This window comes from Crinia signifera, chromosome 6 (genome assembly GCF_055691185.1).
Source record: "Crinia signifera chromosome 6, ASM5569118v1, whole genome shotgun sequence".
Taxonomy (NCBI): domain Eukaryota; kingdom Metazoa; phylum Chordata; class Amphibia; order Anura; family Myobatrachidae; genus Crinia; species Crinia signifera.
The window spans coordinates 160,316,732-160,387,377 of record NC_139222.1 but is presented as its reverse complement, the minus strand read 5'-3'; the positions used below and the strand labels follow the sequence as shown (position 1 = coordinate 160,387,377).

The 70,646-nt window shown below is 41.6% G+C and overlaps 1 protein-coding gene across 1 annotated transcript; it reads left to right on the top strand.

The window, feature by feature from the left end:
* Window positions 1-43,986: 43,986 nt before the first annotated feature.
* Window positions 43,987-65,217, top strand: BPIFB2 (BPI fold containing family B member 2). The gene is made up of 15 exons (XM_083150121.1): window positions 43,987-44,092; window positions 46,099-46,249; window positions 47,351-47,455; window positions 48,808-48,957; window positions 49,812-49,872; window positions 50,985-51,045; window positions 52,014-52,105; window positions 52,266-52,451; window positions 54,351-54,404; window positions 56,087-56,257; window positions 59,658-59,725; window positions 59,803-59,854; window positions 60,277-60,340; window positions 60,528-60,604; window positions 65,069-65,217. The coding sequence occupies exons 1-15, from the start codon at window positions 43,987-43,989 to the stop codon at window positions 65,108-65,110; spliced, it is 1,440 nt and encodes a 479-aa protein (XP_083006247.1). The 3' UTR covers window positions 65,111-65,217.
* The last annotated feature ends 5,429 nt before the right edge of the window (window positions 65,218-70,646 follow it).

The following is a 70,646-nucleotide window of genomic DNA, read 5'->3' as shown; positions in this document are numbered from 1 at the left end:
TTTGTGATGCGGAGTCAGATGTAATGTCAGTCGGTGGTAGTGTATCAGTATTCGCCGAGGGCCCCCCTTTTGTTTTCTGGGACATAGGAGAGGGTTTAAAGAAGGTGACTGGAGGTACTCCTAGGAGGTTTCTGACAATTAGTAGGCATTACGGTCAGGTCTGAAAGTGAATGGCTGCAATCCAGAGAGATATACTGTGTGAAATCAGGTGGGTATATGGAAGATTTCCCAATAACAGAGAGCTCTATGTGGGGTGGAGGAAGTGTAGCAGGTTCAGGCAATCTGCATCCGGTGGGAATTTAGGGTGTTGAGCGCACCCTGAAAGGGTTGATACAGTATGAATTATAGAAAAGGATCCCAGTAGCTGAGTTAGGAGAGAGTAAGGGCTAGGGTCACACAGCTAAAGTGCCTTTGAGATATTACAAGTCTTGGGCCAGCCGGAGACTCTTGGAAGAATTATACAACCCTTCAGGCTATCTGTGCTTGAAAGGAAGGTTGTGTGTGATGATAGAGGAGATTGATTTATTCCTCTGCCTCAAGCAATATGGCTGCCACTCACATTATCCCCCCTGATTCTTTGAAATAGAGGTGGCTTGGGTCAGCTCACTGGTTCTGGACTACTTAGGGGTCTCAGTGAGGTCTCCGGGTGTTAGGAGTGGTATTATGTGGCAGGGAGTACCCACCATTATCTCTGTAAGGGACAAGGGCTGGCACCTGCAGTGCTGCTTACCATCTAGGTAAAGGGGGTTGGAGGACTTGGGTGGGATCCAGCAGCTCTGGAGGGTCCCGCTGAGCAGGTGGTCTTTTTCAGACTGCAATCGCGCTGTCCCTGGTTCCTTTCGTCTGCTATCCTCACTGCGGAGCTAAAACGGCAGCTAGCCAGCTAAATAAAGATCCTGGCTTGCAAGGAGGCTATGCCACAACCCATGGAGACCTGTAAATAGTGTCTCCCAGCTCTGTGACCACTCCAAACCTGGGTCTATGATTAGAGGGCAGTTGTGCGGAGGGTAGGGGTAAAAGTGGGTCAGGTGGGGTAATGTAATTCACTCTTAGCAGGAGCTTTGAGAGGATCCAGGAACATGTTTAGTTTTTTACTTCCAGTGTTTCTTTGCATTTAATTGGATACCCACCCAGTGTGATAAATTTAAGAATAAAATAAATAATAATAAAAATTAAAAAGGACAATGCACACACAGAAAGGTACATAGAAAATGAGGTATCCTGTTAATAGGTCTACAGAGTCTAGGTCAGTGTTTTTCAACCACTAGTGTGCCTTGAGCTGTACACAACTTTGCCCCCAGATCTAGAAATGTCCACACGAGTTTAGCTGTTATTCACTGGTCTCTTGTTTTCAAATGAGGGTAAATGTATTTTATTTTTGTTACCTGTAGGGACCAGTGTGATTGTGTTTTCATATGTGGGCCAATGTTTTGTTTTTTTTTCCTGTGGGGGTCAATGGTTTTTTTTCCTGTGGGAGTCGTCTGATGGTTTGCCTTGGTGATTTTAAAATTTTGTTTGGTGTGCCGCAAGTTGTAAAAGATTGAAAACATTTTTAGGTGGACAGTCGATAGGTCGACACCAAAGATTGAAATGCAAAAGGTCAACATTGACGAAAGTTGAACACTTAAAAAGGTTGACATGAGTTTTTCACTTTTTTTTACTTTTTCATACTTTAACATCCATGTGGACTCTGATTGGGAACACTAAAGTATGCTGTGCGCAGCAGGAGCAGAGTAAGGCACCATGTCTGAAGCATGTTGAGCGAAGCAATCTAATTGGGAGTCCACATTGAAACAAAAAAGTATACCAACCTTTTCATGTATCAACTCTTTTCATGTCCACCTTTTGCTTGTATTGTCCTTTTGTCAATGTCAAACTTTTGCATATTGACGTTTTGTCAATGTGAACCTATTGAATGTTGACCTAGACACTATAGACCTTCCCATCCACACCTGTAAGTAAAAGACTACATGTAATATCACTGTTATGCATTACTGTATGTAGATACAATAATGTTTTCATGCAGGCAGGAAGAAGCTTCTCACATATATCTTATTTCTCTTATTTAGCCTGGACCTGATAAGAAACATTATAAAGATTGCCCTGAATCATAAGGTAAGTGTGTGTCTGTACTGTATGTGACTGTACAATGGGATACCCTATGTGCAATAATAGTAAGGCTGACATTATTTTACTATAGTATGTATATATATATATATATATATATATATATATATATATATATATATATATATATATATATATATATATATATATAATTACATAGTGCAAAAACCATAACCAGGTTGTTTTTTTGCACTATGTCATTTATTATATTGAGACCTGATGAAAAGACCACAAATTGGTCTTGAAACGTCGTCGCACAGTCTTGCACTAATGCTGACATTTATACACAATATAATGTATTTTTGAAACAAGCCCAATGCCGCCTCTTGCTTCTACAAAGAACCCTACCAGGTACTAAGTGGATAATTGTATATATTACCTTTTTGGAGGGCACCACAGCATAATCACCTCATCCGGAATGCCAAACAAATTCGCACAGATATATATATTTATTTATTAACAGTTTCTTATATAGCGCACACATATTCCGCAGCGCTTTACAGTGAATATTTTGAGCATTCACATCAGTCCCTGCCCCAGTGGAGCTTACAATCTATATTCCCTACCACAAGTAAACACACACACAGACATTCTAGGGTTAATTTTGTTGGGAGCCAATTAGCCTACCAGTATATTTTTGGATTGTGGGAGGAAACCGGAGTACCCGGAGGAAACCCATGCAAGTACGGGGATGATATACAAACTCTGCAGAGTTAGGGCCATGGTGGGAATGGAACCCATGACCTCAGCGCTGTGAGGCAGTAATGCTAACAATTACACCATCCATACTGCCCCAGTAGTATATATATATATATATATATATATATATATATATATATATATATTATGACTCTTTAGCTACCCACATTCTTTATTGAAATGAAAAGAGCCAACTCAAGGGTCAATACAATCCCTTAATAATGGGGGTTCCATTACAACTTTCATGTAAAAAAGTGTTCACTTTTCAAATACCGGAGAAGTTATCACCGCCTCCTGAGCAGGTGCAAAGTTCAGGAAAATCCATATTTTAAGGTAAAAATGTCAGGACTTGAGGCCCGATTCAGAGCCCATCGCGGAATTGCAGAAATAGCCGGGGTGGGCATATGCAGGCCCTGAAAATAGCCGATCGCAGGTTTAGAGCTAATGGGGGAGCTACAGTATAGAGTGGTGACAGACCGTTGCGAGGGCATGATGCTGCGCTTTATGGTAGCAGTCCGGGCAATGTGGGCATGTCTGGACCGCTTTGGGGGGGAGGGCCACAGTAGCTGCGTGACATCACATGCAGCCACTGTAACCCAGAGCATGGTCGGCCTGCGCCTGGCTTTACCAAGGGGCAGCTGATGATGTGGGAATTCTTCCCTGTGTAGTGAAGTGAATGGACTTTAGTGATGTGTTGCAAAATTGAGGGCGACCTTGCCCTATGCTAAGTGGCACACACACAGCCTAGTGCTGGCAGTTGCAGTTTTACAAAGCTTTGCAAAACTGCAACTAACCTGAATCTGGCCTTTTGTTGAGAAATAAGTCCTAACATTTATATTTTTACATTTTGTTTTATTAAATGCCTTAAACCTGCACAAATATATATTTACATACAAACACTTTTAAAGACTTTTCTGAACGATATTGTGTACAATATCATCTAGTGTGTATGGGTCTTAGCAAGCAGAATTTATAAAAATGCTTGTTTGTAATAAGCTCCATAAAGTTCAGCGAAATCAGAGTCATGTGAGTTAGCCATAGGTTCTCACTCTGGTAACAGTGGGGTATAACAGTGGTTGGAATGAAAATCTGGAAATTTCCGGGAGCAAATGACAACTAACAGATTGCTCCCAAACAAGGAAAACCAATAAAATGGTCATTCAGACAAATTGGTTAAATCAAATTTTGCAATTTTTTAAAAATATTTTCCAGATTTTAGGAGCAAATGGTTGATTGTAATTTGTTTACAGAGATTTCCAGATTTTCATCCCAACCATCCAGATTGGAAAGATAATTGTATAGTGTGTATGGGCCATAAGCAATTTCTTCTCTGGGGAGATTTGTCTAGATAACCAAAGAAACTTGATTATTTGGAAGTGGATTACAAATGGAACTATACTGTAGCTGGGTAAAATGACTATACCGACATTATTTTGCCATCTGCAGCTCTGCCTGACCTCTACCAGCATCCTCCTTGGCATTAATGTTCAACTGGGTGAATTTACAGGTAAGTTTCAGCTCACATTATACATCTTGAACATACATTAGGACTTACCACTTTTACCCATAGATCCTTGTGACACAGTTAAATATAATAGATGATAATTAATAATGTTATACACAATTCTTGGAAATGCCCTTCGTTAATTATTTTTAAATGCCAGTCTGTTAATTACATGTTTGAATACATGCTTTAAACGTGCCACCACTGATTGTGGCCGGATGTTTGTTTTGGAAATTATATATATATATATATATATATATATATATATATATATATATATGCATCATACATCTTTCCCTGAGTTCTCTGTCATTTTACCATACCATTTTATATATATATATATATATATATATATATATATATATATATAAAAATGGAATGGTCAATGATGGTTACCATTCATACATATCCGGCATATCAGCATGCTTCATTTACTGAATCCTGAATCATATATATACAGATGTTCATACATCTTTTTGGTATTCCTTCCTTGCCTCAGTAATGAGGGGAAGCAGGAAGTGCTATAGAGACACGATAAGTACAGAGTAACATAATTGGACACATTATATCACATGACCATATGTTTTTTCCTAATGACTGCACACCACTTCCCATAATTACCACACACTTCCAATTGTCATGCAAGGATCTGTACCCAAATCAAACTGTGAACATCAGTGTCACTTACAGAAAGACTGCTCACTGACAGCAGCAAATCCCTGTTTCACTGACAGCAGCATTACACCACCTCCCTAACAGCAGCACATCCCTGCTTCACTGACAGCAGCAAACCCCTGACTCACTGACACAAGAATTTCACCACCTCACTGACAGCAGCACATTACGGCTTCACTGACAGCAGCAAATCCCTTGACGGGATCCTACAGCCACTTATCAGAGAACAACCGACTTATATTAAGGATACCACAGACTTTCTCAATCTACTCAATAAGTTTGTATCCGTGCCCCAAGAAACTCTGCTGTGCGTCATGGACGTCAGCCGTTTATATACTTGCATCCCTCATGAGGCTGGCCTATCAGCTATGGGTATGTTCTTGGAGTCAACCAGGATGCAGGCATTGGACCATGGGCTGTTCTTGAAACTTCTCAAACTTACCCTCACCAAGAACTACTTCTTGTTTAATGGGAAGTTATTTCATAACCATCTACACCCATTCAGAAAGTGTTTTTGTATACTTTAAAAAGGACACTCAATTCACAGAAGTCGACATGTGTCAACTTTTTCACTGTAAGACAAACATACCAGTTTTTTCTTAGGAAAAATACACATAAACCACTTCTAATAGCAACAATTATGTTTTTGGACTCAATTTCTACTTGCACTGTGGAGTACGCTCAGATATACGGAAGGTGTCGGTGTGAAAATGGACGAGATCCGTCCGTGCACTTTGGCGTACGCTCTGATGTACACCAGGTATCGGTGGCTAAGAGGGAGATCCGTCCGTACACGGTGGCGTATGCTCAAGTGTACGCCACTCCCCATTGTCGGTGTCTGCGACCGTCCGTGTGCGGCTGTTCTGTGGGCGGACTTTCGCTCACCGCGAGCGTACGGGAAACGCACGGTGAGACGGACCGTACGTACGTTTCACCGACCTAACCAGAATAAGGCCCTATGTGTGTACACCTAGTGGTTTTCAGAGATTAATTATGCAGATGCATATAATTAATTACAAGAACATCAGCATTATACTGTAATTACATGCATGTGACTCATAATCATATCCTTAATGTGAGTGGTACTTTATATTTTTTACTTGAAACTCACAACATTCCATCTTCAATAGAACACCAATCTTAGTAAATAAAGCCTCATAAAATCTTCATTCGTATCCACTTTGCTCTAAAAATAATATGGCATCAAAAAAATATATATATTTTACTAGTAACACTATTTGTTTTACAAATTGTATTTCTGATATATTTGGCATTAGTAATCAATATTGTTGCTGTTTCTTTGTTATCTTAATTACATTTGTTATATGTTCTTTCATTTCCAAGGCTTGATTCAATTAGGAAACCAGCTTCAAATCAGACATTTTCTATCCAGCTCTCCTACAGTAACAGACCAGCATATTGAACTTGGGTTTAATGTAAGCTATACATACTGCTTTGAGGTGTAAAGCTACTGTACTTACCTATTCTCACAAGGGAACATTCAGGACCGCTCTTACCCGCTGACATTTACACAAAAACATTAGTTCACATGCATCCTATAATAGTTCAATCTGAAATTCTCATTTACAGGATGAGTGGGCACACAGATCCAGAAAGGAAGCAGTTTGTGCGTCTGTTTGGAGAATTGACCACATATATACATTAGTAAATAGGTCCCCAGGGGCAAACGCAGGATTTTCAGAAGGGGGTTTCCATGGGGGGCGGAGCAAATCACGGAATGGACACTTAGGTGACCCAGTATATGCCGGGTCAGTTAAAGTATTATACTGTAGATAGACCAAATGTATATTATACATATACATAACAGCAGTGTAGACCCCTGGGCATAGCAATGTATTGAGGCCCTTACCTGTCCTCCAGCGGTAGGGGTGCTATGAGCAGAAGTTTTGATGTCCCGCGGGTGGTATTATATCAACCGCTCAGCATGTAGGGCTCAGTAATTTCCACTAATTACCCCTTTACTGCACAGATGGTGGGAGATGAGGTGGGAGAAGGGGGCATTGGGCTGAATGAAGGGGTCCCAATACATAACTTCCCGGGTGGTAGAGGATGTTTAATATGCAGAGGAGGGGTATATAGTGGAGTGGGCTTATTATTCATAATTTTCTGGTGGGAGGACAGCTTGCTTGACTGCAGATATCTCCAGTTCCCGGAACTAGATTTCTTAGCTTTTAATGGAATTAAAAACTAGAGAATCCCACCTACCAAATGGTACTAGGGGATCAGAGTTCAGGAGGCAGAGTAATCGAGTATATAAAACTACATACCAGGTATGTGGAGCTGGAGCAGTAACCAGCTGCTTGAAGGCTGATATCTCTGGTTCTGGGCACAGTAGAGACCAGCTTCTAGTGTCCCTCAAAGGGGGAGAGTCCCAGCTTTTGGAATATACCCTCAGAAAAACTCTATGTCAGACAGAAACTGAAATATCTGACTGGGGAGAGCAATTCACAGGCTTGGATAGGGACCACTGCTTTGAAGTCAGATATCTCCGGTTCCTTAGGGCCGATTTTTAAAATTCTTGTACCCATGGAAAGAGGGGGCCCTCAGATTCCTGGGGGGGTTTCTGGGTACTCAGAAACCCCCCCTGCGTGCGCTACTGGTCCCTCAGTATGTAACCACACACAGGAAGCTTCTTGTTTCTTCCTTTTTTAAACCACCACAATTTCAACCATCATGCCCATGCATCACCCCAGCAACTTCTGTCTTACGCAGACCCCTCTATACACATCCATTTGATTAGTCTCTATATACAATGTCTAAATACTTTTCACTGCTGTATAGCTTTGCATAAATTTGTTATTAAATAAATTTTAATAAAAATGGTAGTAATAATAATAATAATAATAATAATAACAACAAAACTATAATCATCCCTCCCTTTTTATTCTCTGGACAGGTGGAGTATTATTTGCTAGGAAACGTTCTAGATATGTCCGTTCACACAGAGTGCCTTGCATTACCTGTGCAAACCAGCAAAGTTAGTCCAATGTACAACCTGTTGCTCCATCAGGATACATTCAATGCCGTCTTCTCTGCCATGGAATGGGCGGGTGCGTTCAACCTGGATATTACTGGGGAAACGGTAACCACTTTTACTGCTATACGTTTTTGTGGAGTTTATTAACTAAGATGGGAGTTCTATTTCAAACGGGATGTTGCGTTGGAAAACCAATCAGAATCTACTTCTTATTTATTTAGCACCTTCTAGAAGATAATACATAGAATCTGATTGGTTGCTTATAAAAACATCCCATCTGAAATAGATCCAACATCTTAGTAAATAAACCCCAATGTATTTGTAAATTCCAGCTACAGCAGTCAGTGTGACTGTGATAATGATGTCTTTGTCTTATCCAGGCTGGAGGAACCAACCTTCTTACAACTGAGACACTGAAGTCAATAAGCCCAGATGTAAGCATGTAAAAAACAAACACTATTATTGAATATTACAATGGCTACAATTGTCTTCGTTATATATGGCATGTGGGTTCTCTTTTGCTTTGTGTTTTCTGATTAGCTTGCGGTCAGGAATTCATTATACAGTGATGTCACTTTTTGGAAGCATTTTGTGTGCAGTTGTAAATGGGGCAGGCGGAACATCACAGCACCCTCTCACAGTGATATTGGGTGAAATGGCCAATGCATTTGCATACTGTCCAAATTTTTCCCAATCCATTTAGCCTTGGGATCCGCAATCTTAAGCTCAATATTGAACACTTCAGTATTTACCCATCACAAATTTGCTCATGTGCAGTGGAGACAATAATCATTCATAGAAACACTTTTAAGGGGGTATCCTATTCCATTTGGTAATATACTTCACGGTACAATAGGATGTTTAGCTTGATAGTACATTACTGGGGCTATCCAATAACAGTCCATTTTGCCAGTTATCAGGCAACACATAAAATTTGGATGAGAATAAAGGGATGTGAATATGTGCATATGGGGCGAAATGTAATATTGGGGGTAATTCTGGTTCAATCGGTCCCCCACGTGTTCGCACTTGAAACAATGGCAAGCCTCTGCGCATGTGCAGCGCTTCTTTTTGGGCGCCTTTGCACAGTTGGTGTGGTACTCGCAAAAAAAAATCATAGGGATCCCCTGTTTTTAAGAAACCAGCACTAGGCTCTTGGACTGGTCCTGGTTCCAAAAATATGTGGGACACTTTTTACGCAAGGTCCCCTGGACCAATAAAGTCCTGGGTCCTCCCCAGGCTTCACCTGCCCAGGGCTGAAGCCTGAGGCTGTCCTTAGTGTCCCAGGGTAGTGCATACAAGACTGATGTGTGTTTCAATTTCATTTACACATACTCACCTGCTCAACTGCACCAGCGTTGTCCTCTCGCTGACACTACTTACTCTGCACTGACAGCCACTGAGTCAGCATGTGGCTGTCACATGCAGTTATAGCTGGGAGGTAGGGTTGCTGATGACCATCTCTATCTAAGAACATGGTGCTGTGCTGTGGCACACTGGAATCAGCATGCTTCCTACACTCTTAAGCTCATCCCCATATCTGTGAAACAAGTCAATCGGAGATCAAAGAGGGCCATAGGATTGTGTGATGCTTGCTAATTCCCAGGTGCTGCATGGTGCCTGCTGTGTTCAAACATACATAATCACATGTATGTTTATATGTGTAGGCCCCTGCACTAAATGGTCAGCACTGCCTGGGCTGCAACACCAAGGTGACACAGCACAGCATCATGATCTCATCCTATTGATTACATTGAGGAGAAGCAAGTTTAGTATGATCAAATGACCAAATGGGTTGGCATTTTCATCCTCTTCCTGCTTGTTCTACTAGGTACAAAATGTCACGGCTACTGCTGATAAATAATGTGTAGGTAATTAAGAAGAGACCATTTAATTTACTAGATACACAACAGTTTTGTTAACTACTTAAGTTAGTTGTATTAAACAGGGGGAGACTAATGATTTGCAGCTCCCGAGCTGTCTATTTCCTTAATTAATATTTAAGATAAGGAAAAAAAAACATTCTGACAATATACACAGATTTGTCATTGTCCTTATTGATCGTCTTGCCTCCTTTCAGTCATGAGGAATTAGCACAACCTATCTATATTACATTACAAATTCCAACAAGCACAAATCTTATTCTTCCAGATTCCAAAACTGTACCCTGAGAGTTATCCTATAATTATGAAGGTTGGGGTGAACAGGGCCCCTCGTGTCACTCTACACAAGGGGAAGATTGTCCTTTATCTGCAGCCTTCACTGGAGCTTATGGTGGTCCTACCAGATGACAGACCTCCAGACTCTTTGATCGTCCTACGTGCTGTAAGAGCGTTCACATAACTATGAAATGTAGATCTCCCGACCAGGCACCTTGATGTACAGACAATGTACTTATTTTTATTTCTCAGGATGTTCAGATGAATATTCATATCAAACTGAAAGAAAATAAGCTTAGAACGGAGTCTGTGTTGCTCAGTAGGTGAGTAACCGATTCATAAAAAGAATGCTAACTCTCAACGTGTCACATGCAGGTAATACCAGCCTCCCCGTTTCTTACAATACTACTATAACTTTTCATAATAATTAAAAATCATCTTGCCTTTGGAATATATAAAATAAAATGTTTAAAGCTGAAAGTGTATACAGAAGGAATATACTAATATTAATTTAATAAATTGCCAAAAATAAACTCACTGGCTTTGGATAGACTCACTGGCTAGGTCACAACCCAGATCTTATCATGCCATAAAGTAATGTTCTCAAATATGTTTCTTGCTGCAGGAATGTGACATTATCCCTGGAGTCATCCGCAGTGAGCTCAGTAAAAGTAAGTTCCAATTTGAAGTTGAGCCTCCCTCTTAATGTCAGGGACCCAATATACTTGGGAGATCAGTAATACTTCTTAAAATGTAAAAGTGCCTCTATTTGTTAGTGCAATTTATGCCACAACTTGGCAAAGAAGAAAATTGTAGATATGCAGGTTTGTGGATCCACCTTAAAATGCATGTGCTGGAACAAGTGATATGTACTGTAATTCAAAGTTTATTTTCCTCCTAAAATACGCCTCAGTTTAGGTTTGTGTTTAATAATTTTAATTACATTTTATTTAATTAAATCTGTGTAACATTTGTAGATTTCTAAAACATTATCCTGTGAATCCCTTCTTAAATGTATATGTATATCTAAGATAGATATAGTTGTGTTCATTTTTATTGAAGCCAGCAATGTGCTGTGAGTCGCAGCATAGTGTTGTTAGTGAGGGCACGCGCATGTACGGGCGCTCTCACTACCTGGACAGAAAACCTCACAAAAGTTATTTTACAGAGCAACGGAACCATAACAATGGGCAGGGGGCATGTTCCTGATGTATTTATGCATGCTATGGCAATTGCAAATGAAAATGAGCTATTCCCTGATCATATTTTCTTGTTACAAATGAAGACAATACTTTATAGTTTCGTTAGTGTCTATTTTTTTCTTTTTGCTTTACAGATGAATAAACTTCAGCAAGTTATTGTCCCTTTTCTAGAGGAGGCTCTACCTTTCCATTACAAAGGTTAGTATTAAAACCTTTTTCAGCCACGTAAAGAAATCATTTCAGTAGACTAAAATATGAATGCTGGCAACCTGCGGATGTCTTGTCTCCTCTTTTTAATTAATCTTCAGGGCTTATAGTGTATGGGGTGTAGGGGGTCTGCTGCAATCATGGTCTGGCAGATGTCTTCCCCCCTCCCCAGCTGGATGGGGAAAGTGTACTCCAAGAAAAGCAGGCAGATTCTCTGTAGATATATGAAATGGCTCTGTCTCTTTTGCAGCCAATACAGAAGGTCCATCTGCCTATTCCTTTGGACAAGGGTTCGCTTTATCTTTGCTTGTAAGCACTGTGAGGACTCATGATCCAGAGTCTCTTGGTGCACCAAATTCCACTGTCTCTCAAGAGCTGGGAATTCCACACTAAGCAATCCAATTCAAACAGGTCGCGGCAGTGACTTGGGAGGGAATCTCAGCAACTGATGAGCCATCTCCGCATGCCCCCATTTTTCAGACCTAATACTCTGACCCTCATGATATCTAAGATACCAACTGTGTAAGTTAAAATTCCGTCTCGCCAGTGGGTGCACCATCCTTTGTGTTTTTTCTGTATGTCAAAGCTATTTGTGGTGGAAGCTTTTTTGGTGTTACCCTGGGCAGAGACTTTTATTGCGCTGTGGTTATCAGAAATTTCCAATCTCATGTCACAGACTGTGTTTGAAAAATGTCAGGCAGGAGCTGATTGGCTGGCTGTTTATCACTCTCAATTTGATCACTTTTGAAGCTTAGAGAATCTGGCCCAATAACTGCCAGTTTGTGTTATGCTACATTGTACAGTAGTTCCCTCTGTTTATATTAAGCCAGACTTTAGCACTCCCACGGTAGTACCGCAAGTTCATATTATGTCACACTGTCTTGCTTTCTGTTCATATTATGCCTTTGAAGGCATAGGTCATATTGTTCCGCATTAAAATCCCCCTCAGTTTATATTATGCCCCATTAGAATCCCTCAATTTATACTGTGTCACAATATAGTGTCCCATAAAGGGCAATGTTTTGGTGCCACCAGTTCATTTTATGACACATCACAGCCCCTTTTCACTGTTCATTAAAATTCCTTACATATATCAACAAGTATATTGAGCTGTATTGATATTTGTTTCACAGGTGCTCTAGGTGTTGGGTGGACTTTACCCAACCTCCTACATCTACAGATAATAGGTCATTCCATTGAAATAGACGAGGTAAGCAAATAAACAAAACAAAAATATTTTATTTACTGCAAAAAGAAAAACATTAAGGGGGAAATTTACTAAAGGAAATTTGTAAAAAAAATAGGTGTATGTGTATCCAGAAATACACTTATTTTTGACATTTACTATACCGAAAATACGGCAATTCATATTCGTATTGATAGCACATCAATACGAATACGAATTGCCGTATTTTCGGGATATTAAATGTCAAAATGTTAATGTTTTTCTGAAATGGACATTATTGAATAATACTGCTGACATAATGTATGTTCAGATCATCAATACATTGTTAAAATAACATGGCCAAACATTAGAATTACAGTACATATTTTGGTACTTATTTTTTAACCCCTTCCCGACATTTGACGTACATTTACGTCATGGTCGGGATGTACTTCCCGACACATGGCATAAATGTACGTCATGACTTTAAACTGTCACCGCGTCTATAGACGCAGTGACAGAGGGACGATGTCTGCTGTCCCTGACAGCAGACATCTTCCCTCATTGCCCAGGGGGGGCAGCGATGCCCCCCCCATCGGCGATCGCTGCGATTGGCTGTTCAAATGTGAACAGCCAATTGCAGCGTTTTCTGTGTTATGTGTATAATTTTGACTCTGCTGCCCCCTAGTGTCCAAAAAAAATAAAAGGAGGTTGAAATAATGATTGAAACATAAAGTATACATATGGTCTATGTTAGTTATTAACTATTTTGAGTGGTATGATTATTTGTCTCACAAGCAGAAAATTTAACATTGTGCAAATTGCTAAATGTTCAATTTTTTACGACATTTTGGTATTTTTCACAAAAAAACACAGACTGTATCGACCAAAATTTACCACTAACTTGAAGTACAATGTGTCACGAGAAAACAATCTCAAAATCACTGGGATAAGTAAAAGCAAAAAAAAGTTATCCCCACATAAAGTGATACATGTCAGATTTGAAAAAAAGGGCTCTGTCAGGAAGGCAAAAACAGGCTGCGGCGGTAAGGGGTTAAAGTATTATTAATCGATGTTGGGATTCCAGGGTTAAACATATGATTTTTTTTATATTAAAATAGATTTAAGATCGATTCTAATTGTACAAAATTAATGTCAATTGACCTTTAATAAATGTACAGTTAAGACTCTATTCAGTGTGGTATTAGTGTAACTAACCTGGTTCTAGGTACTGTATTGATAAGGTCAAAGGTCAACACAAGCTTATGATTGACATAGACATGTTCGACATGAATAAGGTCAACATGAGTTTTTCACTGTTTTTTTGTTTTAAAAAGGTGTTTTTTTTGCTTTAATATCCAAGTGCGCATAGAGTGTAGGAATATAATAGTGTGCCGAGTGCAGCGAGCCAATGCCAGGGGACACGGTAAAAGCATATATGGCTGATACAGAGCTGGGAGCAAAGAAAAAAATGAGTAACACTGTACTGTACCTTGTTAAATACATGCAGCACTGCACGAAGGGGAAATATACGTAAAACGTGCAAAGAGATATACATTTTGGGGAAGCTTGTCCTAAATCAGATCTAAATTGCAGTTAAGATAAAGTTGACCAACAAGAAATGCTCATCTCTAGTGGGCCACTAGGATAATATATCAGAATAGGAGAGAGGGTATTAGTATAATAATAGTAGTAGAAAAGAACATTTCAAGTCATACAACTCCAGCATGTCCAGGAGTAGTAACGTTTGTAGTGGGAGGGGTTACATCAACCTGTAGTCATTTCAAACACGTACTGTAATCATGAACAACAACACAGTAACTTAATTCGCCTCCTTTCAAAATGGTCAGCAGAGATTATATCAGGCACATATTTATATAAAATAAAGCTCATACTGTACTTTACATCTACCTTTCTAACAATTGATTTCTTTACATAGAGGAAAGTATATTATCAACATCTCCAAGAAATATATATATACAGTATGTATATTTGGATTTTTTTTAAAACATTTTATTTCTTTGCTCTAGGGATATGCCGTTATATCTGGAAACCTTCAATTTCCTGAATAAATGCAATTCAGTGGAAAAATCCAAATAAAGAAATGTGCTTAATTTGCACCAATCAAATTTGTGTATAAGTATTTTTCATTAGTAAATGTTGTGCACTTGAATATCTGTTACATTTATTCCCTGCACCCCCATGCACTAAACTTGGAGGTGATAGGGGAACAGGTGTTTAACCTTTTACCTGCAATAAAGCAGTATTTTTGCAACTAAGAATACTCTGAATGCCACTTTTGCCTCTTCCTATATATATATATATATATATAGGTACTTGTTTCCTAGCACGGCCACAACGATCATAATCGCGGCCATCGGGGGTAAAATCGGGGCCATCGCGGGCATCGCATGCGCAAAAAAATCGGGTGCGATGGGCAGACGCGATGCCCGCGATTTCCCCATAGAGAACAATGTTAAATGCCTCAATTTACCCGCGATGACCACGATTTCCCATAGGAAACAATGTGAAATGGCTCAATTTACCCAAATTATCATAGGAACAATGGTAAATGAGCCAAAAACACCCCTAAACATTGAAATGTCCCCCCAAAAGTAGTTTACGCCACCACGTGATCAAGCGAGCCCGCGAGGGGCGGCGGTACGCGTCCTCCGACCTTTTCATACCCCTACTATCCACTAGGGTGTGGAGTGAGAATAGAATAGTGTGGCGAGCGCAGCGAGCCACCGAGCCCGAAGCGTGGCGAGGGGACGCGGATACCTGTGAAGCCCGCGAAGGGACGCGTTTACCTGTGAAGGTATCCGCGTGCGCTCGCCACGCTTCGGGCTCGGTGGCTCGCTGCGCTCGCCACACTATTCTATTCTCACTCCACGCCCTAGTGGATAGTGGGGGTATGAAAAGGTCGGAGGACGCGTACCGCCGCCCCTCGCGGACTCGCTGCGCTCGCCACGCTTCAGGTTCACGTTCATCGCGGGGTGGCGTGAACTACTTTTGGGGGGACATTTCACTGGTCAGGGGGGTTTTTTGGGCTTTCTGGCCCATTTACCATTCTTCCCTATGATGATTTGGGCAAATTGACCCATTTAACATTGTTTCCTATGGGAAATCGGGGTCATCGCGGGTAAATTGAGGCATTTAACATTGTTCCCTATGGGGAAATCGCGGCCATCGCGGGTGGACCATTTAAGCATTTTTAGGCGCACACGACGCGACCGACCCGATTTTTCACTGTTTTCAATGCATTTCAATGGAAAAATCGGGGGTATCGCGTCGGTCGCGTCGCAGGCCACTAAAATTACCCCCGATGGCCAAGATTTGTGGCCGTGCTAGGAAACAAGTACCTATATATATATATATCCCTCTCACATAAAATTAAAACAAAATAAGAATCTTAAATAGTGCCCAATTTGCATGCATTTATTTATTGGTCTTTAGGAATATATTCCTGAAGACCAGTGAGTAAATTGAAACACTGAATCCACTCGACGGTCTGCCTAATATATTTTGGAAAATTTGAGAGCACTCACCAGATTTTTATTTTATTATTCATTTTAAAATTGCCTTCAGTCAGCATTTCAGGTTATGCAAGACATCCAGCAGCAAGATCCATTGCAGTAAAACTGGAATCTTGCTGCTGGATTTCTTGACAAAGGGTCTTGCATAACCCGAAACGTTGACCGAATGCAAATTTAAGATATATCTATAATAATCTGGTGAGTGTGAAAAATAAGTTACCCGCTTTATTTCACTTTCTTAAAATAAAAAAATATTAACCATTTATGTGCAGGTTATTGGACATTTAATGTAGAAAGCAGTAGAACCGCACTCCAGAGCCCTCTGAAGTGATAACTTATTTTTAACTAACCCTGTATGTATGTGATGTGATATATACTCTATATGTACACACATAAACACACACAGAGTATAAAACATATGTTTTGAGTATTGTTTCTAATTGTTGAATAAACTGCACCTTCTTGCTTACTGTGTCTTTATTTCGTGGGCATTTATTTTTCAAACTGCATATGACCGCAGTATATAACATAGTTGCCTACCTGACCCTCTCCTTCAGGGAATAAATGTTCTGTTCCTAGACTTCCCTGGTAATGTATGATTGCCATCACCTGTGGGGAGCTAGTTAATTGATAAGAAAGGTGCTTCACCACAGGTGATGGCAATCATTCATTACCAGCGAAGTCCATGAACAGAGCATTTTCTCCCTGAAGGAGAGGGTCAGGTAGGCAACCCTGGTATATAAATGTATACACATGAGATGAAATTTTGGATGTATCTGTATACTTTTGCATTACTTATTTATTGTATCAGCATATTTAGCAGGATACTTATTTTATTTTTTAAAGCACTGAGAGAAGTATGTAAGCTGCGGCTTAATACAGCTGCCTAGGGGCTCCAGAATCAGGGGCGCCTGTGTGTCTGATTATCACAAAATTAACAATGACTCTGAAGGTGCATGCACACTGTATACCTTATTTGACCAATTTCATTAATTTTGACCCTTCTGAACGATATTGGTCAAAATACACGGTACTTGTGAGTTATCCGGGCTGCCGATTTTGTCCTTAAGTTTGGTTAACTTAAGGACACCCGACCGACGCGATGCCCACGATTTAGCTCCAAATCGGGGGCATCGCGTCGGTCGTGGCCGTTATAAGGGGCCGCGACGCGATGCCCCCGATTTCCCATAGACAGTAATGTTAAAAGACACGATATCGGGGGCATCGCATCGGTCGTGGCCGTTATAAGGGGCCGCGACGCGATGCCCACGATTTCCCATAGACAGTAATGTTAAAAGACACGATGGACCCGATTTCCCATAGACAGCAATGTTAAAATAAAATTACAATGTGAAATTGGGCAATATGTTTTTCAAAAAAATGTTTCATGGCCCCACACCACTGTTAACGCCACCGCGCTATTGACGCCAACCCTAAGCGTGGCGAGCGCAGCGAGCCCGCGAGGGGCGGCGGTACGCGTCCTCCGACCTTTTCATGCCCTACTATCCACTAGGGCGTGGAGTGAGAATAGAATAGTGTGGCGAGCGCAGCGAGCCACCGAGCCCGAAGCGTGGTGAGCGCAGCGAGCCCCGCGAGGGGACGCGGACACCTGTGAAGCCCGCAAGGGCACGCGGATACCTGTGAAGGTGTCCGCGTCCCCTCGCGGGGCTCGCTGCGCTCGCCACGCTTCGGGCTCGGTGGCTCGCTGCGCTCGCCACACTATTCTATTCTCACTCCACGCCCTAGTGGATAGTAGGGCATGAAAAGGTCGGAGGACGCGTATCGCCGCCCCTCGCGGGCTCGCTGCGCTCGCCACGCTTCGGGTTGGCGTCAATAGCGCGGTGGCGTTAACAGTGGTGTGGGGCCATGAAACATTTTTTTGAAAAACATATTGCCCAATTTCACATTTAACATTACTGTCTATGGGAAATCGTGGGCATCGCGTCGCGGCCCCTTATAACGGCCACGACCGACGCGATGCCCCCGATTTCGGGCGCGATGAAAAAAATCGGCAGCCCGGATAACTCACAAGTACCAAATACACTGATGACCAATCTACCTTGTGCCCAGTGTCCTGGACGAAAGATGTTGATTAAAGATGTTGACGAAAGATGAACAATCTAGCTACAGTCTATAGGCTTGTTTTTGAAAGATATCCAAGTTGAGCTGCAACAACCTTGACGAACAACCTAGATGAAAAATGGCGGGTACAACTGTGCATCATTATTCGTTGTTCGTCGCATACCAATATCATTCAAAAGGGCCAAAATGAACAAAATTGGTAAAAAAAAAAAAATTGAACAGTGTGTATGCACCTTGAGAGAGGCAGCCTTGTTGAACTTAATGCAAACGGCAGGTGTTTAACTTCTGAGACATCACCTCCACACTTTCACCAGAAGTTCTGGAAAGTAGGTATTATTCAGTAAGCTGAAGTTTTGCCTAGAGTGCTGAAAACCTTTCACTGGCTCTGTTAGAAGTGTGGTAAATGTTGCACGTTGTAATTTGAAGTCAATGCAACTATTCAAAACAAAAGAGATCATTTGATACATTAGTGAAAATTACATATTATCTTAATTATTTAATGCAAATTAAATACATTCCTTCCTTCCTTGCAGGCTCCGGGGTAAACTGGCATAATTGAATTTAAAATGAAATATTATTTTAAATATTCTATGAAATTGTACATTGTGCATTATGAGTCATTAATATTTCACTGTTGATCCTGAATAAGTAATGTAGGTGGTGGTATAAATGCTTAATTTTACACCTGATTTACAACAGGAACTAGTGAGTGCTTTCCTTTCATTTGCATCTGTGTTGCCATCTTCTCTCCATGAAATTTGTATATTACTCATTTCCAGTTTAATGTTGAAATGTGTATATTACTAATTTCCAGTAATTATTTTACTATTAAATGAGGTGCGGGTGCTCATCTTACAGGTTGAATCTAGGGATGTGCACCGGCCACTTTTCGTGTTTTGTGTTTTGGGTTCTGATTACCTTGAGGTTTTGGGTTCTAATGGGTTTTTGCCAAAACACCCCCTAAACGTTTTGTGTTTGGATTTTTTTGGTTTTGGGTTCTGATTTTTTTTTAAAAAGACGTTATGTATCAGGGCACCTTCATTCAGCCCAATGCTCTCTTCTTCCACCCCATCTCCCACCATCTGTGCAGTATAGGGGTAATTAGTGGAAATTACTGATCCAGGCCCTACATGCTGAGCGATTCATATAACACCCCCTACCACCCGCGGGACATCAAAGCTTCCCCCACCCCTACCACTGGAGGATCGGTAGGGGCCCCAATACATTGCTATGCCCAGTGGTCTACACTGCTGATAACGCCACCTGTATATGTATATGTATATGTATGTATGTATGTATATATATATATTATTATTATTATTATTATTATTTATTTATACACATTTGGTCTATCTATAATACTTTAACTGACCCGGCATATACTGGGTCACCTAAGTGTCCATCTCCGTGCTTTGCTCTGCCCCTCTGGAAACCCCCTTCTGAAAATCCTGTGTTTGCCACTGGGCAGTGGGCCCCAGACCAGACAGGTAGATATGGGAGTATTAGGCAGTGGGCCCCAGACCAGACAGGTAGATAAGGCAGTACTAGGCACAAGACAGGTAGATACGTCAGCAATACTAGTAGGTGCACCAGCAGAATTTATAATAATTAATTGGTACTGCTTGGCACTCAGTGGCACATGTCAGTGCACCAGCAGCATGGAATTATTTTTTACAGTCCCATGCAGCACAAGTATTATTTTTTAATTAAATTATATATAGCAGCCTAGTATGTAGTTGTACTAGGTAGGTACACTTAGGGGGTTATTCTAGTCCATTCTTTCTGACAAAATCCTTCTTAGATGGACAAAACCATGTGCACTGCGGGTGGGGCAGATGTAACTTGTGCAGAGAGAATTAGATTTGGGTGGGGTTTTTCTTCAAAATGAGATCTATATTGAAGTGTAAAATCATGCAGTCAGTATTTACCCTGCACAGAAACAAAGAAATCACCCAAATCTAATTCTCTCTGCACATGTTACAGCTGCTCCCCTGCAGTGCACATGGTTTTGTCCATCTAAGAAGGATTTTGTCAGAAAGAATGAACTAGAATAAACCCCAGTAACACTGCCAGTGGCAACAGTGGACTGAGTAAATAATACTGGCAACCTCTATTCACAGTATTCAGTGCAGGTAGCACCAGTGGACTATATATAATTAAATTAATTAAGTATTAATAATATAGCAGCCTAGTAGGTAGAGAAACTAAACTCCTAGGTAGGTAGGCAGTAGCACTTAATTTTATTATTAGGTACTGCTTGGCAGTGGCACTCAGTGGCACACGTCAGTGCACCAGCAACATGGAATTATTTTTTACAGTCACACGCAGCACAGGTATTATTTTTTAATTAAATTATATATAGCAGCCTAGTATGTACTAGGTAGGTACACTTTGGCAGTAGCACTGCCAGTGGCAACAGTGGACTGAGTAAATAATACTGGCAGATTCAGTGCAGACAGCACCAGTGGACTATATATATAATATAATTAATTATTAACCTCTTCAGTGGCAATCCCGAGAATTTTCCGGGCTGTGCCTCAGTGCCCAGTCTGGCAAGCCCGGAAAATTCTCGGGATTGCCACTGTTTGGAGCCGGGCAGCGCTGCTAAGTTCACTCTGATCTCAGGCAGTGTCGCGCTGCCCGGCTCCCTCCCCTCTGCGGCGTCGCCTCCTCCTCCCTCCTCCTCCCCCCTCCCCTCCGGGTGTTCAATAGAAGTCCCCGGCGCTGGCTTATGACAAGCCGGCTGCCCGGGACAGCGATGCGGCGCGGGGGGCGCAGGTCCGGGCAGCCGCTGATTGACAGTTCAGCGGCGCTGCCCGGACCAAGGGGGGTAGTGGTGTTTTTTTTTTAAAGGGAGCGCTCCCCATAAAAAACTCGCCCAGTGGGGAGCACTCCCCCCCAAAAAAACACCACTGAAGGGGTTAATATAATATATATAATATTACAGCACAGCACCAGAGGTAGGCCCCAGCACAGAGGAGACAGAAGTACTACAAGTACACAGTTAGACTGTCCTCCTTGCTAGGGAGAGCCCACCCTAAGCAGAGAGGAGAACAGAGTACACAGCAGCACTGAGAGAGACAGCCCCAGCGAATAAAATATTGCGTTCAAGGTCAAGCTGAAGCTCAAGTTTAAGCCCCAGCAGCAGCAGCACCAACACACCCTCTCCCAACCCACTATTAGACTGGAGTGAAGATGGCGGTGCGGCAGCCGCTATTTAAAGCCTTGCGAAATCCGGCGCCGGGCGATGAAGTTCTGCCCACGCGGACGGACCCGAGTCAGGCTGGAATCTCCGAGCACTGCTCGGAACCGGGCTCGGAATGATGACGTCCGTGGGGGCTCGGATCTCTTGAATCCGAGTCTGCACATCTCTAGTTGAAACAAGAAGTTACAGATAGTCTCCATACTCAGGATGTGATTTAGGTGAACACTTGCTTGCTGGTAGTAACCACAGCAGAATAATGTCCTTGCAGCAACACAAACTTGAAAATATTTTTTTTAAACTAGCGAAAACAATAAAAAATTATACAAGAACAAAAGCAACTGGTACAGTATGTACGTGTTTTACAACAAGAAACTCCATTTCACCAATTATTTCGGATAATCTTTATTAGATTATCGGCCGCATTCAATTAGGCGCAGTAATTAACTGCAGCTAATTATTTTTGTTACTGGTAATTCATATTAACTAATTAACTAATTACTGACTTATTAATAAATTTTACTGTCATAAAACATCTATCTATAAATACAGGTAAGGTATCCAGATGGTTAACGGACACTGTCTAGGTAGACAGTCAATAGGTTGACACCAAGAGGTTGACTTTGCATAAGGTCAACATGCACTAGGTCAACAATGACAAATGTTGACACAAGTAAAAAGATGACAATGCAATGGTTGACACATGAAAAGGCGACATAAGTTTTTCACAATTTCTTCATGTTTTGCCATCCACCTGGACTCTGTTTGGAAATGGCAAAGTGTATCAAGCACAGCTGTAGCGGAGCAAAGCATCTAGCCCGAAGCATGGAAGGAGAAGGGAGCCATGTGAGGTACGCTACACACTAATTGGGGGTGCATGTGTACAGGTGTCAACATTGACACAAGAGACCCTCAAAAACTCATGTTGACCTTTTCATGCGTCAGTATTTTTGCTTGTGTCCACTTTTTGTCAGTGTTAACCTAGTGCACATGAACCGCTTGTCAATGTTGATCTAGTGCATGTCGATCTTTTGGTGATGACCTATTGACTGTCGAAGTAGATCCTTTCTGTGAGCTATTCCGCACCCAGGCAAAATAAAGTAAGTAATTCACATTTTGAAAATAGTTAATTAATTTAACTTTTTTTATTTATTTGACAATTCATTTGTCATGTTTAAGAAGAGATATATCAATGCTTGGAGAGAGATAAAATGAAGATAAAGCAGATTGAATGGCCCTTTATCTCTCTCCAATCTTTGATAACTCTCCCCCTAAGTAACATATACAGTATCAAATAACATATTGAATTAAGCATGGGATCACAGAGTACACAGTACATGTTTCTTTCAAGAACAACATAGCATTGCTTAGTTTATCCCAATGTTTAGTTGTTTAGGAAATGATTGAGTGAACAACAGAAGCTAGCTACTGTATGTATCCATTTTAATTTAGCTTACATTGGTAAAATGCAAGTTATATGCACTTGCGCTAGGGTATGTTAATGCAATGGTTTCCTAAATGTGTGCCTAGCACCCTGGGTGCCATGAGAGACTTGTAGATGTTCTCCTGACCTGAACCAAAGCAAATCATTTTTGCTCAAAGTGATATAATCATAAAATATGTGGACAAGTTGAACCACACCTATGTCCACCACCACATAAATCAGGGCTGGGCAACACCGGCCCTCCAGATGTTAATAAACTACACATCCCAGGATGCCTTGCATCAGTTTCAGCATGGCCACATAGCAAAACTAATGCAAAGCATCCTGGGATGTGTAGTTCATTAACATCTGGAGGGCCGGTGTTGCCCAGCCCTGACATAAATGGTAATAACATGTAAACACAATTTACTTCATTTAATATTTTTTTTCTAAATATTAAACTTTTGGACTAGTGGTGCCTTGGAAACAATGTTGCTACTCTAGGGGGCTGTGATTCAAGAAAGTTTGGGAACCACTGCCATATTCATGTGGTACTGTAAGTACACATTACGCACACATTGCACAGCATAATCATCACTGTATAGAAATTGGATCTTTCACTAGCTTCTACCAAATGCATGTTTAACTTTTAACATCTGGTGCAGCCAATTTATGCTACTATAGACATGTTCAGTTCTGTTTATTGCCTCAGGAACAAATACTTATCTTAGGAAACATCAGCAAGTGGTTCAGCAAATATAAGTTCCAATTTAAAAGGAAACTAAACCGGAGATACAGGTTTCTTTATATCAATCAGCTGCTTGTCACACCTAGGTCATGAGACAGGATTGGAGCATGAAGGTTAGCAAAAAATGATGCAACCATAATAACCCATATCTGCCTACCCTCCTGCATTCTGCAGGAGACTCCCTGACATAGCAACAATCTCCCTCTCTCCGTCATTAGTCTAGCAATCTCCCTCATTTCACTAGCTCACATTACACTGTTACATATTTTTGCAAAAAGGAATGAGAGATAGACACATTTACAGTGAATCATCAGCACCATTTCCCAGCACTTTATCAAGTATAGTTACTGTTACTAACTGCTTTGGGGCTTATCTACATTTGGATATAAGTAATTTTAAATTATACACCAACGCTTCTAGGTGCCAAGTTCACAAACTATTCCACAATCTCTCCATATATGGAACTAGACATGCCCTTTGGGAGGAGCAGGACAAGCCTCAATAGGAATGCAAAATTCTACTACCAACTATAATCTCCCTGAAACTAGTTTTCAAAAGTAGGCAAGTATGCCATAACCAAGACTCATCAAGAACTGGCACAAACACTTCTCTGTTTGAAAAATGTTGTTTATATAAATGGAGAAAGTAGTTCATATACAGTATCTCTGGAGGTCTGCGTTTGACTACCATGTGAACTGTACCCATGCCTCCCACTAACATCATCAGTTGAAAGTCCAGCAACACCAACACCTTGATCATATCAGGCTTTACACTCAGATGGATCTATTTCCTAGCATTTGACCACTTAGGATTTTTTCCCTGTAGCCACCTTTTTCTATACCACCAGGTTTACCGGGAATGGATAAACAATATAGCAAACGTGGGTGGGTTCTTTTCAAATGGGAGAAAAACAACATAGCAACCAATCAGCTTTGTTTAACTAGCATAGTCTATAAAATATTTAGTTGCACTGCATATTATAGACAGACAATTGATATACTGTAAGCTCTTGGAAGAGCTGCTCACAGCGCAGAAATACACTGTCTGGATATAAGGTTCTTGCTGAGAGCTTCAGGGAGCTGACTATGGTTCAGCATAACATGAAGAGAAAAGTTAACAGCAGAAGTAGCTGCTGGATGTGATGGGTGCAAGATCCAGGCTGCTGCTGGTCTGCTAGCCACTCATCAGTGAAGCCTGTCTATTACTCGCCTCCATATGCCACCAGTTTAAAAAAACACCAATGACAGTAAAAACACCCTCTCGCCCTATCATTCCAGCAGCTCACCAAAATTTTTCCCAGTGAGCGTCATAGCCAATTTGCCCCATACATGTGACAAGTTTAAAGATATCCATTATCCAAATTATTCCGAAAACCAAAGTCTCCAAAATGTACTTTAATTTTTTACTTTTTTGCTAAAAACCTACTGGGGACGGGATGCAGTCAAAATCCCGACGGTCAAAATCCCAACAGGGTCAAAATCCCGAAATGGGTCATAATATTGACAAGGACAAAATCCCGACAAGGACAAAATCCCGACATTTAAAATCCCGACAAGGACAAAATCCCGACATTTAAAATCCAGACAGGGTCAAAATACCGACATATAGAATGTACAGGTGAAACAGTCAACATGACTTTCCGTCGACAGGTCGCAAGGTCAACATGGTTTTTTTCACTGTTTTTTTGACCCGACATGTGCCGACAGGTGGTATTTCATGCCCTACCATCCACTAGGGCGTGGTGGGAGAATAAAATAGTGTGCTGAACGCAGCGAGGCACCGTGCCCGAAGCATTGCGAGCTAAGCGAGCTATGTGAGGGGCTGCGGTTCACCACCAACTGTGTCCATGTCGACTGTGTCGACATTTGGGTAAAAAAAAAACATGTCGACCTCGCGACCTGTCGACGGAAAGTCATGTTGACTGTTTCACCTGTACATTCTATATGTCGGTATTTTGACCCTGTCGGGATTTTAAATGTCGGGATTTTGTCCTTGTCGGGATTTTAAATGTTGGGATTTTGTCCTTGTCAGGATTTTGTCCTTGTAGGTATTATGACCCATTCAGGATTTCGACCCTGTCAGGATTTTAACCATCAGGATTTCATACCGAATCCCTGGGGACATCTGTAACTGGCACTACTGGGGAAATAACATGTAACTGGCACTAAATATGTGCAAGGACATGATTGCTTGGCATTCAAATCCAGTGTCTAATATTGTACACAAACTTTGTTTCATGTTTTAAAACCTTGTTTCATGCACAAATAATATATATTTGTGTGTATTTAATGTGTTTGATGTGCTTATACAACATAAATGCAAGATACCTCAAGATACCTCATTCAATTATAAAAATATTCCAAAATACATAATTATTCTTGTCCCAGACATTTTGAATAAGGGATACTCAACCTGTAATACTGGTAGGATTAGAGAGATCATGATTCTTTCAGTCAATTATAAATTCCGTTTCTCCCCAGGCCCCATTAACCTTAATCTGGCCCAACCCGTTCTGTATTATAAAATGGATGACAAACTGCTGCATCCCCTGCCTGAGGGGGAGACCCAGCCTGGAGAGGTCACTGACTGTGGGCCAGATGCACTAAGCTTCATAAGTAATAAAATGGAGAGTGATAAACAGCCAGCCAATCAGCTCCTACCTGCCATGTCACAGACTGTGTTTGAATAATGTCAGGCAGGAGCTGATTGGTTGGTTGTTTATAACATTCCATTTTATCACTTTGAAGCTTAGTGCATCTGGGTCTGTATCCAGTTCTGTGCAGTATCAACTCCCTGCACATGCCACCAACATTGCGGCTGTTTCTTTTGGCTACCGGCAGCCGGGGTCAGAGGTCGTGTTTGTGCTGTTATTTTTTTTTTAACAGTTTCTTATGTACACATATTCCGCAGTGCTTTACAGAGAATAGTTGAACATTCACATAGTTATAGCTTCACAACCATTATTATTGGTATACTTATGTAATATTGTAGCTCCATCTAGTGTTTATACATTTTGTACTATGACTAAAAAGATAAGACTGAAGGAATGGCCTTTCTACCCTATTGTTTAAGAGAAATTACCAGTATCTCAATCAGATGTGTAAGCATTTTTTTCATAAATTAATTAGTCGCATGCTTACTAATTAAGGAAGTATTATTGTAAATGGAGGCATGTACAATTACCTATTTAGGGAATTTTCATTCACGGGAAGATTGATCAAACTTGGAGAAATATTAAGTCAAGAGATAAAGTACTAACCAATCAACTTCTATCATTTTACAGGCTTTGGGCGGGATGTATTAAAATACATCGCCACCCTTCGCGCCCCCCCCCCCCCCGCCGCGATGCCGCCACATATGTACTAACATATGCGGCTGGCATCGCTGTGCGGTGACGGAGGCCCACCGCGATACCTGGAATGTGGTGTGCAGGGGGGTCTCTGTCACCTCCCAGCCGGCTCCTGCATCCCTAACGCGGCGTCACGCCGGGGACAGCTGTAGCGGAGCAAAGCATCTAGCCCGAAGCATGGCAGGAGAAGGGAGCCATGTGAGGTACGCTACACACTAATTGGGGGTGCATGTGTACAGGTGTCAACATTGACACAAGAGACCCTCAAAAACTCATGTTGACCTTTTCATGCGTCAGTATTTTTGCTTGTGTCCACTTTTTGTCAGTGTTAACCTAGTGCACATGAACCACTTGTCAATGTTGATCTAGTGCATGTCGATCTTTTGGTGATGACCTATTGACTGTCGACATAGACCCTTTCTGTGAGCTACACCGCACCCAGGCAAAATAAAGTAATTCACATTTTGAAAATAGTTAATTAATTTAACTTTTTTATTTATTTGACAATTCATTTGTCATGTTTAAGAAGAGATATATCAATGCTTGGAGAGAGATAAAATGAAGATAAAGCAGATTGAATGGCCCTTTATCTCGCTCCAATCTTTGATAACTCTCCCCCTAAGTAACATATACAGTATCAAATAACATATTGAATTAAGCATGGGATCACAGAGTACACAGTACATGTTTCTTTCAAGAACAACATAGCATTGCTTAGTTTATCCCAATGTTTAGTTGTTTAGGAAATGATTGAGTGAACAACATAAGCTAGCTACTGTATGTATCCATTTTAATTTAGCTTACATTGGTAAAATGCAAGTTATATGCACTTGCGCTAGGGTATGTTAATGCAATGGTTTCCTATATGTGTGCCTAGCACCCTGGGTGCCATGAGAGACTTGTAGATGTTCTCCTGACCTGAACCAAAGCAAATCATTTTTGCTCAAAGTGATATAATCATAAAATATGTGGACAAGTTGAACCACACCTATGTCCACCACCACATACATGGTAATAACATGTAAACACAATTTACTTCATTTAATATTTTTTTCTAAATATTAAACTTTTGGACTAGTGGTGCCTTGGAAACAATGTTGCTACTCTAGGGGGCTGTGATTCAAGAAAGTTTGGGAACCACTGCCATATTCATGTGGTACTGTAAGTACACATTACGCACACATTGCACAGCATAATCATCACTGTATAGAAATTGGATCTTTCACTAGCTTCTACCAAATGCATGTTTAACTTTTAACATCTGGTGCAGCCAATTTATGCTACTATAGACATGTTCAGTTCTGTTTATTGCCTCAGGAACAAATACTTAGGTCATGAGACAGGATTGGAGCATGAAGGTTAGCAAAAAATGATGCAACCATAATAACCCATATCTGCCTACCCTCCTGCATTCTGCAGGAGACTCCCTGACATAGCAACAATCTCCCTCTCTCCGTCATTAGTCTAGCAATCTCCCTCATTTCACTAGCTCACATTACACTGTTACATATTTTTGCAAAAAGGAATGAGAGATAGACACATTTACAGTGAATCATCAGCACCATTTCCCAGCACTTTATCAAGTATAGTTACTGTTACTAACTGCTTTGGGGCTTATCTACATTTGGATATAAGTAATTTTAAATTATACACCAACGCTTCTAGGTGCCAAGTTCACAAACTATTCCACAATCTCTCCATATATGAAACTAGACATGCCCTTTGGGAGGAGCAGGACAAGCCTCAATAGGAATGCAAAATCGCCCCCCCCCCCCCCCGCCGCGATGCCGCCACATATGTACTAACATATGCGGCTGGCATCGCTGTGCGGTGACGGAGGCCCACCGCGATACCTGGAATGTGGTGTGCGGGGGGTCTCTGTCACCTCCCAGCCGGCTCCTGCATCCCTAACGCGGCGTCACGCCGGGGACAGCTAAGCAAGCTGTCCCCGGCGCCTCCTCCTCCCTCCTGCAGCCGGAAGGACGTCCGGCTGCGTCACTAGGGGGAGGAGAGGTTTACCTTCCAGGGTCCAGGAGGACCCTTCAGGAAGGTAAGCCAGAGGGGGGGGTCGGCGAGGCGGCGGGTTTGCGTCGGCGGCGGCGGGCATTGAAAAGAAGCCCATAGGCTTCTATAGGGTATCGCCACCCAAAGATGGCGATACCCTTTCACTGCGGTATAATTTTTGATACATAGGAAAATGCAGTAAAACCGGGGTTTTACCGCATTTTCCATTTGATACATCTCGCCCTTTGTATGGAAAATTAACTGCAGAAGCATTGGTTGGTACTTTCTCTCTCTCTGGGTACATACATATCCCCACAAAGTTGAGTCATATTTGAATGTTACTCTGATGAGGGGTCATTAAGTTTACATATCAGGTGTATGAGTTTCATTTAGTCGGTTGAATATAAATAACTGCCAACCTATGTACGTAGATGTACAGTACTTTATAAATGCAGTAACTTTAGGCCTGATTCATTCTTGTACACTAAGCAGTAGCATTGTCTTTGTAAGGGGACACAACTGTACTGTTTATGCATTGCAGAATCAGAAAAAGCTGCACAAGGTGTACTAAAGATATGGCTATGACTTTCAGTGGAGTAAGTTCATCCCAGATGCCCAGAGGCAAGAAAAATATTAATGCCCACACCACCTTAACACACCACCTTATATATTTATAAGTATGCATGTATGAATGTATTTATATTATGTTTAAAATAAAGAATGTGTGAAGTCTGTGGTCCTGCTAATAGGAAACTTATAACTTACAATATTGAAGACTTTCATTTAACTGATGCAAACTTGGGAGCAGGAGGAGCCTGGCAGCAGATGACTCCATTGCCTCCCAGAGTTACACCTCTGTTGGCTTTAACTGCACAGGTATTGGTCTGAGCACCACAAAACTTGGCATTAGAAAACCATGCATCAATTTGAAGTAAAAAAGACATTCAAAAGGGGTTATGGTGCGATTTATAGAACAGTGTATGAGGATCAGTAGACAGTTTCACCATCACATGTTCAAGCATTATACATATGCTACATTATACAACAATCGCAGGGATAAAGTGTCTTCCCTTCAAGGTATTTACTGCAATCTGTAACATCATGCACCTCTATTTACACAATAGTGGATCTGGCACCTGTGACTTTTTACCATATACACATGAGACATAGGGCGAAATTTACTAAGATGTGAAATACACTTCACAGGTCATGTAGCTATGGGCAACCAATCACATCCTGTCTACTATCTTCTAGAGGGTGGTAAATAAATAAGAAGTAGCTTCTGATTGGTTGCCCATAGCAACATGACCTGTGAAGTGTAAATTTCCCCCATAATGTTATAATCCATTATCCAGTGAGACAAGGAGAAGAAAAAGTCCAATATTTTTCATTTTGTATAAATCTTCGGTAAATCAATACATGGTATACGATGGAATAATCTTCAATCAATACAGAAAAATCCAACGCTTTTCATCTGAAAGACTTCATCAGGCGGAATAGATTTTTTGTCTACAAACATAATTGTGTCAATAAAGGATATACAAAATATTATTTGCAATTATCAGCACTTTTATAATAGTTCTGAACACCAAGGATGAAGAAAGAAGTGGAGAAGGCGATGGAGGTGGAAAACATATTGTTATGGGTGTAAGAAAGAGAAAAATAGGAATAATAAGTCCCTTCTAGTGAAGACAAACTTTATTTATATGGGAAGGTTTGATCCTTGAGTTTTGGGTAAAATTTAGTTTAGGGCCTACAAAATATACACAATTACAGTCATTATAAAAAAGGATTTTCCACATTTTTGATAACCATATTCAATAATTAATTAGATAAGTCAATGTACATACCTATAATAACAATGGAAATAAGTCACTTATGATTCTGTTCTTTAGTGGATTTATTCCTTAATAAAACTCTGAAGTATGTATCTGGAGCATAGAAATATATATATAATTAAGACTTATATATATATATTTCTATGCTCCAGATACTTGCATACGTACATGCTTATTATCACTCTCCATGTTATCACTTTTTAAGCTGGATAGTTTAACATCCACATGGACTCCGATCAAGAACGGTAAAGTGTGCCAAGCGCAGCATGGCAGCTAACCTGAAGCAGGTGATGGAAGCAAGCCATGCGAGGTTACGTTGTAAACTGGGTTTCCCTATTTTATGTGTCGACATTGACACATAAAAGTGAAAAACTCATGTCACCCTTTTCATGTGTGGACCTTTTCCATGTCTTTTTGTCAATGTCGACCTTTTGTGAATAAGTACTGTACAGTATGTCAATCTTTTTGTCAGTGTCGTACTTGGTGTTGACCTTTTGACTGTTGACCTAGACACAGTCTACATAGGCGTGCGCAAGGGGGGTGCCGGGGGTGCACAGGCACCTCCTAATCATAGCTGAGGGCTGGGGCTTTCCAACGAGCCCAGCCCTGTGTCTCTAGCCCCCTGGGAACCGGAGATACTGCCAGGCAAAGCTGGAACGTTTTCCCTATAGGATAACATGGGACCCGCTAATTCCGACCCCCACCCAGTTCAATGGCTGCCAGTTCCCCCTTCGGCATCACTGAAGCTCGAGGTTGATTTCAGTCGAACCCAAATCGCTGGGCCTTCAACCTGATACCAGGCGGATCCATATGGATTATTTGATTCCAGAGATATTGAGGTTAAACCGTTTTTTTTTTTTTTGGTATGTGTGTGTGTGTGTATACTATGTGTGCGGGCGGGCATTTGCCCCTGGGCACTTGGGGTACAAGTGTCCCGTGCCCGCCACAGCCTCCTTCCCTTTTGAGCAGCTGACCAGATGCTGCCTGCCGCTGACAGGTAAAGTAGCTTCAGTGTGCGGCGTGCAGCATCCGGCCAGCGGCTCAAAAGGGAAGGAGGCTGCGGCTCCGGTGGGCATCTTATAAGAAGAGTGCACAGCGCTACCCGGAAGTGCGGATTCACGGGAGCGCTGGTGTGCAATGCGCACCCCCAGCAATGAGCATGAAACTCCCCTTGTCAACGAGCATTTAACCACCCCCTTCCCAGGGAGCATGTGACTCCTGGCAAAGAACATTTCACATCCCCCCCCCATGGCATAATCTGTAATGGCCATCACAGTCTGAGGCGTAACGTGTAATGGGCATCATGGTGTGAGGCGTAACATGTAATGGGAATTACACGTACAACGTGTAATGGGCATTATGGAATGTGGTATACTATGTAATGGCTGTGTGATGTGTAATATGCATGTAAGTATGTGTTAATTTTTGGCGCGCGCCTTCGACGTGCACAGTCCCTATTGTCCCTGTTTTAATAATATTTTTTTAAGCCCTAACATAATGTGTAATGGGCATTACGGTGTGTGGCATGTGTGATGGGCATTATTGTGCGTGACATTATGTCTAGTGTGTTTCATTATGTGTAATAATAGGAGATGATGAACACGCCCAGTAGATAGTGATGGACACACCCCCTCCAATGGTGCACCCCCTAAAAAACGGGCTGCGCACGCCTATGACAGTCTATACTTTGATCCAAACCAAAAAGTTAAAATAGTGATCCTTATATTGTTGTGATGAAAAATCTAACTCCTTGTTGAGCTAGGGTGGATACAGCCAGAAAGCAGATGCCTAGAGGTGTAAGATGCTGAAATACTCCAATAAACGCTGTCAAAATATGTATATATGTAATTTAAAGCATTCTCAACTAATGTTTCTGTCACCTATCAGGAAGAAGCCCAACGAGAGGCGATGCTGCAGGCCATCGTGGGGAGTGGGGCTTGGACTGAATATCATTATAAAATGGCCACGATTCATGAGTCTGAGGAAAGTGACCAGGGCTAAATGACACAATTTGCATCATCTGGTTTCACCTGCATCATATCTATAAAAATCTCCCCATTCTGCCCTCCTAATATATCTGTTCTATTCTATAGTCAAATGCATTACCCCGGAATGAGGTAATTTAAGCTTTGCAATGGCTGTGGCTGCGCATCTGGTAAATTCAGCCGGCGTCACTGATTCGCCAACTACACTCCCATAAGGTGACCATGATAAGGACATTTCAGTGGTTTCTTCTAACCATCTTCTAGGAAATCCCATCACTTTCCTGCATCATTACTGATACTGTCTATCTTGATCACAACACTATCTTTGTGCATGCACCATAAGGCTTTTCAGAAATGTTCACACATGCACAGTTGCTAAGTATCACTCAACTACATGTCCATCAACATTATATGCGGATTGCATGTGACTCGGGATCAAGCCCAGAACCGCTCCACATGGCAGATACTGTTTGCTTGATATCAATAAATTATAAGTAAAGTATACTGAGTTTATGGTTTTTTTTTGTATCAGTACAGAACATTATGATTAAAGCAGACAAAAAGAAATAGAAATGTTGTGTTGTGGCTCCTGGCAAAGTTTAAGTACATATCTACTGTTAGTTCTTCAGGTGGCTACAACTACAGATTATTAAAGTAAACGCTACACCTCCTTTAGTACACCACAAAACTGTTTAATCAGTAAATACAGTACATCCAATATACATTTGGTTTTGAGACGTGATACAGAACAGTATATTGTTTCTTTAATTGATTACAGACCAATATTAAAAGGGTGGTAAAAGGATGTTGCATGTGATTTTAACGCATTTAAGCAAAAGTACATTATAGGGGTTATTCTAATTTAATCGGTCCCCCACGCGTTTGCACAGGGGACCGATGTTTTGTTTCTGCGCATGTGCAGATGCAGGTTGTAAGCTGGCAGGGCGAACTACATGTCTGCTGTCCTGCTCGCAACTAGCAGTACGAGCGGGAGGCATGGGGAAGGCAGCGGGTGCCACAGCCCATGGGAACGCCCAGCATGCCCATAAAAATGCTGGGCGTCCCCATGGTAATCACCTGGTGGCGTAGGTACGGGCGGCGGGCAGCTGACGTTAGCGGATGTCAGCTGCCCGTCTGTTTCCCACACAGGGCGCTTGCAGATCAGAGACACCATAGAGGTGGAGAAATCATTTGATGGTCACTGACACATCGAGTTTACTTCTCTTCAAAATTGGAAGATGTCCAGCAGTGTCATCAGTTTAGGCCCATGCACATTTTGTACAAAAACTATTTGATGCATGTACAGTATTTTTCTAATTAGATTGCATCACATCTAGTCCAAAACGCATGGTGCTTTAGCATATCACATGTGTTTTGAACCAGATGCGATGCAATCTAGTTCAAAATGCATGGTGCGCAACACACTGTGTATGGGCAGCTTTAGAACTGGCAGAAACCAGTGGGACACAGATACACCCATCTCCTGTTAGGAGGAGTCTTGCCAGAACTGGATTTCATGAAAGAATTGTAGACATAAGTGAAAAAAATTATATTTGGTTTTAACAGAAAGTAATTTGTTTGCTTATGGTCTCTAGCGTGGTACAATAATGAGTGTCTGCAGCAACATTGAAGCATGGTAGAGGCTCCTTGCAAGTTTGGGGCTGCATCTCAGCAAATGGAGTTGGGGATTTGGTCAGAATAAATGGTGTGCTCAATGCTGAGAATTACAGGCAGGTACTTTTACATCATGAAATACCAACAGAGAGACATTTATTTAGCTTCAAAGTTGTTCTGCTGCAGGACATCGACCCCAAACATACAACCAAAGCCATTAAGTACTATCTTCAGCTTACCAAAGAACAAGGAGTTCCAAAAAGAAAGTGATGATACGACCCCACAGAGCCCTGATCTAAACGAGTTTGCCTGGGATTACTTGAAGATACAGAAGGATTCAAGCAAGCCTACATCCACAAACGTCTGTGATTAGTTCTCAAGGATGTTTGGAACAACTTCCAGTTTTAAAATTCCTCCAAAAGTTGTGCAAGTGTACCTAGAAGAATTGATGTTGTTTTGAATGCACTGGGTGATTAATATTGATTTGATTTTGCTTCTGTTCATTAACTATGCATTTTGTTAATTAATAAAAAAAAGTTTACGCTTTTTTAAATCATTCTTACTTTGGGGCATTTTTTCCACACCTGTCTAAACTGTTGCACATTACTGTAAAATGAGTCCAACATACTCAGAGGAAAAAAAGGATGTGTCCCTAAGGGCACCTAGGAGCACGGGGAGTACTGTGTCAGGTGATAAGTACCTCGAAAAAATAATAATAAGGCAAGGCTGCCGCTTCTTTATAAAAGAGGATGTGTGACCTCTTAAGAATAGGACAAATAAACAAGGAGTGACTTAATCCCAGAAACCGGGACGCTGTCACTTTAAGAAGCGCAGAACTGCCTTATTTACCAGTATAAGTATACACAATCATTGTATTAATAAATTTGTATTTATTTAAAAAAGTTTACAAGTTATTATGAAGTGCACTTCAACAATTTCAATTAATAATACATAAAATCCACAGACATAACAAACAACAAATAACACAAATGGCTGGCTGGATGTTTAAGAGGCAATTTAGCAGGCTTTATGGCATGAGATATTCATTTTGTTTTAGAATTTGTAATCCATGGTATAATTACCAGTCCAGGTCACAGTCAGTGTTCTCCAGCAGTGAATATGTGCATGGGGATGCCTCTTGGAACAGATGAAATTCTGTAGATGGCACGTCACGGGTCCTCCCTTACCAGTATATTGACTGGATAACAGCTGTCCACTGTGGATGTGACTCGGCTCGGCTGGAAATGACAAAGGTATGTGAAGCAGTGTGGAGCTCAAAAACGCGTTTCTCCGCCTTGCGTATCTGTCGGCGGCTTCCTCAGTTTGAGCTCTTAGCAGCATAAAAAGCATATTTATAGGGTGCATGTTCGCGCGTCCCGCGCCCCCGCACTTCCGGGTTTGTATGCCAAGCCTCGTTTTCATTTTGCTTATATATATAGATGACGGCGGCCATTTTGGCTCCGTCTGATTCAAGCCTCGTTTTGGTAAGCTGGGCTCTCATAGCCACTTATATGCCTGTGTCCCAAGCCTCGTTTTGGTTTCACAGTATCTGTATGTAGATCACCGCAGCCATGTTTATTTCCTGTGTTCCATGCCTCGTTTTTTAATAATATAATGGAATAGACTGTCACAGCGATCTCTTCTGTTTAGCAATATACTCCAAGCCTCTTCATTAAATAAAGCCATTTATACTGTAACTCGAGCCTCATTATCTTTCTAGGTAAACCATGGTGGATAACGTTTCCAATCTTAGCCATATAATAATTTGCATTACGACTATAGCCACGCCTCTTTTCCTTTATACTTCATATATTTGGCTAATTAAGCCATACCTCGCCATTGGACACAGACAAACAACATACATAGCAAATGTAAATATAAATAACTAATAAGAAGAGAGGTTTTTCTGTTTTGGATCAATAAAAAAGAAGAAGAAAATGGACTAACAATATATATGATGTATATAATATGAATAATAAAAAATAATAATGATAATAATAATAATAAAAAATTATAATAATAATAATAAATAATATAATGATGAATGAATAGATAAATAATTATATTGACCATGACATGATAGGTATAATAAAAATAATAATAATAATCATAAAAATATATATATATTTTAATAGCCTTCATACATATAAAAATTTCATAATATCTACGTGTAGAAATAATGTACTTTAAGCCTAAAAATTATGATACAATGATTTAACTAATTCCTACCGGGATCGAATTCATGCATCGTATATCTCTGGTCATTCTTTGGATCCTGGCACAGAGCAATTATAAACAATATATATATGGTGAGAGAGGGTATAAAATTATACAAATGCCTCGTATTAGAGGTAGTCCTGGGGGGATAAAGGGAATTTGTTTCATTTATTTATTTATTTATTAATTAATTAATTTATCAGAGGAGATAGTGAAACAGCTTATGTCCCCCTTATTATAAGCCGCAATTATTATAGGATACTGGGCGTCATACTTTTTCATCTATATATGTAAATATAATGTACATATAAACATACTAAAAGATTCTTTAGATAGGTGTCACAGATTATATATAGGTATCGAATGTGACAGACTAACATGGGTGGGAGAGGTATAGGGCGAATGTGGCCCTACACTTATCCCATCCCATATGGGATGGGATAAGTGTAGGGCCACATTCGCCCTATACCTCTCCCACCCATGTTAGTCTGTCACATTCGATACCTATATATAATCTGTGACACCTATCTAAAGAATCTTTTAGTATGTTTATATGTACATTATATTTACATATATAGATGAAAAAGTATGACGCCCAGTATCCTATAATAATTGCGGCTTATAATAAGGGGGACATAAGCTGTTTCACTATCTCCTCTGATAAATTAATTAATTAATAAATAAATAAATAAATGAAACAAATTCCCTTTATCCCCCCAGGACTACCTCTAATACGAGGCATTTGTATAATTTTATACCCTCTCTCACCATATATATATTGTTTATAATTGCTCTGTGCCAGGATCCAAAGAATGACCAGAGATATACGATGCATGAATTCGATCCCGGTAGGAATTAGTTAAATCATTGTATCATAATTTTTAGGCTTAAAGTACATTATTTCTACACGTAGATATTATGAAATTTTTATATGTATGAAGGCTATTAAAATATATATATATTTTTATGATTATTATTATTATTTTTATTATACCTATCATGTCATGGTCAATATAATTATTTATCTATTCATTCATCATTATATTATTTATTATTATTATTATAATTTTTTTTTATTATTATTATCATTATTATTTTTTATTATTCATATTATATACATCATATATATTGTTAGTCCATTTTCTTCTTCTTTTTTATTGATCCAAAACAGAAAAACCTCTCTTCTTATTAGTTATTTATATTTACATTTGCTATGTATGTTGTTTGTCTGTGTCCAATGGCGAGGTATGGCTTAATTAGCCAAATATATGAAGTATAAAGGAAAAGAGGCGTGGCTATAGTCGTAATGCAAATTATTATATGGCTAAGATTGGAAACGTTATCCACCATGGTTTACCTAGAAAGATAATGAGGCTCGAGTTACAGTATAAATGGCTTTATTTAATGAAGAGGCTTGGAGTATATTGCTAAACAGAAGAGATCGCTGTGACAGTCTATTCCATTATATTATTAAAAAACGAGGCATGGAACACAGGAAATAAACATGGCTGCGGTGATCTACATACAGATACTGTGAAACCAAAACGAGGCTTGGGACACAGGCATATAAGTGGCTATGAGAGCCCAGCTTACCAAAACGAGGCTTGAATCAGACGGAGCCAAAATGGCCGCCGTCATCTATATATATAAGCAAAATGAAAACGAGGCTTGGCATACAAACCCGGAAGTGCGGGGGCGCGGGACGCGCGAACATGCACCCTATAAATATGCTTTTTATGCTGCTAAGAGCTCAAACTGAGGAAGCCGCCGACAGATACGCAAGGCGGAGAAACGCGTTTTTGAGCTCCACACTGCTTCACATACCTTTGTCATTTCCAGCCGAGCCGAGTCACATCCACAGTGGACAGCTGTTATCCAGTCAATATACTGGTAAGGGAGGACCCGTGACGTGCCATCTACAGAATTTCATCTGTTCCAAGAGGCATCCCCATGCACATATTCACTGCTGGAGAACACTGACTGTGACCTGGACTGGTAATTATACCATGGATTACAAATTCTAAAACAAAATGAATATCTCATGCCATAAAGCCTGCTAAATTGCCTCTTAAACATCCAGCCAGCCATTTGTGTTATTTGTTGTTTGTTATGTCTGTGGATTTTATGTATTATTAATTGAAATTGTTGAAGTGCACTTCATAATAACTTGTAAACTTTTTTAAATAAATACAAATTTATTAATACAATGATTGTGTATACTTATACTGGTAAATAAGGCAGTTCTGCGCTTCTTAAAGTGACAGCGTCCCGGTTTCTGGGATTAAGTCACTCCTTGTTTATTTGTCATACTCAGAGGAACATGCATGAAAACATATAAGAAGATGTTCCCATTAGCAACCAATCACCTTCTAGCTACCTATCAGCTTCTATAAAATTACAATTAGAAACTGGTTGGTTGCTATACACAACTTCCCTTCGTATAGAGAGAAGTTGTGATGTGAAATGTGGGTGCAATGTGCCATTCTGGAATAGCACATTACATTGAACTGAATTCCACCATTGATACATCTCCATCTTGGTATGATAAACATTATAGGTCACACAAAATGCTAGACACTATGGCGCCAAAGTGGCCACAGATGCGTCTGTTGGCGGTTGCCCGTCTTCGACTTAATGCAAATGTCTTCCCTGGGTAATTGAGTAGCACATGCAGATCTGCAAAAATTGTCCTGGCGCATGCATGATCACCTAAAGTGCAGTCGCATTGCCACTGTAGTCTGAAACACAATATCTTAGTAAGAAAGCCATGTCCAACCAATATATGAAAGTTCTAGAGGAATCAACAATGTTTAGGCAATAAGTGAGAGTCTTTGTTAGGCAGGTACGAGTTGGTACAGTATGACACCTGCCTCCCACAAAACCAGTTGAGGAGTAGCGATTAAAGTACTGGAAGTATATCTCCAGTAATGTAGGACCCTCCACATTAAAGAAGGATACAGTATGTAGAGGAGTCTAAACATGGAATTCAGGATATGGTAGTGCTCAGAGTCATCAGGACTTGTAGCAAGTTCTCAAGTGGAATAACGCATCTTTAGTTCCAGGTATCTAGTCAGAACAATGTATAAAGAAATAAAGTGGGCCAACCCACAACTTCAATGGGGAAGTGCAATGTCTTCTAAAAGGTGTGAGAAAGGGTAATCCAGCAAAATGCAGTACCCAAGCAACTGAATACATTTTGGGAGCCACCACCCTGAGGAGAAGACACTTCAGAGACACTGCAGGAAGCAGGTGGGTTGTTTTCATCAAACACAGAATGCTCTCCAGTCATCACGTAGACAAAGAGGAGGTCTGTAGTTCAGGTATTAACAGTAGCTGTAGTTCAGGTATTAACAGTAGATTGTAATTAATGTGCAGCAGACACCACTCCATATCACAGTGGATGAAGACACCTTTGAAAACAAAATGTCATTATAGCCTGTAAAGGCAGAAGACACAGGGATTAATTTATATTTATAAACTTTTGAAATGCAGATCATACTGTGACGGCCCCAGATCTAGACTTTAGGGGGCCCTTAGATCTAGATAGCCGTACACAGTAGATCTAACCAGTTGTGAGTTCTAATAAAAGGCAGCAGCAATGAATGGAGACATATATTGAAGCCAGGTAAGGAATTCTCATAAGAAGCCACCATATTGAATGACCCACACATGGAAGCCAAGCAGTGTCTTGTATGATCATGACATTTAGCTCAAGTTGGGATCCACTATTATATTGTAACATGTATAGCAATACACCATAATGAGCTGCAATAATAATGAATTAATGAATTATAGTTAGATCATACTTACTGATAATTCATAGCTATGCTCTGTGAGAGTAAGGGTTACCGTCGGAATTTGTAGGGTCCAGTAGAAATAAAACAAGCTGTGCCATGCCTCTGTAACAACCTGGGTTTTTATATGTGGATTAGTTCTGCAAGCAAAGATCTGCACTAACAATAACTGAGGCATATTATCTCATGCACTGGTGGTTTTCACGAAGGATCCACGCAAAGGGGATTCAGCTTTATCTTACGTCTAATGGGGAAATGGCATGCAGAGACCGGTACATGGAGCAGACTTGGTGGAACCAAAGGGAATGGTTAAAGTTACAAGTTTAGGACAATAATAGGAAACACAATTAGGAACCAATGACGGAGGCAAAGTGGGTCTGGGAGTGAGCCAGGTACAACATATAAATCAGGACAGGACACAAACTGGAATGTTAGAGACTAGAAGTGAAGCCTGATATGGTGGCATCTTCTAATTGCCAGAGGCAGGTTTATATAGACTCAGTGATATTAAATATGCTGCCCACCTGTAACCTCAGGTGTCATGCAACGATAAAGCGCTGGAAGTGCTGTTCAGCTGCCTTTGTTTAGATGGGCAGAATATTGGTTTGCAGATCAAGGCCACAAGTGAGATCCAGCAGCCCAAAGGTATGAGAAATAGCATCTTCAGAACCAGAAGTCACCACTCTGACTCTATAAGCCATATGAATGGAGGGCAAGGGCACAACTAGGTTAAGGGGGTAGATGGACATATATGAATGGCATATAGACACAGCTATAAGAGAGTGAAGAGGTACAGCAGGGGAAGGGGCAGAGGCACAGACTGGGAAGAGGCTATATGAATAGAGTGTTTAACACGTAGTCTAAATAAAACCTAACTGGATTTGGAAAGAATTATAACCACAGATTATGAGAAAATTATATTGGCTGCTATATTATGTGCACACGTTGACTAAATATTTAAAAGTTACACCCACACATAATCCTTAAATACTTAATATCCAGTGGTTTACTTGCAATCATTTGTAAACATTAGGAATATAACATAAAATCTCATTCTGGCAATAACTCACACTAGCCATTAGCCACTGTAAGGAACTGAACGATCACAAAGAAAGTCACAGGTAAGACATATTTTTGTATCTTGAAGTTATCTTGAAGTTATATTATGATATTTATGGTTTTGAGCAAAGGAGAGGAATCAACATAAAAAGATTTCAGAGTCTCTATTTAATTGCACAATAATATTACAATTATAATACTAAAATATTATAGACAGCTGCAAAATCCACAGAAAAGGAATACATGACATCCAGCTCAAAATAATAATTTCCATGAAGGTGGTTTGTGATGTGTACATAACTAGTAACATCTGATTAGGACAATAATGTCCATGTCCAATTTAGATAAGTCTCATTTTCTGTAGTAACGCTCATTTAGAGCTGTCGAAAACAGCGGCGGGGGAAACAGCGGAGGGTGCCTATTCAATGTTGTCTTTAAAATCAGTCGGGCCCGTTATGCAGAGAATGGTCATGGATTGTCGAGAACTTGGCCGTATCTGGACAATCCACGGGTGTTTCTGCAGAAACTACCCCATTTCGCCATTCTGCAGGCAGGACATTGAATCCCGCCTACCGAATAACAGGCAATCGGGCCGAGAACGGTCCAAGGTCATGACTGTCGGGACGTCCCAACAGTAATGACCCGAAACTGAATACCCCCAAATTGCAAATTACAGAACTGGTTTCCTCCTTCTACCCTCCTTTTCCCATGGCTCTGAGCCAGTTTGAGCCTGTTTATTACACATACTGTACATGCTTACAGATTGCCTTCTTGTATAGGAGAATCCTCTATATACTGTATGTATGCTAATATCATGCTAGCCTACTTTTGAAAAAGCATTTCAGGGGGATTAAGATCTACTTTTTCATAAAAAGACACATATTTTTAAGGCTTACTCTTTTATTGTATTTTACAACAGGTTTTATATAAGTGGCAACAAAAAACATTATTTAAAAATGCATGTAGTCATAGGGATCATTGGGTCAGAGGTATCAGGCATGGTAAAGTAGAAGATGATAAAGCACCTGCCAGTCAACTCCTACCTTTCAATTTTCATGCACAACTGATTGGCTGGTGCATTATCAACTTCCACTTTGTCACCGCTTTATGACCACTTTATCACTTTACCAGGCTTAATACTTTTGCCCCATTGTGCCTTATAACCAGGGAATAGCACTGATGATCCCATTTGAATTTACACACAGTATCTTTGATTTCATTTCCCCCCAAAAAATATAAACCACAGTCATACATCCATTGCTGAATATCCAATGGTTTCATTATAAAGAATTCACAATTAGAAAGTCAAATAATGCTTTTTAGGAATCACTTTGATTAATGTGAAATAATGTGCAGACATGTCTTCATACACCTAGCGTTTACATGCAATAAACCCTGTGATGCCCAGAGCATCACAGGGTTTACAGAGCATCAGTGTATCTTAGTTTTATTTACATTTTATCTTGTTCACAGCACAAACGCAGCAAAATATCACATGAGGTGCAACTTTTTTTCAACACTGGGTTGCACCTTTTACCACAGAGCAGGGCTGGCAACAGAAATATTGGGGCCCTGTACAATGATACAGTATTTCTGGGGCCGCCACCTAATCCCAATTCCACACAACCCTCTCCTGTATGAGCCCCATTTAAACTTTCGCCGCTCCAGATCCTGCTTTCAGGTGCGGACTTCTCTCGTTGTCAATCCTGCTGGCCTGGATCCCAGCTGCTGCTGGCCTGGATCCCAGCTGCTGCTGGCCTGTCACTTTCACACAAAAAAATGCCAAGCACTACCAGCAGGCAGGTCAGGTCTTTCTCAGAGCGCGGAACAGAGGACCCGTGCATGCGCAATAAAAGTACAGGAGCCAAAGACTGAGGCCACAGCGCCAGTACGGCTGTGCGCCTGCGGCCTCAGGTCTTGCACACACACAGAGTAGACGGCACTGAGCGTCGAGTGGAAGAGCGCACACAACACAATAGACGGCAGTGGCATAAAGCTAGTTAGTCAAACTCAGCCACACACAGATGGTGCACAGTAGACGGCAGGTCCAAGAGAGACACAGACAGGCCAGCTAGTACAGGCAGTGGCCATGCCGGGGCATGGAAGCTCTGGGGCCCTTCAGATTGCTGGGGCTCGTCACACTTGTCCCTCTTGACCTCCCCTGTCGCCGGCCCTGCCACAGAGGCCTTGGTTTTAAACATGTACCAAGTACTGTTTACTGTGACTTGAGCAAAAGTGTATGACACAGATCATGAATTTCAGAGTTGCATGAAATAAGTTTTCCATTTCTATAACTTTAGACATTATTCAATTAACAAATGTATAGGTGCTACCATTTGCTTATTTATTGGTACATTTTTCTGTTCCCTGGAAGCTTAAAATACATCACTGAAGACATTATGAAGCTGGTATTTCTGGCTGGGCTGTTGGCAGTATGGATTCCTCCACTGATAAGTACACCATGCAAAACTGTTGTACGTATTAAACAAGAAGCTATGGAGTATGGTAAGTAATGCTTATATATCACACTGGCTGGTTATCCCCCTAATATTCACCACAGAGCTTTTATTTTACCTTTTAACTAATATCATATTTGAATGGACATAAAAATAACAATAATAATAATAATAATAATAATAATAATAATTATTATTATTATTATTATTATTATTATTACAATATTGCTCATTATGTCCCTTGAATTTTCTGGAACTCCTAGACAAAGATATAGTGCAAACAATATTTTGGGTTATTCAGAGCTGATCACAGTTGTTCGAATTTGCAAGCGGATAAATTATCGAATGACTTTGCATGTGTGTGGATTGCAGTACACATGCGTGAGGCCAAACAGTGACAAAAATCAGCGATTACTTTTTCACAATCCCCATGCAACATGACTGACAGGAAACTGCCGTTTGTGCATGGCAACCGGCCATTTTGTGGGAGTGTCAGAAAAAAAATTTCAGCCTGTCTTTGTCGCAGACTTGTGCACACTTGCGGAGACTGGAAAAATCATTGTATGGTTAGTGAGTTGGGCAGCAACTATATAATAGCAGTAGTCTGCAAATTCCAACAGCAGTGATCAGCTCTGAATAATACCCACAGTCACTGACCACATTTAAAAGTATAGCTGTTGGCGATATCCACAGATTGAGTTGCATATGCGGAAGACATCGACCCACTTGCGCACACTTCTTTAATGATATTGTGCATGCTAACTGGATGATATCCATGAAAATGTAATTATGTTTAATTGATAACGTGCATATTTTTTAACATATTTTCGAATGGGGGTTATTCTGTTGGATTCGGTCCTCCGCACGCACACACGGAGGACCGATGTTTATGTATTGCACATGCGCCGGGTGCGTGGGGCCACGGCAAACAGTGTTCACTGGGCACACGCACCCAAGACTGCGGGTGGGAGGCATGGAGGGGTGCGGGCCAGCGGGCTGGGGAATTCGCCCATGGGAACGCCCAGTGTTTCATGGGCGTTCCATGAAAATGCTGGGTGTTCCCATGCAAATCGCCCAATGATGTGAATATCATCCCATGGGCTGTGATTGCATGTTTTGCCAAAACATCCATTCACAGTCGTGCTGGTAACCCCGCGCGTGTGTGTGTGTGGGGGGGTATAGTCCACATGCAATGCTGCAAAATTTGCAGCATTGCGTGTGGAACAGAATAACCCCCAATGTGTAGGCACCTTTAATCTTTCTGCATATGTTATATCAGCCCAGTTGTGTACTTTTTTGCTTTGCTTACAACTATGAAGTATATACTTATATACTATATTTTGACTTTATAGAAAAGCAGTCCATTCTATTCCACTTGTACATTGACTATTTTCTAATAGAAATATATTCTAAGAGAAACAGATCAACAATTTTTGCTCTTGCTCAATGAAATATGACAGGCAGAAGCTGATTGGTTGGTTGTTTGTCACTTTTTGAAGCTTGATACATCTGTCAATAAAACCATTACCTTGTTCATGTTTGCGGATACCTCGATACTGCTAGTGCATGCACAATAATGTACCCGATTAATACAAGTATAAGGTTATAAATGTATACATACAGTATATATATATATATATATATATATATATATATATATATATATATATACATATATATATAGTATATACCTATTTATACTATTTACACTCAAGGTAAATACAGTATTGGTAGATGACAGAATGGGAGGATGAGGTATAAGGCAAGGAGCAGTGTTGGACTGGCCCACAGGGCAATATGGGAAACCCCTGGGGGCCCCACTGCCTGCCTCTTCCTCTAGGGATCAGTTTGTGCACGTGAAGTACACATTATATATATATATATATATATATATATATATATATATATATATATATATATATAGTTGAGTGTAAATAGTATAAATAAGTATAAATTTGTATCAGTATCAATAGAAAATGGTGCAGACCTGCACTAAGAACACTACTTCTGGGAATGCATAAGCAACCAAGTCTTACATATCTGTATTGTTTACAGCTTGCCAGACTCAAAGAAGATCTCTCCAAAATGCATTTGGGCTCATTCCAATCCCTTCAGTTATTCCAAAAAAAGAGACAGGAATATTTGCGAATGGGGGCCTTTTGGGCTTCGGGAAATCTATTGTGGGCAATGCAATCAATCTGGTAGGGTAAGTTTCTCAAGATTTTAGCTTTATGTTATATTTGTACATTGAAAAAAATCAGAATGGGTTATAAACTAAGCTAAGCATCAAGTTAAGGTGTGTACACAAGCAGCCGCTGATGCTGGGTCAATATTGGCGACAACTGGGTCCCGGTGGGGTGCTGGCATCTGCTGGCAGGAATGCAGGGACAGCAGGCGCGTGTACATGGGGTTTATGCTACATTGAGCCCTCAGCTCTGAGATAGTAGAAATAGGCTGTACTGCACAGTCTATTTCTACATTAGATTACGATGCAGCAGGGTTGCACATCGGAATTGAATCAGGATTGGGTGATGTAAGCAGAGTGCGATTTTACCATGTGTTATGCGATTTTCACTGTATAGCCAAAATGGGAAGCATAAATTATGCTGTGTGTACACAGCATTAGGCCTCGCAGCTCTGAGGTCATTGCTTCCCTGGGTGCCCTTAAGCTAGATACACACTACACAGTATGCAGCATCATTAACGATATCGATGGTGCTGCCGGACAAACCATATAGCACTAAAACACTGATCAATATCGTTTATTGAAGTCACCACGCCCAAAATGCATTTGGTGACAATATTTTCAGATTTGACTGCATGCTTAGACAATCCAAAAATATACTGGAAGGTGCATGTGTTTAGGGCAGACTAGACTGGCCAAGTGGTTCCTTTTTGCTATCAAAGTTTTCTATGCAACTCCCACTATTCACTGTACATACACGGGAAAAGGTCGGCAGCTTATATGCAGTGAAGACGTTTATATACGATACTGTATTTGAGAATATTAATGAGCATCTCCAGTGATTGAGGTCTAAATGCTTATTAGCATAGGCAAATTCATACCTCCCAACATTCAAAAGTCCCCAGTCGAAACTCCCGAGCGGTCCTCCGTGCGGGCGTCTGAAGAGGGGGCGTGACTTAGGACAAAGGGGAGCAACTTTACAGAATGCTGTGCCCACAAAGCCATGCCCTCCTTTTCATTGCTTTTGGGGTCCGAATCAACTTTGCAATGGGAAAAGGGTGATCAAATAAATGGCAGAGATCATATTAATGTAAAAATAAACTGTTTATTTTATCAACACAGGATAAAAATTCTGGATGTCCAGCTTCCTGAACTGAATGTGAAGCTTGTTCCGAATGTTGGTGTCCAGGTTTCTGTAGATACAAAACTTCAAATCAATGGGAATATGTAAGTAAATATAAAAATCTCACTGTACATTGCTCATGATGTACTATAACTACGTATATGCATGTCTCTGTATACTGTGTGCACGTAAAGTTGTCCACTGTTTTTCTCTCTACCAACACAGTTGTCATCAGTAGTCTTGGAACTTAGACCTCCCCCATGCTAGGTGAAACAGACCTGTATGAAATGGGTATTCAACTCCAACCCAAGTTTCCAATATGCCACGCAGCAGTAGGTGGTATAAAAGTGCCCCTTAGTCCTCAGGTGACCCGTGTAATGCACCTGCTGCACTAACGGAAGTGCCACTGTCCCTTAGGTATACTCAACTCTGGCTATGTGCCCGCAACGGGTGGCAGATGATGCTCCTACAGTGGGGATCCTAACAGTCGGTGCTCCGACCGACAGGGGGGGTCCCGACTCACAGGGGCCATTGAGGGAGAATAGAGTGTGGTGAGTGTAGCGATCCACCGGGCCCGCAGTGAGCCCCCCTCTCAGAGCACCGGCATTCGAGATCCCGATGTCGGTATATTGACTGTTGGGATCCCGACTGTCGGAGCCCCATACCACACCCACCCACAACACACTCATGACCTAGTTCTCTTCCACAGTTGTCATCCTCCCATTTCATGTACTGAGAGAAGAGTTTGCAATGAGTCAAATTCATGGAAGGGGTGGAGGAGGCCCACGTGCAAATTATCAATTGATGATAGTGACATTATTTAGAGGTGGGAAAACAAATCCAAACATAAATTATTAACAATTGATTAGTATTAATGTTGCCTGAAGATGAGTATTACAACCCAAAACATTGCAAAGGAACAGGGCTAATTGTCCTTAAAATAAAGCTGTTTAAGGGAGAGATATAATAAGCCTTGGAGCGCTATAATATGGCGAGAGATAAAGTACCGTCCCATCAGCTCCTAACTGCCAAGTTACTGGCAGTGTTTGAAAAATGACAGGTAAGAGATGATTGGTTTATACTTTTATGAGAGAGAAAGAGGGGCGAGAGAGAGAGAGATGAATGATAATATTTGATTTATGACTTGGGAATAATGGGGCAGATGTATTAAGCATTAACAAGAGATAAATTCAAGTGTGATAAGGAGAGATAAACGTCCAGCCAATCAGCTCCTTTCTGACTTTTTTCAAACACAGCCTGTAACATGGCAGTTAGCAGGTGATTGGCTGGACGTTTATCTCTCCTTATCACACTTGGATTTATCTCTTGTTAAGGCTTAATACATCTGCCCCACTGTAGGTTACTCTCTCAATTGTCTCGAGCTATTTTCAGTATTCTCAGCTTAAATCATACTAATGTACTGATTATAAATGCTAATATTTTCTTCTTTCTCTAGAGTCATTGTAGGAGACATTGAAATCAGAGTTGGAGCTGGCGTAATTGCCGATGTCATAGTCTCCAGGACAGCCAATGGCTTTCCAGTACTCGGTGTTTCTGCCTGCAAGTCTATACTAGGAGAAATAAAAGTGACTGCGGGAGGATTTGGGTACAAGACAATTTATACTTTACACTTATTGGACTTGAATATAAATGAGATAAGTTTATAGTGTTGGTTTAAGGGGTAATGGGGCCTACATACATTTCAGGGCATTTTCTAATCAATCTAATTAAAATGCCCCTACATTGCTCCATATCAAGGGGCCATAGCGTTAGTGATTCATGCTGGATTAATCTAGTAATATCCCTGGGCAGGGCCACTGTTCTTACAGGAGTACACTGGCCCTGACAGATCGCTCAGCACACAGTGCTGACATCGCTGAGTGCTGAGCGATCTTGCTGAGTATTTTGAGGGATCTAGCATCGCTCAGAATGCTCAGAAAATCTCCCCGTGTGTAGGCCCCTGAAGAAATGTTAGTATTCATATACTACACATCTTATACTTCACATACGCAACAAAGTTAGTGATACGTTTATGCTGTATACAATCTATAGTTCTAAATTGTAATTCAGGTCACCATCTTTGGTTGGTATCTGGATCTCCTCCCAGGTATCTCACACTTGTTTAATGTGTGATTGATCCACCTGTAATCTCGGAAGAGTTCTAAAATACAAGCTCTTTTGATAACTGAGGACAATGTTAAGAATGACATGTGAAAATCCTTGAAGCTATTGTTTGCATCGCATTTGGCATGAGAACATTTTATTAAATAAGATTATTTATGAAAGCGTAGGGACCTAGACTATACATTTTCTAGTGGTTAGCCAAACCTCTAAGCATGGGTATACCCCCGATGGGACCTTCATGCCCCAGTCCGACTCTGTAATGTATGTGCTATATGTAATTAACTGTTAGTAAATACATTAATAATAATAATAACACTTTTATTTACTGCTTACCAGTTTACTTTCTGCAGTAGTTGAAGCAATAAAAGGACACATTCATGCCATCCTCAGTGATAGGGTGAGTGTACACTGAAGTTATCATTTAAATCTATATTTATAATCATGTATTACTATTAGATACAAAGTTATTTATTATAAAAAAAGGTACTTGTTACCTAGAACGGCGCCCACGATTTTGATCCTAGGCATCGCAAGGAAAAAAATCGCGTCGGTCGCATCGCATGCGGCCAAAAAATCGCATGCGATGCGACCAACGCGATTACCGCGATTTTACATAGGGAACAATGTTAAATGGCCCACAGACCCCAAATAGCCACCCTGAAGTGTGAAATGGCCCCCCCAATTGTTAACGCCACCCCACGATCAACGTCAACCCGAAGCGTGGTGAGCGCAGCTTGCCCGCGAGGGGCGGCGGTACGCGTCCTCTGACCTTTTCATACCCCCACTATCCACGTCGGCATGGAGTTGAGAATAGAAAGTGTGGCGAGCGCAGTGAGCCACCGAGCCCTCGCGGGGCGCGCTGCGCTCGCCACGTTTCCCTATGTGAAATCGGGTCAATTGGGCCATTTAACATTGTTCCCTATGTAAATCGCGGTAATCGCGTCGGTCGCATCACATGCGTTTTTTGGCCACATGCGATGCGACCGACGTGATTTACCTTTTACCATTCATTTCTATGTGAAATCGCGGGCATTGCATCGGTCGCATCGCATGCCATTATAATGGCATGCGATGTACATGCGATGCCCGCGATGGGCGCCGTTCTAGGTAACAAGTACCTAAAAAAATTATAAAACATAATATATATCATTAAACCCCCGGTGATCCCGAGTGTTCCAGAGAACACGGGTCTTGACAGATCACTCAGTACACATCACTGTGTGCTGAGCGATCTGTGCTGAGCGATCTGTACTTAACTGCATCGCTGTGCAGAGATGCTCAATCGCCCCCTGTATATGGGGCATAATAGTAATAATAATAATAGTTCTTAGTGCTTTCATTATGCCTTTCATTATATATTTAATTGATACCCATTGACCTGTTGATCTCTATTTATTTTTTTCCACAATTGTTATCAAATATGGTAGCTATATCCATTATGAACACTGGCTCGCACCATTATTTTCTGTGTGCAATAACTTCTAATTTACATCTCTCTTTTGTGCACAGCTCTGCCTGTCAGTTTCAAATGTATTCCTGGGCTTGAATGCAAACCTTGGCCTCTTAGTTGGTAAGATGTAGCGCATATAATAAACACAAAATAAGGTTAAAATGGATCTATTAACATTTCAAATAACAAAAAGTGAGGAAAACTTTATGGGGCATATTCAATGCGGCCTGCGAGGGGGTTTGTATGGCGAGGATCTTCGCCATCTAACCTCCTCGCCACCTGCTTGCCGTCTTCTATGTTCCGTGGAGATCCTCGCCATCAGAGGACGGTGTGGATTCCCCCGGAACGGCGAGGTTTGCCGCAAATGCAATGAGCTTGCTGCATATAACCACTAGCCTCGCCATTTTCATGGCTGCACTTGCCGTTGCCACCTTGCTGAAAAGAAAACGCGAGGTGGAAACGGCGAATGAAGAGGGGTCAGTTGAATACTGACCCACGAGCTATGATGGCGAGCTATCGGCACTGCTCGCCATCATAGATCGAGTAAACGCATTTAATATTACCCCATATATATTGGAAGCTCTTTTTATTGTTTATATTTCATGTCTACACCTATTTTTGTAATTTAACTGTTCATTCTCTTTCTTTCTTCTTACCCCAAATTATGTTACTTCCCTTACAAGTGATATCATGAAGCTGTAGCACCAATAATTAAAAATTAGTTTCCGTGTTTCATTATAACATAAAAAATGCAATTTATTTTAACTACTGTACTTGAATATAATTTTTAGCCTACATTGCTATTTATGAATGCATTCAATGCCGATCTCCCTGCTCCATGGGCACTGCCTCTTATATGATATCACAATGTCAAATGTGTTGGGGTGGGGAGTCTTATATCTGAAGAGAGGAGGGGGGGGGGGGTACGATAAGCCAAATCCCTCTCTGCTTCTACAGAACAGAACCATACCATGGCAATCTGGGCTATTGACAATGATGATTAATGGTTTCTGGGAAACTATATTCTGTCTATATGAAAATGAACATATAATATCCACAAAAAAACTGTTCTTTTTCTACTTTTACAGGCATTAGTCCCATTGCTGGTGACCTTGGCTTACAATACACTTTGCCAAGCTCTCCAGTTGTGAAAGGTGACTACATGGACATGGATATGAATGTAAGTTTTTTCTGGAGATGGAAACACACATTGTTATTCTGTGGCTTGAAATATTGGTATTTTTATCACTATCCCCCTTGTTTGATCTTGTTTTTCTGCTGTAGTCAACATGCAATGGACATGGTTGTAAATACAGTACTTTGTGGTTTTGTATGTATAGGCGGAATACAAGGTGCATGAGAAGGTTGTTGAACTACCAACGGGTGCCAAGGATTTCACACTCCCACTAAATGCAGGCAATAAAGACTCAATGGTCAACATGGGCTTTTCAGAGGACTTCTTCGGATCTTTTTTTACAGCTTTTCAGAGTTCCGGAGCATTTGACCTCGAAATCCCATCAACTTCTGTAAGTACAAATACAAGAATATGCAGATTTATGGAGACTTATACAGTTCAATTAGAAACAAAGGTTTTTAATTTACAGATAACTATATAATTTCTATACACATTTGGCCTTGGGATGTGCTTGGAGTTGCTATCAATGTTTCTTCCCTGGAATATGATGATGCAGTAGGATGCAATGATTACAAGCAGATGCATCCTGTGATAGTGATCCAGGATGCCCCAGGATGCAGCATCGGATCATTCTATCCACAGCTATATACAGTCAGTGGTGGACAGAATAATCATATTATACTACACAAGTCACTAGGTATGTCAACAATAGAGTGATCAGGTAATACTGTACACCAGCAATAACACTATGCGTGCCATAAATACGCTAGGAATGTCAAAGAAAACACAAGTGCACCCATGCATTTTGGGTGTGTGATATCAGCAATAGGCTAGGAAACGCGTTTGGGAGACATATTTTATTCTGCTCCTGAGGAAGCTGGGTGGATAATCCCAGGGAAACGCGTTGAGCTTTTATACTGGACACTCACCTCTATCATCACTAAGGGCTACCTATGGACTACGGACTAGTTCAATATATCTGTCCAATCTAATCTCCACCAACATTTTATCCGGAAAGCGATCCGAGGCAGCTCCAGACTTGTTTAAGTCATCCAGGTTTACCATCACCCCTGTCAGAGGAATCCTAATTTCATCTATGGACTCTGTTCTGGGACTCATTGGCCAACTGGTGTTCATCTGCTGCTCCATTGGATGCAGAGAGAAGTGTCTATTACAAGCAGATGCCTCCTGCTTCAAGCATTACCAGATTAACAATGGGGTGGATGGAGCTGCAGCTCCAGGCCTACATATAAAAATAAGCACGTCATGATGAGCAACAGCTGGCCACATGGTTTGCAAAAAATCATAACTATTAAAACGACATTTCTATTTGACAAATGTATGCAATTTTTGTACTTTTTTATATTTAGGGAGACACTGGGGCTTATAATGTATGGGTCCTACATGCCTTGGCCTCACCTCCTTCACTTTGCATACAAGGCCGTTCATCTCCAGGTCTATGAGGCCTTTAATCGGGCCTGGATTCAGAAGTGATCTTATGGCACCCCTAGCCACCCCTAGCAAAGGCCATGAAATGATGGAGATCCCTCACCTATTCCCACCCACTAAATGGCAACAACAAACCTCCATTTTCACAAATGGTAGCCATTGCCAACCCCAGGAACCGTTCATAGTATTTTGCAATGATAGGCGCAGGACCAGCCAGATCTGACGTAGGCCCATAGAGACAAGCCGACTGAACGGAACTTAAAATGAAACTAATTTGTCAACTACATTATAATTATTAATTTAGAAAACACCAATATATAATGCAGCACTAGTAGAGTTGATGCAGAGAATAAGCTCCAGAAAAGAAATGCTCTTGTATAAAGCGCATTCTGCACATAAGATACAGTACTCCCGAAATATGAATGCCACTATTTCACCACCATCATTATCATCATCATCATCATCATCATGTACTTACATATCCCTATAGTAATGGCAAAAATATGCCTCCAGTCCAAGCAGGCATATTTTGTTATATTGTGAATCTGCATGGGATGCATTTGCAGGAAAACATCCTCATGGACCATTGCTTTATGTGATAACATCTCTTTCTACTCAAGTCATGCCTCTTTGCTCATAACTACAGTAGCTATACACCAACATTACATATAGCTCAGTATAACTCCCGTTTGCAGAGTGAATTTACAAAAATATAAAATGTACAGTAAATAACCCAATCCACTACACTAGCCCACAGCCAACCTCCATATAGTATGTACCTATTCCATCAGTCTCAAACATTCAGCCCATATCTCTCATGTACTGTATGTGTTCTTTATAGGCTTCGATTGGGAGCTATCTGAGGACTTCTGTTCTGGGATCCCACATTCCTGAGGTATTTTTATCTAAGTATTTTGAGATTAAAAAATTTCGATATTGACCATATAAAAAATACAGTTAAAATGCTTAAATACTGTATTATATCATACAAAAATACTTACTGTATACTGTACTTATGTTCCGAAAAGTTGTCATGGTTATCATTACTATACGTATTGACTGGTAAGAATCCATATTGCTAGAAAATATATTCCAGACATGACAGTGGCGTAAGTTTGTCCCAGTCGCCCTGAGACAAGATAAATATTGATGTCCCCACACACACAGCACTTTATATAAATATATGTATGCATGTGTGTGTGTATGTATGTATGTTATGTATATTATGTTTAGAATAAAGAGAGTGTTACGTCTATTGTCCTGCTATGAGGGGAAGTCAGACACAGCAGCAATATGGACGGCTTTCAATGAAACTTGCAGGGAAGGAGAGGTGCCCACTTGGGAGTAGGAGCCCGGTGGCAGATGACTCCATTGCCTCCCAGAGTTACACGTCTGAGACATGAGAACAAGGAGTAGGGAAGATCTTGCTCATTATAGTGATTCACACTATTTTAAAGAGAACACAGTTGAGACAAGGGATCTTATTTAGGTCCATTCACATCCCCCCGATGGTGGGCATATGCGCAGGCACATTTCTGCGCCTATGTATACTGTATGTTGGGTGCATGCGGCCACAGAAGGGGACACGCACCCAAGATTGCAGGCGGGGGACATGGGGTGGTGGTGGATAGTCATGCCCAGCGTTTCATGGATGTTCCCATGAAAACGCTGGGTGTTCCCATGGAAATCGCCAGCTGACGTGGGTGCCGGGGGTGGGCAGCAGCCTTGCGAATCAACCAGAATAATCCCCAGGGAGTAGAGAATTCTAGTTAATAGTTTGTAAGGGAGCATTAAAGGCAGTGGGAGAATCTGATCAAGGGTTGTAGGGGGTTGTAGTGGGAAACCGCACAGAAAAGTCATAGAGTAGGCTACATTGAAAAAACTATTACTAGAGACACACCTCAGAGACAGCTAAGAGGATTTTGGGAGGAGATTTGAGATTTACAAAGAGATGGTGTTGAGGAATTTGTAGATGAGAATGAGTAGCATAATTTGAATTTTGGGATTCACAGGGTGGTGCAGCTAATGTGAAGCAGTAGACGAGGAAGATCAGTCTTGCTGTGGCTTTAAATAGAAAATAATATAAGTATAGTATACAGTTGTGAGGGAGATAGTTTGGTAGGTTGCAGTATACAAGACAGGAGATGAGGGAATGGGATTGGGAGTTTTGGTTGCAAATGCTTTACAGTATTGCAACATGACAACTTCACACTGGAGCATGGTCACACCACTGCATTCCCCTGGTGGGCTTTTCATGCCTCAGTCGAAAACTGTGCCCATGTACAATTGCTTATGTAATGCTGTACATCTTTATCATCTTAAATTGTAATGTTGTGTACATGTGACAGCTTAGTTTATAAATTTTCCATTTTGTGGTTTTGCGGGTACAACTCTTAAAGTGTAGAGCGTTTCCTGGGATAGGCTGGATTCACTAACAAATGTTCATCATTATACCACTATTCATGAAAAGCATAGGTATAAAAGCTAAAAGTATGTTATGTAGCAATTTTGGTGGACAATATGTCAAATATGTTGACAAAGGGTACTAAAATACTTTTATATTCACTTTGACTTTAGATCAGTTGGAAATATCAAAAGCCTCTACCTGTGAATTTAAATATTGTGCTGAGCCAATCACCAATTGTCGACTTACAGTCCAACCGGTTATCAGTACAGATTTCTCCATATGTAGAGATGTTCGTAGTGTTACCCAACATGCAAATTCAGCACCTGATGACAATCAATGTGGTGAGTATTGGCAAATTGGCACTAATGGGTACACTTTATATAATCATCACTACGTCAAGCACTCACACTTCATGCTTTATTAAATTAATGAGTAACTGACACTACTGTACCGATCAGTACAATCAAAAGAAAAATAAAGAAAAAAACATTTTTTTCTTCTAAAAAGGGCAGTTGCATTTTTGAGAGTGATTGCACATAACTGTTTTTTGGTCAGGCTCATTCATTACTTCTGGTTCTGCTCTTGGATTTCCAGTTGCTCTTTGCAGGGGTTGGGATCATTTGGTCGACCACAGGAAAGTCAACGTGCATCAGGTCAACCACTGAAGGATCGACACCCTGAAAATGTTGACATGGATTTATGTTGACAGTGTCGTTAGGACGACACAAGCATTAGGTCCACATGGGGAAGGTCAACAGTCAAAAGGCTGAAATGGGTTTTTAATTTTTTTGTCATGAATGTCGACACAGTCGACATAGACACCGCATTGGTGCACTATTGCACTCACCATGCTTTAGGAGTGGTGCTTTGCTACACTCGGCACACTATTATATTCTCTCTCCATGCCCTAGTGGATGGTAGGGCATGAAATACCGCTTGTCGGCACATGGTTTAAAAAAACTGTGAAAAACCCATGTCGACCTTTTGACCTTCCCCATGTTGACCTAATGCTTGTGTCCACCTAATGACCATGTTGACCTAAAGCCATGTCAACCTTTTGAGTGTGTCGATCTAAGGCCTGTCGACCTTCAGTGGTCAACCTATTGCATGTCCACCCTCCTGTGCTCGACCCAGTCACTGTATACCCTTTGCAGCTGTTCCCTAACTGATAAAGCTGCCAGAGTCTGTAAGAGAATTAAAAGAAAAATAATTAAACATAATCACTATAATGACTACCTGCTCCTGCTTTTATACATGATATACCGCCCCAAGATATACATATGATATCTGGGGGGTCAGGATACTGGCAGACAAGAGACACATTCTCTGGCATCCCTATAAGGAGAATGCAGACAGAATCCTCTCCCCCTACCCGCCTAACCCTCCCTAGCCGCAGCTTTACTCCCCGCCCCTCTGCCACCTGACCCTAACCTTCCCAGCTAGTGCCTAACCCTCTCCATCTAAATTTAACACCCATCTTCCCCACAGCCTAGCCCCAAACCCCCTTCTAAGTGCCTAAACCTAACCCACCATCCCCACAGCCTAACCCTAACCCTCTCTTCCCCACAGCCTAACCCCAAGTCCTCCTGATAGTGCCAAAACCTAGCCCCCCGCCCCCCTTGACCAGCTGCAAGCTAGCCCGCCCCTCATACTCTCCAATTGGGATGCCAGATGAAATAAGAATCCTGATCGAGGTTCTGGTGCCGGTCTACTGGTGGCAGTCAGGATGATGGCATCAGTATATGTCTTGACTGCTGGGATGCAGACCGCATCCCTTGCTTTCAGCAGAGATACAACATATAGATGTACTAGAATTGGTAAAGCAATAACTTCCGATGTAAATAACCATTTATGCTGTGTTCACACTGCCAGTGTATACAACTCGGCTTTTACCCAGCATTTCAATGCCATAAACTGCAGCGCTGTACCCCGCACTCACTGCTAAGGCAAATTCATGGGTGAAGCAGTTCTACCCGGTAATTTGCCTTTTAACACAGGGTTTTTTTTGCTGTGTGAAAGGGTCAACCGGGGTAAAAATCAGGGTTGGAGACCCGGGAATTCCGACATGTTCACAGTGGAAAAAAAATCCATATTAAAAGGCAAATTATCAGGTCAACATGCTAGACCCGGGAATGTTCCTAGCAGTGAGAATGGGGTAGTAATGACATTTGAATATTGTTGACCTATGACTCATTTAGCCTATGAAAACACAAGCAGATCTAGCTCTGTCAGAATAAGATTTTTTCTTTGCTTACAAATAATATGCTGTTTCTGCTATCTGAAGTCCATGGTGTTATTTGTTTAAAAAAAATATTAATACCTGTTGTCACTGGGTTGCAAATAATGCAATAGAAATTACTTATAGCAATGCAGGTAAAAGCTGATTTGTATTTTTGGTTTATACTCCCAGTTGATCTGAGGACACAACATCAGATCACTAACTTCGGCATGAACAGAAAATGTATCCTACAGTACATGCATTTATTTTTTGGAACACATTTCCTGTGGCCTTTTTTCATTTCAGGCAGTGGGGGAGATTCTCTAAACTAGAAATGCGGTAAAAACCCCGTTATCGGGGTTTTTACCGCATTTTGGGATGCTGTAAGCATCCCCCGCCGGGTTACCAGGCGGTACCCCATAGAAGCCAATGGGCTTTTACCGCAACCCTCCACTGCCCCGCGCCGACCCCCCGCCGCCCCGCGCGTACCCCCGCATCGCCCCCCCCCCCCCTCTCACCTGTGTCCGGGCAGCACAGAGCTGTGCTGCCCGGACCTGTGGCCTCTTCCTCCCTGCACTGATCCTCTTCCGGGTGCAGGGAGGAGGAGAGCCTGGCGCAGCAGCAGCAGCGCCGGGTGTGTGAGGGAGGGGGAGGCTGCCGGGACCTGCTGGGACCCGGCGACTCTCACCGCAAAGGATAGCTCTTAACGCAAGAGCTGTCCTTTGCTATAATTATCGCATATGTTAGAACATATGCAATAATTATAATTGCGATGGGCGGCGAAGGGGGGCGGAGATTCTTAGAGAATCTCCCCCAGTATAAGATACATTGAATACATAGCTCTGCTAATGTTTGTGTAGCTGCTATCCATGCACAGATGCAAAAAATATTGTTCAACTGCAAATGAATCGAAATAGCCTATACCTTTGAACTTACCCAACTAAAATAAAGAACAGGAGGACAAAAATGAATCTACTATATCTTCTGCTGATTTATCAGACTTTTACATTATTTTTCAGTCATAAGGGTTCCTATAACATCATCTACAATTTTGTAACTAATATAATGTCTAGTTATTTTGCCCAATTTTGAGTGGAAAATTGGGCAGGGATCTTCCGTGAGATTCCCAAGGTTGGGACCCCTCTCCCTTTATTCTGAAAGAATCCTGCAAGCCCCTTGCTGCCACCCACAGCCAGCCACTTCCCAATTGGTGAAATAATTCCCTCTGAATCATGTCATGTTGGCCACCATACTGGTTTACATTTCCAGGAATAGGGGTTTGCTATAGCAGGGGGTGGGGCCCGGAGGACTCAATCACCACACCACGCCCCATGCATCTCCCACCTGGCTGCCCTCTACCGAAGGCTGCTCCAACTATGTTGACAAGCATGACAAGAGGTATATTTTCCATTTTTAGCTAAGTAACTAATTCCATTAGCATTAAGCAATATTATTTATAAAGCCTTTAAAAAAAAACCTATTAATACATAGATTTACAAAAATTTCTTTAATTTCTTGTATAGGGTGCTAGCTTAATTGCCAAATTGGATGTAAAAGGAGGGAAGCTGAAGACCTCAGTGGCTCTGCAAGGGTATGCTATTGTGTATAATCAGTTTTTCTAATGTTTGCCCTGCTCAAATATTAATGTATATATGTTCTCTGTTACAGAGACCTCAACATTGCAATGACATCTACTTCTTTTGGAAAATGCAGCTGTGATGTAAGTGATGTACCTTGAGAGCAGAGACAATGTGGAAACTTATTGCGGCCCTAGAAAAAGTTCTAGAAGTGGCCCCATATATGTTTTACTGAAACAACTATAATTGCAACACACCGTTGAGCAGGGTTTGCACACTGCTATATTCCACTAGCTACATCAGTGGTAGAAGAGGCCAAAGCAACATGTGATGGTAGGCAAAGAAAGCATTGAAATGATTCCAAACAATACAGTGATCACCCATTAGCTACCATACAATACAGAGAGGATGACTTGGTTAGTGGCTGTAATTCATTGTTTTTATTGAATTTTTTTTATTATGTCAATTCACTAATTAGCCACCATCATCAGATACACATTTCAAAGTAATGAGATGTTTCAGTCTTTGCTTTCATGTATAATGTATATTTCTGTTTCTGTTATAGCCATCATTACTGAATGGATACATGCGTGCAGTGTTTGAGAAGGCATACCTGCTTCAGATAAATGGTAAATGGTCAACAAAAATAACAAAACTGATAAAATGAATTCCAACTTCTAATAAACTTTTAATCTAAACTCCATATTCAATTCTCTATTTTTAATATCATCAATATCTTGTTCCATTTTAAAAATGGTATAAGTACAAGTGTAACTTTTTCTGTATTAAACTGATGTTATTTAATTTATTTTTCAGCGGAACTGAGTGTAGGAGTATCTCTACCATCATTACCAAATGTACAACTTCTTCATGAAGTTGTGGAGATAAAGGAGGTAAGCAAGTATTGTTAGATTTTAGAAAATGAATAAATTACATATGCAAATGCAGGATCACATTTATTTCAAATGAGCTATTTTATGAATAAATTAACTAATTAATGAATATAGGTCTTAATTCAGCATGGATTGCTAATCTGAGAAATTGCAGTTGTCTGTGAGTAGATAGCCGCCGCCTAGACAGATAGAAAAAAAGCCCCTTGCTAAATTGCAAATGGATTGCTAATCCCTATCCACCCGCGAATCCATACGCCATTCCTGAAGCATCGAAACGACTTTGCCGTCTGTGCAAATCTGAGTAGCACTGAGGCTTCCATTAATCTGCTACTGAGACAGGCTGAATGAGGACAGTTCTGCCATCACAGATCCACCCTAAAACCGCCTGGGCACACCTTCAGTTTTACTGACATACCCAGTAAACGGCAAGTTTCCAACCCCAAAAAACGGGGTTCCTGTCAGTCAAACTGCAAAGGGATTGTGTTTACCCTCCATATGCATTTTCAGTTGCTATTTCTCATTGCACATGCACAATGCGCAGTTGTTCGATAATCGCTCAATTGATTATTGATCCATGTTGTGTTAGGCCCCTTGTCTAAACTGCATTCTTTGGGTACTTGTTTCCTAGCACGGCGTACTCAATGTACTCAATGTTAAATTCCTATGTAAAATCGGGTCCATTGTATGCCATTGCGATGGACCCGATTTTACATAGGGAACAATGTTAAATGGCCCAATGGACCAGATTTTTGATTGTATACCCACCCTGATGGGTAATTTGTATGTCAAATGCCCCCCCATTGTTAACACCACCCCACTATGAACGCCAACCCGAAGCGTGGCGAGCGCAGCGAGCACGCGAGGGACTGCGGTACGCGTCCTCCGACCTTTTCATACCCCCACTATCCACGTCGGCGTGGAGTTTAAATTATATAGTGTGGCGAGCGCAGCAAGCCACCGAGACCAAAACGTGGCGAGTGCAGCGTGCCCTGCGAGGGGACGCGTAATACCTGTGAAGTAATGCGCGTCCCCTCGCAGGGCTCACTGCGCTCGCCACGCTTTGGGCTCAGTGGCTCGCTGGATAGTGGGGGTATGAAAAGGTCAGAGGACGCGTACCGGCGCCCCTCGTGGGCTCGCTGCGCTCGCCACGCTTCAGGTTGGCGTTAATCTTGGGGTGGCATTAACAATGGGTTGGCATTTGACCCATCAGGCTGGGGATACAATGAAAATTGGGGTCTCAGGGACCATTTTACATTGGTTCCAATGTAAAAATAGCGTCGATCGCATCGCATGCGATTTGGTTGCATGTGATACGATCGACGCGATTTTTTAGGACCTGATGGATACAATTTCTATAGCTGGCGCCGTGCTAGGAAACAAGTACCCATTTTCAGTTGCTATTTCCCATTGCACATGCACAATGCGCAGTTGTTCGATAATCGCTCAATTGATTATTGATCCATGCTGTGTTAGGCCCCTTGTCTAAACTGCATTCTTTGTTCTGTTTTCAAATGCAAGAGCATTACCCCACATGTAAAGCTAATCATTTCTGGCTACTTCCTTTTAAAGCAGTATTAGAGTTGGATTATTGGGTTAATGACTATATTCAGGCAGTGTAATGTATATTTCCTTACACAGGAAACTCCTTTTTTATTCAGTACTAGTTAAAAGCCCGTCAAAATGATGGCTTCTTCAATGTACTTTCACTTTGATTGTTATATTAAATATTTATGCATGTTTATTTATTGAAATGAATTAAATGCTGTTTATTCCAGTTATGCTGGTATGAGCCACGGAAAGAACCTATAAATACAAGATAGAGTACAATAAATACTGCTTTATTTTCTTACTGTAGGCCTTCATTCAGTCGGGTACCAGGTGACAATCCCGACTGTTGGGATTCTGATGGTCAGTAGACCGACATCAAAATCCCAGCTGTTAAAGTCTGGAAGTCAGGAGCCCAATGTACAGGGGCTAATCTTCCTCATGGAGGTCCATGACCCCCATAGAGGGACAAAATAACCTGTGGCGAGTGCAGCAAGCCACCAAACCCACGAAAGGCTTCTTTGAGCTCACCCCACTGTCAGAGTACCACTAGTCAGGATTCTGGCGTCGGCCTAATGACTGTCTGAATCCGCACTGTTGGACCATCATACTACACCCCAGTCAGTCACAAAAGCAAAGTTTTGTTGTTTACATGCAAGACTTTCTGGAATTACTTTTTCTTGTCTCAAGTGTAACTGGAGAATGGCTAAGATTAAGGGCTGAGACTAGGGCTGGACTGGAAGTGAACTCAAAGAAAGTGTTCATTTTCATAACTGCAATGGGCATGCAGTAAAGGTGTGATGTGTGAGTGTAATCACAAATTTCAACAAACATGGCCACCAAAGAGTCTCAAATGCAGCATCCCAAAGGGATCTAATCTGTGCAACCCTGGTGTAAGTGTAAAGGGCACTTACTGTACACTAGAGCACTAGATTTGGTCACTTTTCATCCAATTTTGGCAATAAATCGGATGAAAAGTGTCCAAATCGTATTTTTTTATATCAGTTCAGATGCAATGCATGGTCCCATGTAGGGATGCCGGGATTGGCATCCTTAGTTTGCAGGCGTGTGCCCGATACCCACCCCCACACCGGCCGACCCGCAGATTTACTTACATTGGCGGGCGGACGGGAGTGGAGTGGGTTCCGAGGTGCACGGTGACGTCGGGCTCGTGCACCTCCTCATCAGCACTGCAGCAAGATAAGAAGCAGGCGGGCCGGCACAGGTGAAGGGGCGGGCGGGCCGGCACAGGAGAAGAAGTGGGGGGCGGGCGGCCAGGAGGAGTGACACTGACAGCAGTGTGGGTCCTGCGCAGCGGGACCGTCACGCTGCGCAGGCCACACGCAGGGGTCAGGAACAGCCGGGCAGCGTCTGAGCGAGTGCTCAGACGCTGCCCGGTATTAGACTGCGCATGCAGAAATCCCGGACTTTTTAGGGCCAAGTCCCGGGATCCCTATCCCGGGATTGGCCACACTAGTCCCATTCACATCCCATCAGAGCCTGAAGTGCTGCACTCTATATTTATTGCATCACCATGCCTCCAGCTTACTTGGCTGCGATTGCATGTGATACATCGTATGCAAAACTACTTCATAAGATGGTTCAAGTGGGATAGCGGGTGACTTCTTCCTTTGGAGAAGTCGCCCTAATGAATTGGCACCTTAACAATTGATAGTGATACTGCTAAGCTACTAATGGTGAATGTGTCCAAATCGTTGCAAAATTTAAATGTAATAAAACAGCAGGAGCACTGTTTAGGGTACTTGTGTATTTTGGCGGCGCCCATCGCATCGTATACCATAACGCATGCGATGGTATGCGATGCGACGCAATATCGTACGATAGTGCACGATGGCATACAATTTTGAAATTGTATGCCATTGTACATGGCATACAATGCCATACGATGCGATGCAATTAAACATTGTAAAAGCACCCTAATGGGTGCTTATACAATGTTAAGCACCCTAATGGGTGCTTACAATGTTAAATGCACCCCCACGTCACCCCCCCACTATAAACGTGAACCCAAAGCGTGGCAAGCGCAGCGAGCCCGCGAGGGGCGGCGGTACGCGTCCTACGACCTTTTCATACCCCCACTATCCACGTCGGCGTGGAGTTGAGAATAGAATAGTGTGGCGAGCGCAGCGAGCCACCGAGCCCGAAGCGTGGCGAGCGCAGCGTGCCCCGCGCGGGGACGCTGATACCTGTGAAGCCCGCGAAGGGACGCGTTTACCTGTGAAGGTATCCGCGTCCGCTCGCCACGCTTCGGGCTCGGTGGCTCGCTGTGCTCGCCACACTATTCTTTTCTCAACTCCACGCCAACATGGATAGTGGGGGTATGAAAAGGTCGTAGGACGCGTACCGCCGCCCCTCGTGGGCTCGCTGCGCTCGCCACGCTTCGGGTTCACGTTTATAGTGGGGGGGTGGCGTGGGGGTGCATATGATTTTTTATCATATAGGGGGTCAAAATCGCGTCGCATCGCATCGCATGCCATCGGGTACATGGCATGCGATGCGATACGTTCATCGTACGACGGACATCGGGGGCGCCGCCAAAATACACAAGTACCCTGTTTAAAAAGTCATTACATATCATTATTATTTCACAAATAATAATAATAATAGTAATAATAATAATAATAATAATAGTAATAAATTGAAGACCTTTTTTAAAATAAATTGCGCTTAACTTGCAGGTTATAAGAATGACTTTGAATAATGCCTTGATTTCTAGAGTCTGTCTAGTTAAAACTCTGAAAAGTAAAGTTATGACACTTCTGGGAATCACTATTGCATTGCGGAAGAAATACAAGTGTTTGTCCTCCAGGGGGCAGCCCCTCATTATACTCAGAACCTTGACTAGTATTGTACTATATATACTTTGTTAAATGCCTGTATTATTTTTTCTTTCTATAGGATTATGCAGTAATGTCATGTGATCTTCAATATGTCAAGTAAGCAGCGTTAACATTTGATCATGGACAAGCAGCAAAACACCTGTCAATATCTTACATCAAGGAAAATTATTTCAAATAAATAGAAAAGAATTCATGCTTTACAAATAATAAAACTGTGCAATACAGCATTTGTTGTTATTTGCCTACTCCAAAAGAATTTAAATTAATTTGCTGGGAAATTATTTTTTCTACAACTGCAGTATGTCTATAAACTAGTGATGAACGGGTACCAATCTCCAAGATCCATCCCCCCAATCTGAGGTGGGAATCTATATAAGACCCCACCAATTGGCGCCTGTATTGGGGTGCAGTCTTGAGGTGCTGTCTTGTGCTGTACAGGGTGCTGCTGTCCTCCTGTCCTGGCCTGTGCTTTGTGTAGGGGTGTTGTGATGTGCTGTACAGGGTGCTGCTGTCCACCTGTGCTCTACTGGGGCGCTGTCCTGTGCACTGTAAAAATAAAGGGGTGCTACCCTGTATGTCATAAAAATAAAGGGCACTGTCCTGTGTGCACCATAGAAATAATAATACAGGATTGCTGCCCTGTGTGCTGTTGCTGTAAAGAGGCGCTGCCCTGTGTAAAAATGAAGGGAAAACTGTGGTAGCACAAGAAGTTGTGCAGGAAAGGATGTTACGCTGTGTGAGTGCACACTATAAGGAGATTTCTTTTTTGGTTCAATGTATTGAAATGATGTATTCAATAAAATTTACCTTTTAATAAACATTTCTTTAAAAAATTCCCCTATGTCTTGATTCCTTTTAATTTTTATGGAAACAAAAGAGGATTAATTCTTTATAGGTGAAATAGAGAGTTTAAAATCATATACATATAGACATGGTGCTCATACAAGGAAATGAGAGAGTGTAAAGAATAAAGTGTTAAAAAGATGTCAGAGCCCGTTATCTGCTGCGCTGTATTTGGTTATTTTTTAGGTGTCTGTTGGGTCTGTTGTGTCCATACACTGTTGCCTAAATTGGCTTACAGCCCAAATTTCCACCTTCAAGTATACCTTATACAGGGATAGATGCTAGTTAGCAATTTTTAATTTTCAATAATTGGCATCCAACCTAGCATTATCCTCTTTTTGGGGAGAGGTGTGTGTTGGATTCTGATTTTAGTTTTAGCTCTGCCAGAGCTTGAAATTGTGTTGCCCCTGTTGGTAATTTTTAGGGGAGGAGGTTCTGAAAGTTAGTGATTTCTGTGTGTAGTTCTTGTTGGCACATGTCACTCTAAGAATTCCTTTGTGTTTATTTCAAAGGTTTCTTGTCAGTAGGGACTTGCACTCCCCCGTCTGGGTAGGTGCTGGTGTCAGCCTTCGCTTGGGTACTTAGGTTGCAGGTTTTATATATGACAACCTATATTGTAGGATATTTTCCCTTATTTATTTTTGGGATTATTTCTCCTTTAAGCACCAATCTGCCCTTTCCTGTCTATGTATGCAAAGAGTTGCACTTCCCTGTTTGAATAGGCAGGGATTTGTATTTCCCTGTCTGGGCAGGTGCGGACACCAATCTCCTATGTATACACACTGATTTATACCTTCATTGTATTTCAAAGGTATGTTTTTATTTTTATTTTCACATTTATATGAGTTCTGTGTGTAGTTTTTACTGGTACATATCACTTATTGGGGAGGGGGGGTTTTTGTTTTGTATTTTTGCACGTAATGGCTTGCACTCCCCTTGTCCGTGGGTGCCAGTGCTTTAATAGCTTTTATTGCAAGCTTATTTCTATGTGGTTCATATATTAGAACCTGTGCAGCTGGATATTTTTACCCTGTTTATTTCAGGGTTTTATTTCCCCAGCAAGGGTTAATATTTCCCCCTTTGGGTAAGCACTGCCACTGATTCCCTATGTGTTCTCCAGCAAGGGTTAATATTCCCCCTTTGGGTAAGCGCTGTCACTGATTCCCTGTATGTACACACAGATTAAGTTTTTCTAAATAACACACTAGTTCATATATGCGTTCACTGATAGGGTCTCCCAGTTTGAGTCAGTATCAACACTGTTTTCCTCCACACACACTTTAAAGTACTCTCCTAATTTACATTGTATACATTTGTATCATTTTTAGCAGCTAGATGTCGGGCTCTGATAGCTCGACGCGCGTTTCACCTAATGAGGCTTTTTCAAGACCATTAGGTGAAAAAGCCTCATTAGGTGAAACGCGCGTCGAGCTATCAGAGCCCAACATCTAGCTGCTAAAAATGATACAAATGTATACAATGTAAATTAGGAGAGTACTTTAAAGTGTGTGTGGAGGAAAACAGTGTTGATACTGACTCAAGCTGGGAGACCCTATCAGTGAACGCATATATGAACTAGTGTGTTATTTAGAAAAACTTAATCTGTGTGTACATACAGGGAATCAGTGACAGCGCTTACCCAAAGGGGGGATATTAACCCTTGCTGGAGAACACATAGGGAATCAGTGGCAGCGCTTACCCAAAGGGGGAAATATTAACCCTTGCTGGGGAAATAAAACCCTGAAATAAACAGGGTAAAAATATCCAGCTGCACAGGTTCTAATATATGAACCACATAGAAATAAGCTTGCAATAAAAGCTATTGAAGCACTGGCACCCACGGACAAGGGGAGTGCAAGCCATTACGTGCAAAAATACAAAACAAAAACCCCCCCTCCCCAATAAGTGATATGTACCAGTAAAAACTATACACAGAACTCATATAAATGTGAAAATAAAAATAAAAACATACCTTTGAAATACGATGAAGGTATAAATCAGTGTGTATACATAGGAGATTGGTGTCCGCACCTGCCCAGACAGGGAAATACAAATCCCTGCCTATTCAAACAGGGAAGTGCAACTCTTTGCATACCCAGACAGGAAAGGGCAGATTGGTGCTTAAAGGAGAAATAATCCCAAAAATAAATAAGGGAAAATATCCTACAATATAGGTTGTCATATATAAAACCTGCAACCTAAGTACCCAAGCGAAGGCTGACACCAGCACCTACCCAGATGGGGGAGTGCAAGTCCCTACTGACAAGAAACCTTTGAAATAAACACAAAGGAATTCTTAGAGTGACATGTGCCAACAAGAACTACACACAGAAATCACTAACTTTCAGAACCTCCTCCCCTAAAAATTACCAACAGGGGCAACACAATTTCAAGCTCTGGCAGAGCTAAAACTAAAATCAGAATCCAACACACACCTCTCCCCAAAAAGAGGATAATGCTAGGTTGGATGCCAATTATTGAAAATTAAAAATTGCTAACTAGCATCTATCCCTGTATAAGGTATACTTGAAGGTGGAAATTTGGGCTGTAAGCCAATTTAGGCAACAGTGTATGGACACAACAGACCCAACAGACACCTCAAAAATAACCAAATACAGCGCAGCAGATAACGGGCTCTGACATCTTTTTAACACTTTATTCTTTACACTCTCTCATTTCCTTGTATGAGCACCATGTCTATATGTATATGATTTTAAACTCTCTATTTCACCTATAAAGAATTAATCCTCTTTTGTTTCCATAAAAATTAAAAGGAATCAAGACATAGGGGAATTTTTTAAAGAAATGTTTATTAAAAGGTAAATTTTATTGAATACATCATTTCAATACATTGAACCAAAACAGAAATCTCCTTATAGTGTGCACTCACACAGCGTAACATCCTTTCCTGCACAACTTCTTGTGCTACCACAGTTTTTCTGTATATCCAGTTACCTTGAGTGGCACCCCCGCCAGTGATATTTAAATAGCGGGCAATACGGGTCCAAATAATACTAGTGACCCATTTAGAGTGTGCAGACAATTTCCCTACCCGTCCTTTCCTCATTATAAAAATGAAGGGAGCAATGTACTGTGTGCTGTAAAAATAAAGGGGTGCTGCCCTGTCATGAAAAAATAGAGGCACTGTCCTCTGGTTGTTAGGGGTGCTACTGTCACTAGTTGCTGGAGCTGCTGCACTATTCATGACATTGACAATGCAAATCCATCAATGTTCTGTGCTAAGGCTGTTGCCCAATTTCATAGAGTGCATGTAAAATCCAAGAAGCCCTCTGCAAGTGCTGGGAGGAGCACCACCAGTCCTTTCGCTGACATTGAGGATGTCACTTTAGAAGTACCCAGAATGAGGAAGATATTGGTGTATCTGGCGCTGAGGAGGAAGCTGATGATGAGGCTTCTGGAGGTGATGGCCCCAGTGGGGACAGTGGTCGGTCCGTGGGTTGAAAAATCCCATTGTCATGCCTGAGCAAAAGACCACAAAATCCACCTCTTTGGTTTGGAATTATTTCTATCCAAATCCGGACAACAACTGTCTCGCCACATGTAGTCTTTGTAAAAGCATAATAAGTAGTGCTTTTACAGTGCATTCATCATAAGTCATTGTCAAGTTCAGAAACTTTGGCTAAGAGCAGCAGCTGGGTTCCAGAAAACATCAGAAACTGGCATTTTTTTAAATGTCAAAATGGCCACGGCTAGCCAATAGCGGCTCGCTGGGTCATCGCCCCACCCCCTTGAGCTGGTTATATTAGCCAGCGTGTGATGGGGGCAGGCAGTCCGGCAGCGGAGGTGAAGCAGAGAAGAGCTCCAGAAGACGCCTGGAAGCCCTGGGGGCGGTGGCCATGCAAAAGAGCTAAGGGGGCCGCCGCCCCCAGGTGAAGACACCGCAGAAGCCCTGGGGGCGGTGGCCATGCAAAAGAGCTTAGGGGCTACCGCCCCAGGTGATGACGCCGCAGAAGTCCTGGGGGGGGGGGGGGCCTGGGTGAACAAAAGAAGCATAATAAAATTTTATAAAAACCAGTGTCCCCCGTATTTTGGGAACCAGGGCCGGCTCAAGAGCCCGGGGCTGGTCCCTAAAATACAGGGGACCCCCACTCATTTTGTCCCCCATATTTTGGGAACCAGTGCCAACTCAAGAGCCCGGGGGGGGGGGGGGGGGCTGGGTGAACAAAAGAAGATGCAGCTTAATAAAATGTTACAAAAACCAGTGTGTTGTGTTTTAATATTCTCTTTACAGGGGGGCTATAGGTACCAGTGGGCCTTTAATGCCCCATATGCTGGTACCTGTGGTTCTCCCAAGTACTAGCATGTGGGGCCGGCTTGCCGGGACCTGTAGTCCCACTGTAAAGGACAATATTTTTCAACCCCGCACCCACCGCCCAGGGGTGTGGGGGATAGCCCCAGGCTTAAACACAGGCCTGGGGTGCCCTGGAGAGGGGGGACCCCTTTATTTTGGGAGCCCCCCTCCCTGGCCAAAAACTCCCGGCCTGGGCTGACTACTTGGGGGGTAATGCTTTTGCCACGGGACCCCGTCAAGCATTTCCCCTGGCTATGGCATTACATCCCCTGCTAGTGGAGCCTGGTGCTGGTCCCTAAAATATAGGGGACCCCCGCTCATTTTGTCCCCCCGTATTTTGGGAACCAGTGCCAGCTCAAAAGCCCTGTGCTGGTCCCTAGAATACAGGGGACCCCAACCCACCGAACCCCCCCAGTAGGCCAGCCCCCTATTTAAATGAATCTCCAATCTATACAATCATGCAGCAGATGGATTGTATGAC

Excerpts from the sequence above, each read along its gene's own strand:
- BPIFB2 (XM_083150121.1), top strand. The coding sequence starts at position 43,987 with ATGAAGCTGGTATTTCTGGCTGGGCTGTTGGCAGTATGGATTCCTCCA. Across the intron at positions 48,958-49,811 it reads GTGACTGCGGGAGGATTTGG|TTTACTTTCTGCAGTAGTTG; the intron begins GTACAAGACAAT and ends ACTGCTTACCAG. Across the intron at positions 59,726-59,802 it reads ACCTCAGTGGCTCTGCAAGG|AGACCTCAACATTGCAATGA; the intron begins GTATGCTATTGT and ends TCTCTGTTACAG.